Source organism: Lotus japonicus, chromosome 5 (assembly GCF_012489685.1).
Source record: "Lotus japonicus ecotype B-129 chromosome 5, LjGifu_v1.2".
NCBI classification, from domain to species: domain Eukaryota; kingdom Viridiplantae; phylum Streptophyta; class Magnoliopsida; order Fabales; family Fabaceae; genus Lotus; species Lotus japonicus.
The window spans coordinates 55,994,290-56,064,940 of NC_080045.1; the positions used below are offsets into that span (position 1 = coordinate 55,994,290).

General features: G+C 35.7%; 7 protein-coding genes, 2 non-coding genes and 1 pseudogene across 12 annotated transcripts; 5 read left to right on the plus strand and 5 right to left on the minus strand.

Moving 5' to 3' along the window:
- Positions 1-735: 735 nt before the first annotated feature.
- On the minus strand, positions 736-10,914 carry LOC130718616 (uncharacterized). Its single transcript, XM_057569233.1, has 27 exons — positions 10,670-10,914; positions 10,360-10,549; positions 10,147-10,271; positions 9,347-9,463; positions 8,930-9,076; positions 8,035-8,711; positions 7,753-7,874; positions 7,575-7,666; positions 7,156-7,375; positions 6,992-7,058; positions 6,107-6,255; positions 5,925-5,998; positions 5,677-5,841; positions 5,497-5,568; positions 5,252-5,353; positions 5,063-5,152; positions 4,454-4,529; positions 4,237-4,333; positions 4,048-4,117; positions 3,785-3,964; positions 3,559-3,681; positions 3,386-3,469; positions 2,848-3,032; positions 2,620-2,758; positions 2,454-2,513; positions 1,515-1,619; positions 736-1,066 (listed from the first exon to the last, which is right to left on the minus strand). Exons 1-27 carry the CDS (start codon positions 10,757-10,759, stop codon positions 953-955), a joined length of 3,732 nt encoding a protein of 1,243 aa, XP_057425216.1. The 5' UTR covers positions 10,760-10,914; the 3' UTR covers positions 736-952.
- Positions 10,915-13,347: 2,433 nt separating this feature from the next.
- Positions 13,348-17,210, plus strand: LOC130720887 (putative pentatricopeptide repeat-containing protein At1g68930). Of its 3 annotated transcripts, XR_009013270.1 has the most exons (3): positions 13,348-15,659; positions 15,979-16,578; positions 16,700-17,210. XR_009013270.1 is itself a non-coding variant. In XM_057571591.1 (2 exons), the coding sequence occupies exon 1, from the start codon at positions 13,422-13,424 to the stop codon at positions 15,654-15,656; it is 2,235 nt and encodes a 744-aa protein (XP_057427574.1). In that variant the 5' UTR covers positions 13,348-13,421; the 3' UTR covers positions 15,657-15,659; positions 15,979-17,210. The 3 variants fall into 3 exon arrangements, 2 of the variants coding, with proteins under 2 accessions (XP_057427574.1, XP_057427575.1); XM_057571591.1 differs by having other exon boundaries at positions 15,979-17,210; XM_057571592.1 differs by having other exon boundaries at positions 16,050-17,209.
- Positions 17,211-17,828: 618 nt separating this feature from the next.
- Positions 17,829-29,940, minus strand: LOC130716674 (uncharacterized). 2 transcript variants are annotated; one of them, XM_057566675.1, is made up of 27 exons: positions 29,773-29,939; positions 29,502-29,685; positions 29,282-29,394; positions 28,004-28,120; positions 27,637-27,783; positions 26,740-27,413; positions 26,444-26,565; positions 26,269-26,360; positions 25,845-26,064; positions 25,644-25,710; positions 24,837-24,985; positions 24,658-24,731; positions 24,407-24,571; positions 24,210-24,281; positions 23,894-23,995; positions 23,720-23,809; positions 22,977-23,052; positions 22,795-22,891; positions 22,599-22,668; positions 22,267-22,446; positions 22,041-22,163; positions 21,859-21,942; positions 20,174-20,358; positions 19,948-20,086; positions 19,805-19,864; positions 19,554-19,658; positions 17,829-18,299 (listed from the first exon to the last, which is right to left on the minus strand). In XM_057566675.1, the coding sequence occupies exons 1-27, from the start codon at positions 29,857-29,859 to the stop codon at positions 18,186-18,188; spliced, it is 3,708 nt and encodes a 1,235-aa protein (XP_057422658.1). In that variant the 5' UTR covers positions 29,860-29,939; the 3' UTR covers positions 17,829-18,185. The 2 variants fall into 2 exon arrangements, with proteins under 2 accessions (XP_057422658.1, XP_057422659.1); XM_057566676.1 differs by lacking the exon at positions 17,829-18,299 and having other exon boundaries at positions 19,548-19,658; positions 19,805-19,845; positions 29,773-29,940.
- Positions 29,941-32,717: 2,777 nt separating this feature from the next.
- Positions 32,718-34,667, plus strand: LOC130720460 (heat shock factor-binding protein). The gene is made up of 5 exons (XM_057571105.1): positions 32,718-32,864; positions 33,035-33,088; positions 33,192-33,215; positions 33,323-33,365; positions 34,197-34,667. Exons 1-5 carry the CDS (start codon positions 32,862-32,864, stop codon positions 34,334-34,336), a joined length of 264 nt encoding a protein of 87 aa, XP_057427088.1. The 5' UTR covers positions 32,718-32,861; the 3' UTR covers positions 34,337-34,667.
- Positions 34,668-43,723: 9,056 nt separating this feature from the next.
- Positions 43,724-47,403, plus strand: LOC130718449 (putative indole-3-acetic acid-amido synthetase GH3.9). The gene is made up of 4 exons (XM_057569042.1): positions 43,724-44,204; positions 44,444-44,545; positions 45,464-46,287; positions 46,567-47,403. The coding sequence occupies exons 1-4, from the start codon at positions 43,909-43,911 to the stop codon at positions 47,142-47,144; spliced, it is 1,800 nt and encodes a 599-aa protein (XP_057425025.1). The 5' UTR covers positions 43,724-43,908; the 3' UTR covers positions 47,145-47,403.
- Positions 47,404-54,885: 7,482 nt separating this feature from the next.
- Positions 54,886-54,956, plus strand: TRNAG-CCC (transfer RNA glycine (anticodon CCC)). The gene has a single exon. It is a non-coding gene; the product is annotated as a tRNA-Gly (tRNA).
- A 387-nt stretch (positions 54,957-55,343) lies between these two features.
- On the minus strand, positions 55,344-57,415 carry LOC130717956 (glutathione S-transferase-like). Its single transcript, XM_057568370.1, has 3 exons — positions 57,146-57,415; positions 57,007-57,055; positions 55,344-56,026 (listed from the first exon to the last, which is right to left on the minus strand). The coding sequence occupies exons 1-3, from the start codon at positions 57,293-57,295 to the stop codon at positions 55,575-55,577; spliced, it is 651 nt and encodes a 216-aa protein (XP_057424353.1). The 5' UTR covers positions 57,296-57,415; the 3' UTR covers positions 55,344-55,574.
- A 3,803-nt stretch (positions 57,416-61,218) lies between these two features.
- TRNAG-CCC (transfer RNA glycine (anticodon CCC)) lies at positions 61,219-61,289 on the plus strand. Its single transcript has one exon. It is a non-coding gene; the product is annotated as a tRNA-Gly (tRNA).
- A 305-nt stretch (positions 61,290-61,594) lies between these two features.
- Positions 61,595-63,461, minus strand: LOC130718310 (glutathione S-transferase PARB-like; annotated as a pseudogene).
- A 3,751-nt stretch (positions 63,462-67,212) lies between these two features.
- On the minus strand, positions 67,213-70,156 carry LOC130719826 (uncharacterized mitochondrial protein AtMg00810-like). Its single transcript, XM_057570430.1, has 2 exons — positions 69,674-70,156; positions 67,213-67,407 (listed from the first exon to the last, which is right to left on the minus strand). The coding sequence occupies exons 1-2, from the start codon at positions 70,154-70,156 to the stop codon at positions 67,213-67,215; spliced, it is 678 nt and encodes a 225-aa protein (XP_057426413.1).
- Between the last annotated feature and the right edge of the window lie 495 nt (positions 70,157-70,651).

Sequence of the window (70,651 nt, forward strand, 5' to 3'; positions counted from 1 at the left end):
GGCGGAGTGAGGAGATTGGTATAGCAAGTTAAAGGTGCTTTGGAGACTCGAACTGAGAGGGTTTAACATGGAGGATGTCAAAGGAAAGGATGGGTCCTACCGCAAAAAAGGTATGAGGTTTGCCAAAGAACAATGAGCAGAGGCTGAACATGGTTGAGCGATGGAAGACATATGACAAAACAAAGGTGGTGCCGCCCAGGCGAATACGATACACATATACTGATATACAGACAAACAGAAAGGCAAATCCAAAATCCACTCAACAGAATCATAAGTCTGGCTACATCATGAAGATTCACAAAATGCAAGCCGAGGAATCAAGTCATAATGGAGACAGAATCAAACTGACTTCAAACATATTTAGTCATCAAAAGTAACGAGTTTCATGCACGGACTGAACTAATACAAACTGCAGGCATATAACCATGCCTAACAAAATAAATGTGCATTCAACCATAAACAGAAACTCAATCCTCCAATACTTTCGCGAACATTCATGGAATAGATCTGCCGGGAATTTTCCCTTTGGCAATACAAATAATACGCAATTTTTCTTTATACTCTGTAAATAACAAATGTAATCCCATAGAATTTATTTATGGAATTAGCACAATTATGGAATATTTTATGTGACATAAAAAGCTAGGTAATTTACAAAGAGAGGACCCAGAAAAGGGCACCCCAGAAAGCCAATGGGGAAGATCAAGGGTAGAAGAAAAGATTGGAACAGCAGGGTACCTATAAAAAGCTTTATCTCATTGAAAATTGTCATACTTTTACTATAAAAAAATTTGGAGGCAGTACAGAGGAGGATGAGGGTTGGAGGAAAAAGGGAAAACCTATGATATAATACAAAAGAAGCCTGATCAATGATATAGTTTCCATATCAACTGTCACACCATTAGGTGATAGAAGAATAACCTAAGAAAGAAATGCTATACAGAGAGCAGCTTTACATGAAGTAGCTCAAAGATCTCACTTTCCTCGATCCACCTTCTCCATAGAGGTCATTCCACTGTTGAAGCTCATTCATATTTGTTGAGTCGGACGACACGCTTGCACCCACCTGCATAAACAAAAATATATGAAATATGTTATACATTACCCTTACAGGTCACAAAAGGACACTTATTATGCAATACGCGACAAGGAACTGTGCTAGTAAATTGTTTCGGGGAAGCTTTAAACACAAGCAAATGAACCAAATATTATGTTTAGGTCTTCCTTTGTTCAAAGGCTCAGGTTCAGACCTATGTGCCTAATCTGATTTGAACCAGATCTCTAACTTGTTGAGGTTCATTTCAGTTCTTCAAACCAAATTTTATTCAGCACACCCTAGTTTAAACAATAGGCTGAAAATGCATTTGACAATTTTACACTTACACTCTCAGTAGGTTTTCATCTACAATAACAAGTGCCAGAGCAAAGATCACATCTGTTTGTTATAAACCCCAACCACCCGTAATAATACCGTTTTTAAAAACCTTAAATAAGGAAAAAAAAAATGAATGTACCTGCTCATGTGCATATCTAAAATCTTCCATCTTCAAGGCCCGAATGTCAGCACTGCTACACAATCCAGGTAACGGTTTGTTCTCAGCCAATGCCAAGCTTCTCTCCTGAAAGATATTTCATGTCAAAGTGAGAAAGAGAATACTGAGCCCTGAACTACCGGGTTCACATATCAATGTCATGCATGGGTACATATTAGTAGAGACTATTAAAAATGAAGACTTCATAGACCCCGGCCCTTCTCAAAATCGAACTCTCTACATCACACCATGAACTATCAATCACATCATCTATTGATTTGACACTTTACCAGTACACATTATAGAATAGACGAAGTTCTTTCTTCTAATAGTATTATTTCATTTTAACAATAATTTGTTGAAATAATAGAATGAGAAGAAACATAAGTTTGACCGCGTTATATTTTGTTGAAAATAAGGACAATATATTGTAATGTATTCTACTCACAAAGTTCAGGTCATGAAAATTTCAAACAGTCAAATTGAATTCAGTTCTTCTACGAGAGAATTTTTCAAAAGCTATAATCCAGTGCATGAAGCATTGACAACTTGAATACGTGACTCTAACACTCAGTTTTATCTTTGAAGGTAAGAGATCCAACAGATCTTGAATCTTGATTGACTCAAACAATTATCTAATACAGAGACCATAGCAAAATCCAAAGGGGATGAAAATTTAACACATCAAGTAAAATTAACAATGATTAATTAAAAAAAACAGTATAAAAATTTAAAAGGGGAAAATACAACATTTGTATATTATTCTATCAAGGAAATTTTTTCTATTGGTAGGGGCGAATGCCCATTTTGGAATTTCATAGTTCCGCCCCTGTACAGCTGAGTAATGAATCTTAATGCAACTCAGTAGAACAAACATAGGATGATAGGAACCCAAACCAACATATAGATATAAAAACTAACCTTCTTTTCCTTCTCCAAAACCTCTCTTATTGGACAGTGAGCTGCTGTGACACAAAGATTCTGCAATCAAAAGGTAACTATGAGAGTGTTTTATATAGAATTAGAAGCTACCTTCTCCAGCAAGCAAGAATGGATGTCTAAGATATGAAGAAACTAGACTGACAACCTTTAGGTCACTTCCTGAATATCCATCAGTCATATTTGCTATAGCTTCCAAATCAACATCAGGTGCCAACTCTTCTTTTGATAAAATGACTCTCATAATTTTTTCTCTGTTTGTTGCATCTGGCAAGTTAACCATCAACCTACAATTTTTTTAAGACCATGAATTAGAATAGATCTCATCTGCAAAACATGAGATACAGGAAGCCAAAGTCAAACATAACATGTTTACCTTCGCGGAAGCCTCCTAATAACAGCCTCATCAAGATCAAAAGGTCTGTTTGTTGCAGCGAGAACAAGTACACGCTCTTTATCTTTGGTACGCAGACCATCCCAGTTAACCATAAACTCATTCTTCATTTTACGCATAGCTTCATGCTCACCCGGATTTTCTCGTCTCCCTAACATACTATCAACCTGCCACAAGTACCATAGTAAATCAAACACAGATAACTAAAAGGCTCAAAGAAGGCAATCAAGTAAAGGGAGATGGCAAAAAGGAGGTCATGTACACATCATCTAAACAACTGAGCCTACTAAGCAATTGTGTGTTTCCATGTCAAACAGATATGCCATATAAGCATGCCATGTCAATAACAACTAGTTACCTGAGCATAACACACCACTCTCAAAATGATTATAAAAAAATTACAATTAAGAAACAGACGAACATTTACTAGGGAAAAATGGTCAAAATGTAATGAAAAATAAAAGTTTAAAACAAAGGATAAGGGAACTTCAAGAGAAGATACATGATATATTATACCAACCTCATCAATAAAAATAACGCTGGGAGCAATTTTGCTTGCCAGAGAAAAGACTGCTTTGACATATTTCTCCCCTTCACCAAACCACTGCAACAAACAATAATATATGTTTGTCAGTAAACCATAAAAGAAAAATAAAATAAATAAATAAAAGTTTCAATTGGCAACATTAATACCTTTGAAGTAATGCTGGACGTCGAAATGTTTATAAAATTTGCTCCAGCTTCAGTAGCTACAGCCTTTGCAAGCATTGTTTTTCCCGTGCCAGGAGGCCCAAAAAGCAATATTCCCTTGCAAGGCTATATAAAAAGTAATTGCAATAAGGAGCTAAAACCACGGCATGATCTACTTAAAACGTGTTCCACAAATCATTTAAAGGAACTAAAAATAAAATATTTCCACCTTAGTCAGCTGTCCTTTGCAAAACAATTCAGGTCTCTGAAGGGGAAGCATGACCAGTTCCTTTAAGGTGTCCTTTACATTTTCTAAAGCTCCAATGTCTTCAAATTTGACCCCGATATCAGTTGGTGGAATAACATCTCCAAGCAGTTTTTTCTCAAATTCATTTTCAGTCACCACATCCTGGAAAAACAATTTAAAACATATGTATAATCCCATAGATCAAACTGTGAGTGTAAAGAAACCAGATGTGACCCAGTCAGTACCTTCAAAGATTTTTTTAAGTTCTTGTTTTCATTTTGAGCACCTTGTAGAATGTTAAACCCATGATTAATGCTGCACAAATGAAATGTAAAATAACGTGAATATAAAAAATCAAAAGTTTGAATTTTTTTATATTTAGCTGCTCAACTTATTAGGGTTGACATTATGACCAAAAAATGACAGAGAACAACCTTTCCGCAGATATCACCAACTTAGAATCCTTCATAGAAACTTCAGATGAATGCATAAAATGGTAACTTAAAGCCCAGCCAATGATCTTCTCCACATCTAGTAAAGGAGTTCACAAGATTATCAGTAATATAATAGCCAATCTGAATATTTCATATCTGGTAGGAAATATAACTTCCAAAACATTCAAAAAAAAATAAAAAATAATAAACAACTGACTTTCAGTTGTTAGAGTTTGATCTTTGATACAAAGAGTCTCAAGGTCAGGGCAACCCAGTCCAATTCTGTTGAGAACCTGAATCATTAGAAGAATCTCATAAGAAGTTTGACAAATGGCAAGGCAAAAAGTATTTTTAATATTTTGAATAAACCTAGACCAAAGTCAGAGACATGTCAGAATGAGGATCTCCATGTTGTTTGAAGAAAAAAATAATCAAGTGGGTTATTTTATTGTTTAACAAAAAGGTTTCTGGATATCTGGTTGTGGTCCTAGCCCCTAAAAGAAAGGCAATGCAGACCAAACAACAATGAATATGGACGACCTGGAAAGATAGTCTAAAAAAGCGTGAAACAAAAATGGAATTATCCATGTAAAGTATAAACAACTTGTACAATGAATTTCAGAATTGTTAAGCCCACTAGTGAAAATTCCAGAAACCAAACCAATGTGATGTCGTACTCCAAAGCCACACAATAACTACTAATATCATTAGCATCCAAGAACAACCACAAAATTGACAACATCCAGAAACACAACAGGAAGAAGCATAGAATAATAAAAGAATAAGAAGAAAATAAAAAATTATCAGGAGATGTTGCCAGGCTCACCAAGCGAATATTGACAATGTTAGACTGAGCTCTCATTGTTTCAACATCGCGTTCTAATTTCTGCTTCCAATCTGAGAGTAAAGCCTCATCCTGTACAATTATGGAAGTAAAACAGATAGATCAACTGTACATAGCAACAGTTTTAATTGAATTTTAAAATTTGCCTTAAAATTTAATCTAAAAAGATACCTGTGGCAATTGTATTGTCAATTTGTTTGGGAAAAGGCGATTAAGTTGCTTCATTGCTTTGGAAGTTTCTTTGCTCTTATCATGTAGTCTACTGAAGTTATCCTAAACAAACCAAATTGGACAGATTGATAATTAATTCTTGAAAGTAACAGAAACAAGACAATATTGCATAATGATAGAGACAAATATTTAGAAATCCATGCATCAAATCAAGATATAAAGGGCAAGGCCAGTGTTTATTATACCGGAAAAGCAAGATCAAGTAGAGCCGTCTGATTGCTCCCAAACTTTGTGAACAGAAGACTGCCAGACTGGGTCTGGAGGCATAAAGAGGCGGTCATCAGATCAGTACATAAGCAAAAAACTTACTCTAACCACAAGACCATTACATCAAATGCTTACTAAAAGATATAATCAAACCATACCTTCTCCTTACGATTGTCTTGCTGGATGTATGAGCCAATTACTACAACATTCTGCGGCAAGCTTTCAAATTTACTTTTCAAAACTTCTGAGTTCCCAACAATTGCCTTCTCTATATCTTTAATGAACAACACTAGCGATCCACTTTTACTCATATTAGAGGCAATCTATGTAAACAACAGCAAAGAACAGTGTTAACAATACTTCATGAATAAAGAGAACTTTTGGATAAGTATAGAGCTGGGACCACCTCAAAGATTTCATTGATCGCAATTTTGTCACATTCATCTCCTCCAGAAATATCTACAAGTTGTAAATGATTTGCTGCAGTAGAAATCATCAATAAATTTGTAAGGCATGCCAAAATTATAACATATGATATGTTAATGTGCAGCCAACGGAAAAGTAGCTCAATCAAAGATAGAAAATTACCAGAACAAAAGAAGCCACGATCATCTTCGCAAAGGCCTCCAAGATCATTACCGTCTGAAATCGACTTATCAAATCTAACCCCAATTTTCGAAGACCCGTTATCTTCAAAAGCAAGCAGAACCTTACCCCGGGAGCCATAGCTGGGTCCCCTGCTCAATATAGCAGAAGAGTAATTAATAATTACAAACAAGAACAGAAAATAAACTAAATGATAGATATAAAGAGAAATTGTAATAGGGAATATAGAGGGAAAGAAGAACTTGCGGGCGACTAAAACATCCATCAAAACAGAAACAATGAAAAATACAAATTTCAAATAAATAAATTGGAAGGCCCACATAACATAAATTGAACTCACTTAATAGCCATGAGCAATGCACCAGAGAGAAGCCATAACAAGAATGCTAACCAAGGTAAATCTAGAGCTTAAATCATATGCACTCAACTAAATTTTTTTATAAGCTCGACTCCAATTAAATAATAGGAAAGAGTTACAACATGTGTAAAATAGAATTCTATATGAAGATAATCATTCCAAAAACGATTAAAAAATATAAATCATAATCACATATACCATAAAAGGAAATTTTATTTCCATGTCTCTTCTCCCGGTTCCTATCTAAATGACCAAACATCTGAGCTGATCGAAGTGAAACAGCTCCAAAATGGAATATTTCAGAAGTTATAATAACTACAAATAAGGGCACTTCTGCCACTAAAACCTTATTACACGTCATAAAAACGTCACAATCATGTTTAAAGCCTATTAGAAGAAAAACATTATGAAATATCACATCTCTATTATTCTCTACACAATCAGATCAATATTCGGTACTCAAACTGTAAAAATATTACAAATTCTAATTCTTCAATATCACAAATTACCTTGAAGGATAATTTTGTAGTGTTGAGACAGCAGAAGGAACGTTCCCAACAAATTTTACCCGATCGCCTATAAATTATGTTAAACCTCATAATACATTGCAGATTAAGAGAATAGGAAACAAATTTGAAGGTAGTAGCTGATTTTTTAGGACACAACAGTATACCAGTTTTAAGAGTACTGCCTTTTGATGATGCAGTAGAAACCTCTTGCTTCAGCATAGCCTGGGAAGTTAATGTGGATCCACCTATGATTTCGGCATTAACACTAGAAGCTGGTCTCTTATGCTGTACTGTGGCAGTATGGGTACTTCTCTTAGTGAACACATACGGCCTGTCAGGCCTTGAACTTTCTTTAGCGGAATCAATTTCCTTTGATGGTGATGTCTGAAAAATCAACCGCACGGTAAAAACAATTATGTGTGTATTATTATGAATTATTAATGCTGGTATTGCAAGAAACCATCACAACAGAACCCAACAGATAGAGCAATGAAAGACCAGGAAACAGGAAAGAGTCATGAAATTATGGTACAATCCTACAATCCATAATGGTAATAAAAGAAGAATATCTTAGAAAACATACACCAGGCAGTGAAAGAGAATCCAAAATCAGCAGCCTTGCACCAAAATGCTTTGCAAGTGCCTTGGACAAAGTTTCCTGATATATTTCCGAACCTACACAAGAATCATATAGAATGATACCACTTTCTAGTAACAAAAAATAAAGATATCAAAACCATAAACAAGAATAACGGAAATACCTGTAGGACCAGATAATAGTATCTGTGGACACACTGATGGCAGGTCTGAAACAAATTTTCCAAAGCCATTGCACTTCAAATGAATATAAGTAGAAGCAATCAAAACATCCTTTGTTGTATCACTGCAATAATGCAAAACATCATAAACAATTATCATAAATTAATAAGAAAGAATATCAAGGTAGCTGTAGCTTATGGTATAACTGAGAGCCCACAAGAGCTACTAATAGTCAAGGTAGCATATAGGTAGATAAATTAATAACAGGAAGCAATTATTTGCACCTTAGATAATATGGAAAACTTTCAAATGAGACATCAATATTCTCAGGATTAATAATTCGCTGTTGTAAACTGTCCCTAAAAGCTTGCTGCCTAGTTGAGACCAATGTTGGCGTATCAACATCTTTAGAGAGTTCTCTTAACTCTCTTTGCTCTTCCATTATCTTGGAAAGGCTAGCACTTAAATCAAATTCAGGACATGGGCCAGCAAACATGCACAGTAATGGCCTCAAGCTGAAGGTAGCAGAAGCAGTAATCTTCCCAACATCTGCATCCAAATTGACATCATCGGCTTCCATAGCATCAAGCTTAGAATTTTCATTATCGGTGGTAGATGATGCAACATTTTTCTCAGCAGAAAAATCTCCAGCCAGTTCATCACTACTGATTATATCCTTCATTTCAATGCCAGGAATATCATCTTCATGGCCAGAAGGTAGTGATGAAACTTCATTGTTCTGTTGCACATTCTTGCCAGCTTTAACAGGAGGTGGAATGAGAGATAAATCTTCAAGATTAGCTAAAGAGGCCAACATTGGAGCTCCAGCAACAGCTGACGCATCTCCAGATCTAGCTTCAACCTGCGTTCCATTAACTGGAGAACTTTGGGCTTCTAAAATACTCACAGGAGAAGGTTCACTAGCAGTAGCAATACTATTACATGTGAGCTGCTGAAAAATCTGTAATCCATGCTAAGGAACCATAGAATATCATTGAAGAAACTTAAGAATGAAAAACATAAAGCAGTATATAATGTGACATTGAAGTAGAACACATGACTAACTGGCTTCCACGCAAAGGTGACAACACACACACACACACAAATTAAGAAAGAAAAAAGAAGCAAGCAGGAAAGAAAAGGAAAAATTCTACCTAGGAAGCCATAAGTAAAGGATACATAAGCATGCTTGCCAGAAGAAGCGAAGACAACCTCATCACCCCCACTTAAAATCAGACGGGCATTCTTTCGATAAGTCTTTCCATTAACTTGAACGGTGCCTTTACCCCCTGTTATTTCCAGCAGTGCAACAGATGAACCTTCACGCTGTGCAGAATACAAATGAAAACTGTGATCAGTAATTTAAAAAAACATAAAAGTGTTCCACAGTAACTTTCTTAGGTTGGGATGATCTTAAAATCATCTACTATCTACCAAAATAAAACCCATTCTTTTCAGTAATATCTTTCACCAAACATCTAAAATTTATTTGAATTTTCTGAGAAATGACACATTTATCATGACAGAGCTGTAAAGCAGATGGACCACATTCAGCTGGTCGTTTTACGTTTCAAAAGATAAAAGAGCGAACTCTACCTCAATGTGGCTCAACTTGCACAAAACAGTGCTAACGGTGGGATCTTTAAGCGATAAATTACATTGGCGACCTTGACCAACAGTGTAGACAGGACCACACATGACTAGATGAGGATTCTGGAGAAGCATGAAAAACAAAACGATTAATTACAAACCTACAACAGAACCATCAGAAATGGAGGAGTTAATAAGACTGAGAAGACTGAAGCATAAATCAGCTCACAGTTCTCCTAATTTCAAGCTTAAGATAAATATTAGATTCATCAAAGCAAGAGTGAATGAATATGAATCTCCTGTCTAACATACAAATATGGATCTTCTCTTGCTGGCAATGTACAATAAGAAATTTAAATTTCCTAAAGTTACAGAATAAAATTGCCCAAAACACTGGAGTCATTCCAATCCCAGTACTTAGGGGTAATGCGCCCAACACACTCCTTGTTTGCAAATTTAAATCCCCATCCCTTACCTTATGCATTGCTCTAGCACCTGACACTCTTCTTTTTTCTGATAAACTACACCTACTCCTCCCCACACATGAGGCAAACAGGAAATCTAAGTCCTATGCAGAAACAATCACATATCTTATACAACAACAAACAGCAAAAAAGTCTAATCCTACTGAGTGAGGTCGTCTAATACTGGAATATAAAAACTGTACACCAAAATCACTCATCTCGGAACAAAAGTAAAGTCCAAGAATCAAAATTTGACCATGCACCATCTCCAACAATGAGAAACAGAAGTACTCTGACACAATCAACAAGCATGCAAACATTCAACTAAGAGTAGAATTCGACCTGAGAAGAAGACTGAGAAATGAGCTTTCCCCACGCAGCCCCAGGGCTCGATTTCGGGCTGCGTTTCTTCAACCGACCAGGCTCCACCGCCATGTCAGCCACCTTTGATTTCTCCGCAGATTCACCTGCAAAATTCACAAATCCAATCAATCCAGAAACCGCATGCATGCATAACCAGTCACCGAATCAATGAAAAAACACGAAAAAGATTACCTGGAGACTGAGGCGGCACCGAATCCTCACCTTGCACCGTCACAGAAGGAGACTCCTCATCAGCCACCGGCACCACCGCATCCGCCGCCTTCAGCGACGGCGTTTCAGTCAGATCAGACAGCCGCAGCACCGGTTCACCAGATTCATCGACAGGGGCAGGCGGGGTAGTGGATGATGCATCCTCTGAGACCTGGTAATCATCATCAGAAAGAATCGATCAATAATTGAAACAAAAAGAAACTGGCATACCCAGATGATGAATTGGAAAATTAAAGAGATGGGGGGGAGAGAAATTGGAAAAAGATTACACCTTGGATCGTTTGGAATTGGTAGGAGAAGAGGATGGAGGTGAAGGGAGAGAGCGCTTGGAGGAAGAGGAACTGCGTCTGGTTTCAACCATGGTGGAGAGAGAAAGAGAGAGAGAGAGAGGGTTGAAGGTCTGCTCAGGTGACAAGAGAAACAGAGAGAGAGCAGAGAAAAACAGATTGTGAGAATGAATGAATGATGGATTGAGAGAGAGAGTGAGAGATTGTGTCTCACCTGTTTATATGCAGGGGAGAATGAACCAAACTGAATGAATGTATATCAATGTATGTGAATGAATTTCAAAAAAAAAAAAACCAACAAAAAAAAAGTAGAATTAATTAAGATATGGTGATTTTTTTATATAAGGAAATTAGTTTTTCTCACTTTTAAATTTTCTAGGAATACACAAAAAGGGAAAGAGAGAGAGAGAGGAATAGAGGTGGGAAAAAGAGGCTTATGGGTTTTGGGGTGAGTGGCCAGTGCAAGTGGGAATTGGAGTAGGAATTGGAATAGGATTAAGATCACATCACTAATTTGGAGGATACCTACCTAATATGTAAATATTTGATGGGATGAGTTGGGTAGCTCACATGGTTGAGATAAGGGTAATTGTCGGTGAAAGGTCAGGGTTCGAACTCGATGTGAGATAATTTGTATTAATTTACTAACAACTAACATTTACCTATAAAAAAAATATAAATATTTGATTTTGCTTTTTGTAAATCACATTAGGATTTTCCATATTTTAAATGGAAAAGATTAGTCAATATATAAAGTTCTCAAGCACTCTTCCGACATTTACATTAGTCGGGATGAGTTTTAGAGACGTTAAAAGGTATTTTATCTTAAATATTAAGTTTGAAGTCAATTTTCAATATTCACAAAAAGAAATATTGTAATTTAAAAAAGTTAAAAAGCTTATATAAATTTAACATGAATCATAGAAATTAAATTAAATTTGATATGAAAATATTTGAAGGTGGCAATGAGTGAAATTGATGGGAGAAGTTGGAGGGAAGAAAGAGAATCCACTTGAGACATAACGGAACAGGAGTGTGTGTGTTTGTGTGAAAAGAAAAGACATGCATGCTGCCAACTAGACAGTGAGTTGCAGTTACATGCTATGCTAGTACTACTTACAGAGTCAACTCAACGGGAATCTAATCTAATATTTCTATTTTTGTTTTTAATTAAATTGTAACCCACCAGCACACACATAAGCAACGTTGCACTTTTTTATATCACCTTAATAATTACCTACTATTTTTTATTATTAAAAAGTATTTTTTAATCTCTCAGGAACATGTTTCTTGATTTATTTTCTCATTAAATAATAATACTCATTGACTACATAACTCCATTCTTTTTTCTTTTTTTGAGAGTCCTCTATACATTTTTAAGCATTGATATTGATACATATATAATATAATATTTTATTTTATTATATAATATAATATTATACGATTAAAAATTAAAATAGCAGTATAATATTTAACTGATGATGTTTTCCAAATATAACAAAAAAAGCCTTTTTGTGGTAAAAAAAAAATACTAATTGAATGTACTAATCAACTATATATATATATATATTTTTTGGAAATGCAACTATATATATTTGACTTGAATAATAATGAATGAATTTTTACAATTATAAATTAATTTAATTATATTATATGATTAAAAAAAGAAATGAGCAGATAAGTATCTATATACAGAGAGAGGTTAATTTCTATGCACTGACAGTGTAAATAAGTTTTACACAATCATTAATTGCATTCTTCCATTTTGCTAGCTCATAATTAATTTTGAATTTAATAATATTTAAAATAGAAAATGAAAGGATGTGATTGAATGACTATGTAAAAAAATTTACAATATGAGTGCATAGAAATTAATCTCATATATATTGAAAAAATTAAATTTATAAAGTACTAATGAATATATTAATTAAGTTTGAATACATTTATGACACTTCATCTCTTTTAACATATCAACTAAAAACTATTTTTTTTTGTGTGAAAAGGAAGATGAACATATCGTCTCCAAGAGACAAGAGTAACTCTATCAAGTTGATTTCAAAAAAAAAACTCTATCAAGTTACTCTATATAAAATCTTCCTCTTTCAATTTTGTGATGGACTAGTGTTTTTTTTTTGTACATCGCAAAGATAAATTGTACCCGTAAAAAATTGATATATGGATCTCCCTCTACTCAATTCATATGTTACTGAGCTCCTACCACTTGAGTTATCCTACGGGGACTTGGTTGACTAGTGTTTCTAATAAACACCCATCCTTCTTTCAATTGAATTGATATTTTTATTAAAAAAATAATTAATTATTAATGATAATATCACTTCCAAAAAAATGATAATATCATTTTATATATACTACTCATTATATTAAATTTATCATCTTGAAAATTAAATATTAAATATTCATATGAAGTACAGTTTTTATATATAACACATATATTAAATATTAAAGTTAAATTTTTTATAAGGTGCTATTTGTTAATAAATATTTTAAAATAACAATGTATTTTAAATTATAATTTTTGTTTTTTGAACCTAATTATACTTTATGTTTTTTTTTTGAAACTCTAATTATACTTTATGTTACTTGCATTTAAATGTATTTTTTACATATATAAGTCAACCTTTGTATTCAGAATAGCAGATAGCAATTTATGTTAAAAAACATGAACTGATAACACACCCCAACACTAAAACACCTTCCCCAGCCAAACAGAAGAAAATGAACCCTTGTTCTACTAATCACTACTGTGCATTGCTCAAACTTTGCTGTGAAACCCGCAACCTCACTCGCACAAAGCAGCTCCATTGCCTCATAATTACGTCCATTCCAAACCCAGAAACCATTCTCTTAAACAACCTCATCAGTGCTTATGGCAAGCTCACCAGCATCACCTATGCCCGCAAGGTGTTCGACCAAATGCCTCACCCAAATCTCTACTCTTGGAACACCATTCTCTCCGCCTACTCCAAGCTGGGTCGTCTTCATGAGATGGAGCAAGTGTTTAATGCAATGCCAGCCCGTGATGGGGTGTCGTGGAACTCGCTTATTTCAGGCTATGCTGGTTCTGGCTCCCTTGTTCAGTCTGTCAAGGCTTATAATTTGATGTTGAAAGAAGCGTCGTTCAATTTGAATCGGATTACGTTCTCGACGATGGTTATACTTGCATCCAAACAGGGTTGTGTTCATTTGGGAAGGCAGATTCATGGGCAGGTGGTGAAATTTGGTTTCCTGTCGTATGTTTTTGTTGGAAGTCCTTTGGTGGATATGTATTCGGAAATGGGACTCATATCTTGTGCTAGGCAGGCTTTTGATGAGCTGCCTGAGAAGAATGTGGTTATGTATAATACACTGATCAAGGGGCTGATGCGATGTGGTAAGGTTGAAGATTCTAGGCAATTGTTTTGTGATATGCGAGAAAGGGATTCAATTTCTTGGACATCCATGATTTCGGGATATACTCAGAATGGATTGCATAGAGAAGCGATTGATTTGTTCAGAGAGATGAGATCGGAAATGCTAGAAATGGATCAGTACACATTTGGAAGTATGTTAACTGCCTGTGGTGGTGTTACGGCTTTGCAAGAAGGCAAGCAAGTTCATGCTTACATAATTAAGACTGGTTATAAGGATAATATATATGTTGGTAGTGCTCTTGTTGACATGTATTGCAAGTGTAGAAGTGTGAAATCAGCAGAAGCAGTTTTCAAGGAGATGAGTAACAAGAATGTTGTCTCTTGGACTGCCATGTTAGTGGGTTATGGACAAAATGGTTATAGTGAAGAAGCTGTTAAAATCTTCTGTGATATGCAGAAGTATGGGATTGAGCCAGATGATTTCACCCTTGGAAGCGTTATTAGCTCATGTGGAAACCTTGCAAGCCTAGAAGAGGGTGCCCAATTTCATGGCATAGCTCTGGTTTCTGGCCTGATATCTTTCGTTACCGTTTCAAACGCTCTGGTTACATTATATGGTAAATGTGGAAGCATTGAAGACTGCCATAGACTATTTAGTGAAATTACCTTCAAGGATGAAGTCTCATGGACTGCTCTTGTGTCTGCATACTCTCAGTTTGGTAAAGCCAATGAGACAATCAGGTTATTTGAAAGCATGCTAACCCATGGTTTAAAACCTGACAAGGTTACTTTTATTGGGGTTCTTTCAGCTTGCAGTAGGGCAGGGTTAGTGGAAAAAGGAAATCAGATATTTGAATCGATGACTAAGGAACACGGAATTATACCAATTCAGGATCATTACTCCTGCATGATTGACCTCTTTAGTCGAGCTGGGAGGTTAGAAGAAGCAAGGGATTTTATAAATAAGATGCCTTTCCGTCCTGATGCAATTGGTTGGGCAACATTGTTAAGTTCATGTAGATTCTATAAGAACATGGAGATTGGCAAGTGGGCAGCTGAGTTTCTTCTAGAATTAGAACCACAAAATACTGCTAGCTACATCTTACTTTCAAGTATCTACGCAACTAAAGGAGAACAGGAAGAAGTCGCCAAATTAAGAAGAAGGATGAGAGACAAGGGTCTGAGAAAAGAACCGGGATGTAGCTGGATCAAATATAAGAACGAAGTGCACATTTTCTCTGCTGATGACCAGTCAAGCCCATTTTCAAAGCAGATATATTCTGAGCTTGAAAGGTTGAACTACAAAATGATTCAAGAGGGATATGTTCCTGATATCAATTCTGTTCTGCATGCTGTTGAGGATTCAGAGAAAATAAAGATGCTCAATCACCATAGTGAAAAACTTGCAATTGCTTTTGGGTTGTTATTTATACCTCCTAGTCTTCCCATACGAATATTTAAAAATCTGAGGGTTTGTGGGGATTGCCACAATGCTACTAAATACATATCGAAGGTCACCAAGAGGGAGATTCTTGTAAGAGATGCTGTGCGGTTCCACTTGTTTAAGGATGGAATGTGTTCATGTGGGGACTTTTGGTGACAGGTCAATACTAACAACATAATATTCTTTTATTTTATGTAGTGAATTTATTCCTATCCATAATATATACAAAAGAGAAGAAATTATGAGAACTTATTTCCAAACGTGTCCTCATCATGTTCAACCAATCCAAAGTGGCAAAATTTTCTTCAATCCTTCCTTCCTTGCGTTCCATTTGATTGCTCTGTTCTTCAAGTTACCACTTTCACACATGTAAAATATCATTATTTTTCTACTGATTCACTAGAAAACTTACTATGGATGTGTAACTCTTTGCTCATGTCAGAATTTTCCTAATCATGATATATATGATTCTTACCAGGTTAAATTGGCTAACATGTCACATTCTCAAGCTTTTGTCTTATGTGTCTTTTCTTCATGAGTTTGGCGTAGGTGTTGCAACCTCAACAATACTTCCCTCAAACAGTACCAAAGCATACTATTGGCTGAAGAGATATCAATAATGCAACTCGACTCCAACTGATCAGAAGCAATCCATGGTTTCTTGCTGCACATGACTTCCCACTCACGTTTTCTGGCAGCAATGAACACAAGGATGTGCTACTAATTTTCAAATTTGAAATTCAAATTTTCTGGCTCCCCTTCCCACCCATCTTCCAGAGGTCTGTCTTAAAAGAAGTCAGTGTTTCAGGAAAGTGCATCATCTTTACAGGGCTCCTCCTCCTTCTTCAATGGAGCACATCATTTGGCTGCAAAATCTTCAAGCCCAAGCTCATTTTTGTGCAGCACCCACTTCTTCAATCTCATTTGATCAATGAATCAATGCATTCTTCCTTCTTCATCATGCAGACCTTCAAGACGCAGTCTCCAACCGTCGTGCATCTTCCTTCCGCCTCCAAATTAAACCAAGCAAACCCAAAGCCGTTTTCAAACCCTAACCACCGCTTAACTTGGGTTCAAGGTTTACTCACCTCTTCTTTAGTGGTTGTTGGCATAACTTAGTTTCTGTTCTTCATCTCACGGTATCTATATTGGTTCATTTCTCCATTTTTCTTATACTGTGATGTTATAAATATTGGTAGTGATTTATCCGTTGATAAGCTTTAGTAAGGAAAGAAGAGGTGGCTTGTCGTAGCTAATGGAGCTGATGATTTTGAAGTTTTAAGGATTTTTCATTGTAGAATCCAACCCATGGGTAGTGGCTTGCCAGGCTTGGCAATGGAGAGAAGAAGAGTAAAGGAAGAATGAGAAAGGAGTGAAGGTAAAACCGACAACTGAAGCTAAGTTTATTTTCCACTTTGCTAAGTTAATTAAGCTTATGAAACCAAGTTGGAAACCTCAGGCAAACTGCTTTTGTTGAGATGTTTCTTAACATGTGTGATATCTCCATATGGATTTAATCGGAAGGGATCCTAAATTTCACTCTCCCAAAGAGATACATCTAATAATGAAACTATAGGACTGTTAACGTCACTCTGGAAAAATGTTTCTTTTTTCACTTTTAACCATCAACCAACAGATGTAGGATTCCATTTCCATATAAGGGTGTCAGTTCACAAATTAAAGATGTAATTGTGTTATCAATTTTATAGAGTTGTTAAAAATTTACTATAGATTCTTCCGTATTGAAATTATTTATTTGTAAGTTAGTTTTATTAAACAACACTGATTTAGTAAAACATATAACATTATTTAAAGTATAAAAATTTGATAATAAAAATATGATGTACAAAAATTAGAAAATATTAATAATATATAATACTTATGTTTAAATTATTGGGTAAAAAGCTCCAACAGGGAGGAATATTTTACATGAAAATATTTTTATGTGAAATAGTTTTAGTATTAAATATATACAAAAAGTATGAAAATTTAATAGTGAAAATATATTTTACTAAGATTAGAAAAAAAAAATTATATAAAGCCAGAAGTCTAAATATGCTTTAATAGAAAATGTTTAGTGTACAAGCTATGTCCAAATGTTGCATATGAAGACCCAAGATTAAAGAGTAAAGCAATTTTGTACTAAAGCTGTGTCAAAAACTCAAAATAGTAGTTGTGTTCGTATGAGTTTATACTTTATACGATAAAACTAGGCAAATATCCCCTGCTAAAAATTTAACCCCACTCGGTGTTTGTCAATAAGAAAAAAAAACATGCCAAGAAAAAAGTTGCACTCAAATTGAAGTAAAATGCAAGCAACACTGCAAGTCAAAGTACAATGCCATACAATTCATTTATGAAGTTAGTAAAAATAAGAATAGTTTTATTTTCTCGTAACAAAACTAGGTATTTACAAGCAGAAACCTCAACAGGGCACCTCAAGAGTTGATTCATCAAGGGGCCTATATCTAGATTTATCCCCAGTGAAACCGTCAACAAATTCTATCAGGTATGGAAAAATTTCGGAGGAAGAAAAACAAGGAACCTAAGATATTATTATGATACACAGAAAAGGAAGAACCGGTGATGGGATTTCCATATCAACTGGTCATTTGAAGTTGACCTTGTTACACCATTTATAGAAGAAGAATAGCCTAAGCAAGAAACGCTATACAGAGAGCAGCTTTACATGAAGTAGCTCAAAGATCTCACTTTTCTCGATCCACCTTCTCCATATAGGTCATTCCATTGTTGTAGCTCATTCATATTTGTTGTATCTGTTGACACGCTCGCACAGACCTGCACACACACACATTCATTAAATATTATGTAGCACCCTTGTGCAAGAACTTCAGTCCCTATAAATGTAGCCTAATGTCCAATAGATATTGACTGATTTTACACGTATGGTATAGTTCCTAGCTCAATGACTCATATTTATCATCAATTAATAGATAACAAACTAGTTATCGAAGGAGGCAAGTAATAAAGTTGTGCTTATTATTATGCCTTCATTTTGGACCATGTAAAATTTGATATATAAAGATATGACACCTCCTGTTCAAGTGTTTCGGCTTTGATGGTTTGATAAAAAAAAAACCACCCATTAGTTATGTTATGAAGCAATCATCAAGGAAAAATAAGCAGTTACTATGGATTTATGATGTTTTTCAAGTTTTGACAACAGTGAAAATGCATATATACAAAAATGAGTTTGCAATTATTGATAAGCAGAATGCCGACATCATCTCCCATTACATGCAGTTGGTTAACTTAAAGTTCATCCTGCTGGATGTTGTAGTCTTACTATGTTGCTGCTAATGATGATACACGAGGTGGTATACCAACAAAGGCACTTCACTGATCAAGTCAAGAAAGACTTCGAGAATAATAAAAGCTAAAGAGATCAGATTTTTTCCCATAGCCACATGCTTTTGCCATAGACTGAAAAAACCGTTTATACTTATATGGCTAATTTTGGCTTGCCAACATATGTCATTCATAACAATTTGTCCACAAAAGTGATGGGAAAATGCAAGGCAATGTGGTTTGGGACTTCGGGGACCAGTCATATTACACGTAAATTCTTGTCATAGCAACCAAATTTTGTATGTGGTTTCAGAAATCAGTAGGCGCAACCAACACATTCCGATAACCAACAAGCCACTAGGCAGAAATCTTAGCTTGTGTTTCAAGATATCAGTCAATATCACAGCGAAAGTATAGAAACACAACATTCTGACATGATACAAATTATAACATCCTAGGAATTATAATTTGCTCCCAGTGACGTTCTTTATCCACATTTTACCTAGTTTTTATTCCCATGATAAAGGGTGGGAATCCTATATTTCCATAGGAGCGGAAATAACTTCCCACTACTACCACATTCTATCATACATTTTCTATTTTGAGTTTTTATAATTTTTATATCAAATAAAATTATGATCTTAAACCTTTAAACAGACTCCGTTTACTAGTCATTCTGAGGCTAATCCTCCACCCCAAAGTGTAGAATATAAGAAAAACTATGGGAAAAAAAAATTAACATACCTGCTCCTGTGCGTATCTAAAGTCCTCCATCTTTAAGGGACGAATGTCAGCACTGCTACACAATCCAGGTAAAGGTTTGTCCTCGGCCAATGCTAAGCTTCTCTCCTAAAAGACATTTTATTTTAAAGTGAGGAAAGAGATAACCAAGCCCTACAAGCATGTTAAAGTACACGAGATCCTACTTGGCACTGAACTAAAAATTCTCAAAGAGAAACTCAACCAAGAAAATTCACAATATATACATCGCTAACCTTCTTTTCCTTCTCCAAAATTTCTCTTATTGGGCAGTGAGCTGCTGTGACACACAGATTCTACTTTCAAAAGATGATTTTAATTAGAATCAAATATTACTTTCTGTAGCAAGCAAGAAAGCAAGGCTATGTAGAACATTAACCTTTAGGTCACTCCCTGAATATCCATCTGTCATATTTGCCACTGCTTCCAAATCAACATCAGGTGCCAAATCTTCTTTTTCTAAAATGACTCTAAGAATTTTTTCTCTGTTTGGAGCATCTGGCAAATTAACCATCAATCTACAAAACAAAATTCATGTAAGTCTAGATTAAAACCAATCCCATTTGTAAAACATGAAAAAAAGTAGACATAAAAAAAATGTTTACCTTCGCGGAAGCCTCCTAATAACAGCCTCATCAAGATCAAAAGGCCTGTTCGTAGCAGCAAGAACAAGTACACGCTCTTTATCTTTTGTACGCAGACCATCCCAATTAACCATAAACTCATTCTTCATTTTACGCATAGCCTCATGCTCACCAGGATTTTCACGTCTCCCTAACATGCTATCAACCTGCCACAGGTACCACAAAATAGATCAAACACAGACAACTGAGATAGTAGCTACCAAACAAGAGAAACAGGATGTAAATATTATAATGCTTTCATTTCGGCTAATGTACATTGAAATCTTTAAGTAAATAGTGCTCGAAAATAGACGACTCTATAGAATTGGCTTTGTGGAAATTTAAAAAATTATATAACTGAGGTATCCAGTAAAAGAATCAGCTCAAAACTTTTGAACATTTTGTTAAAATCAATCAGAAATTTATCCCAAATCCCAATCCACCAGCTTTTCAACCCAGAATACCAGCACCATCACAAACACTGTTGGAGATACATGTTAGGCTTAATGTAATTATGTAATAGTATATTATAGGCTGATCTTATGTGTGTGTATATATATATATTATGTTCTAAATAACGTAATTAGAGTAGCTATTGATCCATGTAACTGAGACACGTATTAGAAATAATTTCCTCCTGTGTAACTGAGACACACTGTTTCCATTCTGATTCTCATTTTCCCTGTTTGTGTTGAAATTAACATATATAGAGTAACTGTTGATTCTAGTATTTTGGTCTTTGGACACAAATTATTATAATTCTCTCCTATGTGTAAGTGGGACACACTGTTTCTGTTCTCTGTCTCTCAATTCCCTTTCTCTCAACAATACCATTGCCCCTTCTTCAGCTTCACAATTCCCTAAGCTGCCTAGCCCTTCTTTTAACCCACATCTATTAACAAATGCTAAGCTTTATTACTGTCCCGATCACATCGCGAGAGCCATGAATGGCTTCTCCACATTTGTTTAACATCATCATGTAGACAACTACTTTGTTTTCCCCCATTTGATAGGCAAACAAATCCCTGTCAAACCAATCCACCAAAGCCTTACTCGACATGACATTCTCGACTTGGTTTTGGGTTCTTTTTGTCATCAATTAAAGCAGATGAGAGAAGTAAAAACTCTGGTGAAAAAACAAGGCCTTTGCAGTTAATGCTTCTAATTTGGAAGGCCAAGGACACTCCAGTAGACTTTGGAACATCGAGGACTTGGTGGATTATGAGGGGAACAGTTAAATTCAGCTGCGTCTGGGAAACATTTTTCCAAAATTACAAGCCTCGGAAAATTACATCTATTAATTAACACCAGCAACAATTTCAGCTGCGTATTTACAATGAGGAATTTGCAATTGGTTTCTGTACCAAAACATACTGTATGAAAAGCTACCCTTTCAGAGGCATAATGAAGAGCACATCATTTAAACCATTGACCCTTCCCAGTTGTTACATGTTTCCATGTCACACGGACATACCACATTAGCATGCGATGTCAACAACTAGCAGTTATGTGAACATGAAATCATCCTTTAAATGGTGAGAACTATATAAAAAAATGTAGACTGAAGGAAACAAATGAACATTCATTTTGAGATAAAACGTAAAAGAATTTAAACAAAGAAAAAGAGAACTTAAAAAATATACCATATGACATGACTATGTACCAACCTCATCAACAAAGATAACACTTGGAGAAATTTTGCTGGCTAGAGAGAAGACTGCTTTGACATATTTTTCTCCTTCACCGAACCACTGCAGCAAATAAAAGCATATTTAATTATTTATCATGTAACTAGAGCATACAAGGAAATAGACACCAGAACAAAAAGTTGCAGTCCCAACATTAATACCTTGGAAGTAATGCTGGACATAGAAATATTAATGAAATTCGCTCCTGCTTCAGTTGCTACAGCCTTTGCAAGCATTGTTTTGCCTGTGCCAGGAGGCCCAAAGAGCAATATTCCCTTGCAAGGCTATATCCAAACAAATTACAGTAAGGTGTTGCACATATTGCATGACCTAATGAATAATGTCTTCTAAAAGTTATTTGAAGTAACAAAAAGAAAATCTTTCCACCTTAGTCAGCTGTCCTTTGCAAAACAATTCAGGCCTCTTAAGAGGAAGCATGACCAATTCCTTTAGGGTGTCCTTTACTTTTTCTAAAGCTCCAATATCATCAAATGTAACACCAATATCAGCTGGTGGAATAACATCACCAAGCAATTTTTTCTCAAATTCATTCTCAGTAACCACGTCCTGGAAAAACCATTCAATTAGTATGGTGTTAATTCCACAATTCAAACTACGACAGAGTAAAGAAAACAGAGGGAAACCAGTACTGCAAAATACTTGTACCACAAGATAGAGCAGGAAAAGGTATGAATATCTAATAGCTTATATTAAACTACCTTCAGAGATTTTTTCAAGCTCTTGTTCTCATTTTGAATGGCCTGTAGCATGTCAAGCCCATATTTAATGCTGCATCAATTCAAGGAAAAAGTGGTGTTAAAAATGAGAATTAAAGGTCAGATAGCTTGGTTACATTTCATTATTCCATTTTTTAAGACTTCTAATATGGAAATGACCAAAAATGATGAGAACAACCTTTCTGCAGATATCAGAGGCTTCGAGTCTTTCATTGAAGCTTCAGATGAATGCATGGAATGGAAACTTATAGCCCAGCCAATGATCTTCTCAACATCTAGTAAAACAAGTTGACAAGATATTATTGTAATATGCCAGAAATTTTCAATATTAAAAAATAATTTCAAATTTTAAAAACTGACTTTCAGTGGTTAGGGTTTGATCTTTCAAGCAAATTGTCTCAAGGTCAGGGCAATCCAATCCAATTCTGTTCAGAACCTGAATCATTAGAAGAATCTCATCAGAAGTTTGAAAAATGTCAAAGAAAAAAAAAACTAATTGTAATATTGAACAATATCAAAGTAAGCTAGGGAATGGAAGGAACGGAGCACAGCATTTAGTCTGAAAAATGAGTATCAGGTGGATTGTTTGATTATTTACAGTAAAGAAAAGTAATACATACCAAAGAAAACAAAAAAAGAACAAGTAAAAAACTTTTAAGATGACATTAGGAATTGTCAAGTCCAGTGGGATAATTTTCACATAGCAAGTGCCATGTGATGCCTCAAACTCCACAGGCACACTAATTATATTGACTAATGCCATCCAAGAACACGCACAGAATTGAAAAGAAGACCAAAAAAAAGTGCAGCAACAGGAGGAAGCAAAGAATAATATACGTAAAAAGTGAGAGAAGAAAATAGAGAAACTTTCTGTAAAAGATTTGTATATTAAAATTCTGCAGTGTTAGACTTACCCATATATAAGATAATGAGACCATAGCCAATAACTAATTATATAGCTGGTAAAACAGAACTCTAACAAAATCCAACTAACTAGAATAGATAACCAACATATGCAACTTGCTGCATTACAAGGCACAAGCAGTGCTATACAATAACAAAAGGGCACAGGATGAAAGAACAGGAGATGTGGCCAGACTCACTAATCTAATGCTGACAACGTTGGCCTGTGCTTTCATAGTTTCAATGTCACGTTCTAGCTGCTGCTTCCAATCAGAAAGTAAAGCCTCTTCCTGTTTAAGTGTGAAAGTAAAACAGATATATTAACTGTAAAAAAACAGTACAAATTGCAAAATCAAAATAATCTCACATGATACCTGAGGAAGCTGTATTGTAACTTTGTTTGGGAAAAGGCGGCTAAGTTGCTTCATTACTTTGGGGGTTTCTTTGCTCCTATCATGTAGTCTACTAAAGTTATCCTAATCAAATGACATGATTGAAGTAGACAGAGTTAATTCCTAAAGAAACCCAAAACAACAATACAACAATGTATATCTGATGATATGACAAAATATTCATCTACCACAACCATTAAAAATGAGGGAATACACAAAGACAAGCACTAACTTCCATACTAGAATTACACCATGCTTTAAATTAAGGTATGACAAGAAATGGCTATGATTATTATACCGGAAAAGCAAGATCAAGAAGTGCTGTCTGATTGCCGCCAAATTTTGTAAACAAAAGGCCACCTGGCTGAGTCTACAAAAATAAAACCGCAGACATCAAATACAGCAACAATGAAATATTTCCTCCAAGCTCCAATCATGACTTCATGAGGTCACAGAAACCAAATGCTTTTTAACAAATAAATAATTGAACAGCACCTTTTCTTTACGACTGTCCAGCTGGCTATGTGAGCCAATTACCACAACATTCTTTGGCAAGCTTTCTAATTTACTTTTCAAAACTTCTGAGTTCCCAACCACTGCCTTCTCTATATCTTTGATGAATAACACTAGTGAACCGTTTTTGCTTTGATTGGAGGCAACCTATGTACACAACAGTAGAGTAGGGTGTTAAATATACTTCTTCAGAAATAGGGGCAAGTCCTGCACAAGAATGGAACTGTAACAACCTCAAAGATTTCATTAATTGCAACTTTATTGAAGTCATCTCCTCCAGAACCATCCACCCGTAGTAAATGATTTGCTGCACCATAAATCATCAATGAATTGCACATGCAAAAACTATAGTAAACAATATGCTAATAACATGCAGCTAAGGAAAACGAGTTCAAGAAAGAGAGTGAATTACCAGAACAAAAGAACCCACGATCATCTTCGCAAAGGCCTCCAAGGTCATTGCCATCTGGAATTGATTTATCAAACCTAACCCCAATTTTTGAAGACCCGTTACCTTCAAAAGCGAGGAGAACTTTGCCACGAGAGCCATAGCTCGGTCCCCTATAGCAGAAGAATAAAATCTTAAATTTTCATTTCCCAGAAGAAACCAATGCTATCCGAGAGAATGTTTTACAAGAGATAAAAGGAAAAGAAAAACTGCTGAGAGGATAAATGTCCACCAAAACAAAAACAAATATGAAATTGAAAAGTAAATATAAAATGAACAGTAAATCCATCTAGTATCTCTGCAAAATGGAAATTGAAACTCCCAGGAAATGGCAATGAGCCAATGAGAGCAATGCACCAGAGAGAGGTCATAAACAGAAGGGAGAATTCTAACCCGAAGTAAAACTAGATATTAAACCATGTCATTCAACCCCGAATAAATACAAATGAAAGTTAAAAAAAATTACATAATGACAAAACATCTGAACTGCACCAAGAGAAAATCTCTAGTTAAATTTATTAAAAAATTAAAACTTCTGCAAATGAGAATATTTCAACCATTACTTTCTATAAAAAATTACACTGCCTTTTCAAGTCTTATACTAGGATAATTGTCACACATCCGCATCAATAAGAGAGACTACAAGAACCTTAGATCCCTACAATCAAACTCTACTACTTGTATTTTCAAAGTGTAAGCAAACAAAAAAAACTACTACATATAAACCATAAAAATATTTACGAATTATAATTATTCCATATCACAAATTACCTTGAAGGATAATTTTGTAGCGATGACACAGTAGACGGAAAGTTACCCACAAATTTTACTCGATCGCCTGTAAATTAGGTATCATGTCATTGAAGTCTTCAAAATGCCACCAAGCATGCATAATAGAACAAGACAAAACAGTGGGAAGCAAAGATGCAGAATTGCAGGTAGACGCTAATGTTTTAGACCACAACATTATACCTGTTTTAAGAGTAGTGCCTTTTGATGAGGCAGTAGAAACCTCTTGCTTCAATGTAGCCTGAGAACTGACTGTGGATCCACCTACAATTTCAGCATCAACACTAGAAGCTGGCTTCTTATGATGTAATGTACCAGCCTGTGAACTTCTCTTTGCGAAAACAGATGGTCTTTCTGGCCTTGAACTTTCTTTAGTAGAATCAACATCTTTTGATGGTGTTCCCTGAAAAACCATATGCACATTAAGAACAGTTACAGGTGTATGTCAATGCTGATTTCAAAAGAAACCATCTAAACGGAAGTAAGCACATGATGGTAGGAAAGGCAAAAAAAAGTGAAAGGAGTCATAATATTCTTAAACTAGAAAGGTACAACCCAGCAAAACCTTTATATAGATAAGAAAAAAAGAATTTCCTAGAAAACATACACCAGGCAGAGAAAGAGAATCCACAATTAATAGCTTGGCACCAAAATGCTTTGCAAGTGCCTTGGACAAAGTCTCCTGATATATATCCGAACCTGCACAAGAATCATAGGGAATGATATTACTTCTACATGACAAAAGGGGACAATAAAACCATAAACAGGAATGATGTAGCTACCTGCAGGACCAGATAACAATATCCGAGGAGACACAGATGAGAGGTCTGAAGCATATTTCCCAAAGCCATTGCACTTCAAATGAATATACATTGAAGTAATCAAAACATTCTTTGTTGTATCACTGCAATAATGCCACACGTCATAACCAAGCAGGCATCAGTTATTTTACATATATCCCAAAGCAGTAATTACAAACCATCTAAGTATCTAACACAGCACTAGATTAGAGAAACAAAATATCAAGGCAGGAAGTCAAGTAAGCGATAAATAAAAAACAGAAAAACATGGTTTGCACCTTAGGTAATATGGAAAACTTTCAAATGAGACATCAATATCTTCAGCATTGAGTATTCTCTGCTGTAAACTGTCCTTGAACGCTTGTCGCCTGGTTGAGGCCAATAGGGTTGGGGTATCAACATCTTTAAGTAGTTCTCTTAATTCCCTCCGCTCTTCCAATATCTTGGAAATGCTACCACTTAAATCAAATTCAGGACATGAGCCAGCAAGCATGCGCAGCAATGGCCTCAATTCGCAAGTAGCATCAGTCATCTTCCCAACATCTGCAACCAAATTGGCATCAACTTCCACACCATCAGGCTTAGGGTTTTCATTATCGGTGGTAGAGGATGCAAGAACAGTCTTCTCAGTAGGTAAATCTCCAGCTAGTTCATCATTATTGGTGGTATCCTTCATTTCAATGTCTGGAATATCATCCTCATGGCCAGCAGTTAATGATGAAACATCAGCGTTCGGTTGCACATTCTTGCCAGTTTTAACAGGAGGAGGAACGGTAGATAAATCTTTATGAAGATCAGATAAAGAGGCCAATATTGAAGCTCCAGCAACAGCTGACGCGTCTCCAGATCTAGCTTCAATATGGATTCCATTTATTGGAGCACTTTGGGCTTCTAAAATACTCACAGAAGGCATACCAGCAGCGCTGATATTATTTTTGAGTTGCTGAAAGATCTGAATTCAAGGTTAAGGAACCCATAAAATATCAATAAAAGAAATTCATGTTGAAAATAATACAAAACTCCATGAATTATAATCTAAATACAGAGAACTCATGACTAAATAGTTTCCTCACAAAACAGATCAAAGACACCTGCAAAGAAAGAAAGGAAGAGCAAGCAGGAACTAAAAGAGGATAAAGATAAATTCTTCCCAGGAAACCATGTGTGAAGGATACATAAGAATGCTTGCCAGAAGAACCAAAGACCACCTCATCACCTCCACTTAAAATCAGGCGGGCATTCCTTCGGTATGTTTTTCCATTAACTTGAACAGCACCTTTACTCCCTGTGATTTCCAGTAAGGCAACAGAGGAACCTCCACGCTGCACAGTTAACATGACAACTGTGGTCAGTAATCATAAACACAAAAGAGATTCTTAACAGTAATTCTCTGAAGTTAGAACATCTTCATGAACCATCCACCACAACAAAAATTCATTCTTTTCATTAATAATTTTCACCAAAAACTAAATAGATCCTTCTTTTGTCTGAGAAATGACTTATTGGTCATGATAAATCTGTAAAGAACAGACGAAACTATACCTCTATGTGACTCAACTTGCACAAAACACTACCAACATTGGAATCTTTGAGTAGTAAATTACACTGACGACCTTGACCAACAGTGAAGGTAGCATCACTCATGGACAGGTGAGGGTTCTGGAGAAGCAAGAATTACAAAAAGATTAATTCCAAACCTACAACAGAACAATCAGAAATAGAAGAGTTCCTAAGAAGATAGAAGAATAAATCATCTCATATCATAGTTCGCACTGTATTAAGCCCATGTGACAACTGACAAGTAGAAGTTTTATTAAAGCATGTGTGATTACTACTCATGTCTACCATCAACGTTACTTTCTTCAACAAAGTAAGAAATACTATTTGTTTTGACCAAGCAACAGAAATCCTTCAGCACCTATTTGACGATGCATCCTGTAATTTGATAGGAATTGCGATGTGTGATAAAGGGATAATCTTGTTCGCTATTCACAATACGAAGTTCAATTTCCCAGAGTTACAAAATTCAACTTCATAATAAACAGTGTTGTCAAATATCCGCCATGGCCAAATCTCATGGCGGAATTCTAGCAAGCTCCCTTGGCTAATATTCCTCTATAATCCGCCACACGCAATCAGTCATTGTCAAATAGGGCCTGTTCTTGGCTTTCTGTCATAATCCGCTATCCGCCATTAACAACACTGATAATAAGAGGTGGAAAGTGTACTTTTATGCATATATTTCTGCTAATCAATACCCACCAATTTGCTTCTCCTACATGGATTGTAATATTTTACGGTAACATAGTGTCAAGCTCCAAACAGGTGTAACTAATTCAACAAATTATCTCTCATTTTTCTACTCAAGACCAAGTGACCTGGACAGGACAACTAAGGCCTGTCATTCCAATCTTACTCTGAACATCACCATCCCCTATTGTTTGGGATATTAAACAACTTTATATAGTGTTCTCAAACCCAAAAATCATCTTTATCTGTGAAGTTACACCTACCTCCTTTACTTTATGCATCTTCCTACACCATTCACACTTCTATTCTAAGCAACAAATCAAAGGAGATAGGAGTACTCTTAAAAACAAGAGAAGTGTAAATGCAATTGTAATGTATAAACTCATGTTGTAATTACCCCACACTCGGCAATTCAAATCTAAGTCAGTTTGAAGAATTTCATAATGTAGAAAATATTGGCAATGCAAAACAACTTATCCTGTGTCACCAAGGATCAAAATTGATCAATTCTGAGACAAACAACAAGCATGCAAATACTAATCAAAAGTCTAAAAGTAAAAGAGACTGAACCGGAGGACACTGAGAGATGAGCTTTCCCCACGCATCCTTGGGGGTTGGTTTCATGGTCCGTTTCTTCATCCGACCAGGCGGCGCGCCGCCTTTCGATTTCTCCGCAGTTTCACCTGAACTCACCACAAACAAAATCGATAAATCCCATCAATCCAAAAACCGCATGCAAACACAGATAGCCCAGATAAGAAACAATAAAAAAAGATTGCGATTTTGGCACCTGGAGACTGAGGGGACCCCGAATCCTCGCCTTGTACGACGGGCACAGACGGAGACTCATCGGGAACCGCCGCATCCCCAGCCTTCAACGACGGCGTATCAGGCAGATCAGAACCCCGAAGCTCCGGTTCGCCAGATTCGTTGACAGGGGAAGGCAGAGTACTCGATGATGCATCCTCGGAGACCTGGGTGATGAAATCAGAAAGAATCGATCAGGAATTGAAAGCGAAATTGGGATACCCAGATGAGGGAAAACGGAATTGGCAGTGAACCTTGGATCGCTTGACGCCGGAGGGAGGAGGAGGAGGCGAGGAGAGAGGGCGCTTGGAAGAAGAGGAGCCGCGTCTGGTTTCAACCATGGTTATGGTTGTGGGTCGGACAAGAAGAGAAAACAGCTTATGACTAGGAATGATTGAGTCACGTAAATGTTATCAAGGTTTGTGTCTTGATGTTTTTATAGGGTGAGATGATAATGAGATGGTGATAAAATTTATAATATTTACAATAATATTAATAATAATAATTTATTTTAGTTGAGATGGATCAAATAATTTTCCTCTTCACATGGAAGAGAGAAAGAGGAAATAGTGGGTTGGGAGTTGGGAGGTTGTGAAGAGAAAGGGAAGGTAGAGATAGAGTTGGAAAAGAGCAAAGCCCAACTTTTTAACCAAAGTACTATCTTCTAGACTTCCTCTAGATCTTGAATCTAAGATTTTTTTTCTCATAAAGAGTCAAACGGCATAGAAATAGTTACATTACATCTAACTTCACCAAATTAATTGTAGTTTCAAGAACTTCTTTCACCTAAATTGAGTGAGTATAAATGGAAGTGTTTTTTTAAGGAAATCATCAACCGAATTACCTGAACGCCTAACAAAGGAAATACAAACAAAATTAAAAGCAGAAATATAAGAATGACAATCTTTAATAATAGTATAGCCAAATAAGATCGATCCTCCACTCTCCTCTTCAACCACTGATACAATTGAAGACAATTTGTATAAAAACACACTCTCCTAAAGCCCAAGTCAGTCGCAAACGCTATAGTCCATCTCAAACCAACAACCTCTGCCAATAAAGGTGAGATAGTAGATATAGGATGGGATGTAATTGCAGCCATAATCTTTCCCTTACTATTGGGAACCATCATACCCAACCCGACAATGTTACCCTCCTAAAGAAAGCATCAAAATTCACCTCTCCAAAAATATACTTCTAATGAATGCAGGGACTTTGATTTATTGAAGAGTTAATCTCGTATGCACTAGGGTTAGGAACTTTGTCCAAGTACCTAATGAAAACTCCAGAATCAAGCTCAATTAAAATCTTTGAGAAATCTCTTTCTATTGCGATTTTGATGTCATATATGATCCCACAAAATTATGCATGGATTACTGAACAATCAACTGAAAACCTACAACAAGTAAAACCATTATTTTTACCACTTATAGATTAATATATTATAAGTGATTAAAAAATATTAAAAATTGTTATCATATCCTACTAAGCTGTAACCCAACCCTCCTATACACGATATGATAAGGGGCAATATCTTATCATCTGACCTCGCGGGGCTAACAAACTGTAAATTCAGTAACATATGATTAAGTATCATATTCTGCGTGTCAAACACACCCTTAGTGGAGGTGTGTAATTAGAAAGTATGTTCAAATTGTAGATGTGAGGATTAGTGATATGAGGCACACTTAATGAGATAATAGGGGTACATGTAAATCATATTATAATGTTCAAATAAACAAATGTCAATGTATAAGTGTAATTGGAAAGAATTGGTTGGACAAATCTTATAAGGTTAATGTCTCATTAATTTGATTGACTCAATTGATACTGTCACATTAGTATTTTGAGGTGCGAAAACACTTGGTCTGACCAATGCACGTCTAAGTACACGCGTTATGAGCATTTTTAAAGAAATATGCACTTTTACGACACAATAATGTGTTATAATGGGCAATTGTTGGTTGTAGATGTCACTTTCTTTGTCCTGGGTGATTGCGTATGAATAGTTTTCCTTGGCACTGTTTCTATATTTCAATTTTAGAAGCTTCTCCCTTCTTTGTCTCTTCTTTTCTCCAATGGTTGGTCGTGCCTTCAACTCTGCTTGTCGTTTCAGAAGCTCCTCCAAGTATGACATCGATTTTAATATGAGTTGTCAAGTATATCATTCTCCTTTTTTTGTGGTTTTATTTTCTCTGGGGAAGAATAATCACGATTCTAGGTGCTAGGTGACAAATATTTCTCATTTATCCGACACGATGGAGGTTGTCGCCACTCATAGTGGCTTAATATGTCATAGAGTTGCACGTGTGATAGATTAGAGACTAGCCTATGACCCCTCCTTTTAAATTCACTTGGGTCCACAAGCTCGCTTATTTAACTTCCTTTTTTCAAATTTCTTTCTGTAAGCCTCCTTTTAATTTACATTCTTTATGTGGATAAATATTCATCTTTGATTCACTGACACTTTAAAAAAAAAATTCACTCTATTTTCACTTAATTCTCTATTTTTTTCTCGCTATCTCTCTACTCTCTCCAACTCTTTTCCACTCAAAATCAAAGTGTGAACAAAACATTATGCTAACATTTTACACTTTCAACAAACAACATCGTTAATGTAACACTCACACAAAAAGGAAAATGTTCAGAACCAAACACATGAATGTTTTTGGTTGTTGTTGGGAGTTTGTGTTGTCACATCTAAAAATGAAGCGGTTCCATACATTTGGCTCTAACTTGTAATGTTTCCTCTATAATAAAATTCCTAAATTTACAATTTCACCCTTTACATTCCAAAAAAGAACAAAAGAGTATTAAACCCTCAAATTTTCAATGGTACCGGAGCAACGTCGATAACAGAATCGCCCTGGTTTCGTTTCACCCTAAATCAGAAATCGGTGTAGCCCACTCACTTGTAATCCAAGCTTTGTTTGGCATATGATGGCATCCATCCATAATGGGCCTAACCTCAAAGAAACAATGAATCTCATCTCATTTTTCCAAAATTTGCAACCATCCTGAAGACCAAAAAAACAAGATACATCCCAATCTCAATCTGGTTGCAAAAAGGGGCACAAGGGCAAACAAACACAATGATGCCCTTTTGGAATTAGATATTTTAATTCAGAAAAAGTTGGCGCTCTATTTCCATATTTAATTCATTAATCAAATAAATAGAAAAAAAAAGCAATGGCAATCTGGTAATTACACCCTTAGAAGATGATGCGATTTGAAATTGAATTTAAACGGATCTCACTCACCCATTTCTCCACAAATCGCATTTCTTTTCATCTCTTCTCAACTCAACCACGATCTGCAACCTCCATTCATCACCATCACCACCATGGTTAGGGTTTTTCCTTTCTCGATTCGTTTCACTCTCATCATTCAATCGCGTTTTCTTCTTCATCTTTCTCCTCGCACATGCATATTTCTAAAATTAGGGTTTTCTTCTTTCAAATTTGGGATCTCGTATCATAACCCTCACTTCATTGCTTTTCCCTTTCGTGATTTCAGGACGGACAAGATTCGCAGGATCCCAAGCAAAGCCCTGCTGACATGACAGCTTTTGTAAGTTCTTCATCAATTGCTTGATTAATGGCTTACTTTCTTCGTTGCTACCGATTCAGTCTCAGTTTTTGAGATTTGACAGTTCCTCTTTTGCTTTCTCCAGGTGCAAAATCTTCTTCAGCAGATGGTGAGTTGTATGGTCTAGATTCTCAGAGCTACATTACATTCCTCGGTTTTAGAATATATTTTGCTGTTGCTAACTTTTGTTTTCTGTTTAATTTTTTTTGTTTTCAGCAAAGTAGGTTTCAGACGATGTCCGACTCCATTGTTACGAAGAATATCCTTTTTGCTATGCCGTTCAGTTTCGTAAAATAAGCTTAATTATAGTCAGAGATTTGTTTTGGAAATTAGTTTTAGTGATTGGTTATTCTTGCTCATGGTTTTATTTATTCGGAAGTGTTAGAAAGGTTAGTCGGGTTGGGTGATAGTTGGCGGTAATGGTATAAATGGGCTTACATTTTGGTTAACCTAGATTTTGGACATTTAGTTTAGGAATTAGATGGAACGTTATATGTTTGTTTATTTGATGTTCAAATCATACTGCCCTTCAAATTGTTTCATTTGATTGCTTGTGTTGCTACGTGTATAGATATGTTTCGGTTCATAACTTTATGGCAAGTCCTTAATCCTCATTAAAATGGGTTTATAAGACGTCAAATCAATACCATGATAACATTTATTTCCTTAACAAGGGTTATATACTTATATTACAACTGTGAGCAACTGTATTTTGACCTTTTTAATTCCATGAAACCACCTGTGTGCATGGTTTGTGATTCATCATTTAGCGCAGTGTTGTCAAATCGCGATCGCGGACAATCACAGTGAGCCAAAAAGCCGCTATTTCGGCCGCTATTTAGCGGCGAATAGCGGGAATAGCGGCGTCATGACTAGCCAAAATTCCGTTATGCTATAGCGGCGTAGTGCCACTATAACCACTATTTGGTAACACTGATTTAGCGTGATCTGTTTATGATTGTGTATATATGGTGTCGTGTTATTGGCTTAGGCAGGGTGGGCGCAGAGTTACCAACTTTATTATATGGGTATTGTAGACTTGGCTGATACTCAAAATTTGAAATTATTGTTTTTCTTAACTTCATTGCACTTGATGATATGGGAAGCCGTATAAATGAGTTGGAGCAAAGCATCAATGACCTACGAGCGGAGATGGGAGTGGAGAGCTCTCCTTCACCTGTGGCCCCTGCCAAGCCAAAGGAAGAAGACAAAGAGGAGGGTTCAGCTTAAAGTGACGTTTCAATTCCAATTTCTCATTGTTCTTATCTTGTATTGCACTAGGATTGGTATGGTTCATCTATCTTTATCTCAGGATGGGTTCAGAAAATAGATGTGCTGTGTTGCTATGAGTACACCTGATCATTTGTAGCTAAATCACCTTCTGTTTTTATTTACTCTTACAATTTTATATTGCTATTACTGTGTTGCGCACATGCCCGTTATCCACTCAGTATGCTCTGGGTCGACAAATGAATGAATCCATGCTCCCAAATCCAGGGGCTGCTGTACTGATTAATACCTTCTTTATTCCTACTTTATTACGGCATCTTTATTAGTGGTTTCATGAAATTATTAGTCTCGTTTGTTTTTAAACATTTGGAAGAAGAGTCGAGTAAGACATATCATGCAGTAAACTATTACTGCTAAGTGCTAAGTTGTAAGGAATCTGCTAGTTCCAGAGGATGCTTATTCAAATTCACATATTGACTATGCTAACACGCCTCGAGCGCCTGTGCAAGGTTAGAAATTCCTTGTATACATTTCAGTATTCAAATTCAGCTCCTTATGTGAGTTTATGTGATACCATTTAACAAATTTCATGATAATGCCTACAATTATTATTTAGCGAATTGTGGGCGCACACTAATTACTCTCTGTACTGCCCCTCAGCATTTTTTTATGGAAAACTATGTTCAGGGTGTAAATTAAACAACCACCTGAAATATATAACTGTTTTTAGGCTAAACATTAGAAACCTTATGATCTACCAAGCAAAGGAAAAAAAAACTTGATTTTCTTCTGAGCATCAATGAGTAATGGCTGACACAGCTACATCACTTTGTTTATGTAGCTCTCCTAGTGTTTGGTAAGGGCAACACCATGTCCTGCATTAGATTGGGATCTAAGGAAAGGCTATTTTGAAATGGACTAAAACATTTCCATATAGATATGCCTGATCTTTGAGAAACGTTACTGCTGTAGGGCCAACTTCCAGTTAAAATCCTAATGTTCCCTGTAGTTAGAAGATTTTACTGGAGTTTCATCTTCACAATATTGTAGAGTTCATCATGTTCCATCACTTTTCAATAGGGACATGTAAGCCAGCATTGCATATACACTTGTCCGCCCAAATTGATGCAAGATTCTAGCTTCTGGGGTCTAAGAAGATGAGCAGTCAAAAGTTAATATAAACCTTCTTTTGTTGATGTGAAAAAGACCTTTGTAAGAATGTAAGGAGTACAAAATGTAGCAGACAGTTCCCTATTAGAATGATGTTTTGTAGAAACCAAGAGAAATAGAGTTCTGCCCTTCTATTGATAACATGTCTGCTTATGTTTTTTTATCAGAATCATTCTGTCAGCCAAAATCTACCTACTGAATTTTCTCTCTAGAATTGATTCTAAGTTGATTTCCAAAACATACAGTGAATATGATTCTAACTTGGAAATAACAAAGGTCATACTGGTTTCCTTGCCACAATGGGAGATTTAGAATACAAGTTCTTTGCTTTGAAATATGTAAAATATTTTTGTTTTCCCTTTCTCTTGATATGTAAAATATTTTTGTTTCTGGAAGTCTTTTTTTTTTTTTCACTTTCAAAAACTAGTTTATGAAAGGAGAAATCAAGGTTAATTCCCTCCAAATATTAGTTTTTGAACGAAAAAAAACTTTCGAAAGAGAACTCTCCCTCACTCCTAAGTGTATCTTGAAAATTGATAGTAAATTTTTTTAGATGGTGCAGGAAGAGAAAAACGAGATTCCTAAAGTAACCCCCAATTTAAGAATGCTACAACTTAAAAAGTTTTATTTAAGCCCAAAATATAGATGGGCTGACTATGGTTCTGCCAGCATTAATATGACCCAAGTACCATTATGCATGCTATTGACAAAAAAAAATGTATGCATGCTTTGTGTGGATAGATTAAACAAAAATTTACATGCTTCCTAACTATAATACTACATGGCGTTGATAGAAAATCTTAGCCGCAATAGTACTCAACCTTGCCATTTTTTTCCGGCCTTTCCCAAAGGGGTTGTCTCCCTTCATAGGAGAGTTCTCTACCTACCATAATGTGTTACCCCTTCTTTAGTGAGGGGTTTCCTCTATTATGAGAGAATATCTCTTTCTCCATCTCAGCTTTCGCGCTTCTCCGTGACCACCATTCACCCTTGTCATCACCCTCCGCCCTAACCTCCACTTGTTGCTTTCCTCCCGCCACCCTCCCCATGCTTCCACAAAATAGTTGAAGAAGTTACAGAAAAATTATATCATATAATCACAATTTCACTTTTGTTGATGTTGATTGGGGCGGTGACACTCAAGACTGCGAGTCTAGCCGTGCATACATTGTCTACCTTGGGCCCAAAGATGACACTCTTCAACAAAGCCAAAATACCGCACCATAGCTACAACCACTTTTGAGTTACAATGGCTTCAACAACTACTACTTGAGCTTGACACTCGCATCTCCGCACTAGTCATTTACTTAGATAATATTGGTACAACATATTTATGTGCCAATCCTAACTTTCACTCTTGTATGAAACACTTAGCAATTGATTACCATCTTATTCGTGATCTTGTGGCACAGAAGAAACTCTTTTTTCCCATGTGTTGTCCAAACTCCAATCATCTGCTTGCTCACCTCCTAACAAAGCCTTTGTCTGCAACTTGACATGGTTTCCTATGTTCTAAGATTGGAGTCGTTGACGCCACCTCCATCTTGAGGGGGGCGTGTGTGTAAGACCATTATCCTAAGTTTGTTATGATTATGTAGATATCTTGTTAAGAACATATTTAAAATTCAAATTGTAATCTTTACTGCTATTACTCATGTATAAATAATGATATAATCAATGCTTAATGAATATACCGATTATTTTTTTCACTAGAAAATGGGCTTTGATTTTTTCACACAACTTCCTCTTCCATTTAATTTTAACCCCTTGTTGTATTTGATCTCTCTTCTTTTCTTATAAGGTCACCTATCATATGTCTCATTCTCTCTCTTCTAACCTTATCTCTCACTAGGTGTGGGTGAGAATAGAATGTGAACTTTTTCCTAAAATTTTAAGGGTTAAATTTGATGATATATTTCAAATTAAATAGAAGCAGCTTTCTCTCATTCTGAATTTCTGACTCCAATATATTTTTCTCTAAAGTTGTATATGTTAATATGTAGCTATCACACATGTACTACATGCATCCAAATTTCCATACAAGTTGCATGATTAGTGGCAGCCTTCATTCGCCGCATTTATTGGTGAAGACTAGAGACGTATTTTCACAGGACTTCACCCTTAAATATGAGCTCCACTAAACCCATATATGCCAATATATAAAGGTGATGTCACAGATGAATATATGTTTTACCAATAATATGAGACACCTTAAAAAAGAGTAAGCATAAATGTATCACATAATAAGCTAAGTAATGGTATACGTCATATGACACCCATAATCCATAACAAAATATGCTTAATTACTTTTCTCTATAAAGATGGCCATACTCCTCATTTGGCACATGTGTTGTGTGTGTCCTTTCAACCACTTTGTCTAAAGGTTACATCCACTACGTTAGTTGCGGACAAGAATGCTAACCCATTCATTAGGGTACGGATTGTTTTCGTTTTATGTTGAACTTGTTGTAAAGGAGAATATTGCCAAGAAGCTTTTGGAGGATATATACTTGGAGGACACATAAGTACGGCATGTTTTGGTATACAAGTTGAGCGATGGAAACTGACTTTAATCTCAATTTTTAATGAAGAATTATGTTTACATTTTATCCTGAAATATGTGCTAACTCATTTGCATTGATGGTATTGGATAAGTTTATGTTACACCAAAATCACAGTAGCAACTTATCTTAATTTTTATGACTTTCGATCATAATTTTAGTTTAATCGTGATTTTTCACCGTATATTTAAACATACAATAGACTATGAGTAGTTAATCATGTAAGGAATATGTACTTATTAACAGTGGCGGAGCATTTAAGGGACTAGAGGAGCCCTCAGCCCTCCTATTGTTTTTAAAAAAATTACTAGTAGTATTAATAAATATTATTATAATATAGCATATGTAATGAAATATCATGACAAAGGTACATATAGGCATAGCTAGCTATAGTTGATTGTGTATGTTAGTAAACATTTTGTATCAAATATATTATAATATGATTAATGTAGATAGAGAAAAATATAATAATAACAATAATAAACTAGTAAAGTAAATTTTTAACTTTTATTAATTCCAAAGCTTCTTAGACACCATTTATTATTTTTCTTTCAAATTTTTTGTCTAGTACTGAAGGTGAAGCCAGAAGAGAATGTCTCATAGTGGATGTCTCATTGCAAAGTTTCTCTTGTTCCCAACTTTTGTTGGTAAAAATTATACAACAACTCTAAATTAAATCTTTTTATTTCAATTTTCTTGCTCTAACCTCATTTTAATGGGCAGGTGCAGCTCTATATCTCTAAAACTTCTTCATAGCTAATTTTTAAGAATTTTTCTATTTTTATAAAGCTTTTTTTTATATATTAATTGATGATACTCTATTGAATTTGGGCAAGTTTCCCAAAGTATGTTGGTGGTGCTTGGCTAACTTCGTTGCAATTTTGATAGATTAGTTCTGGTAGATTGAGAATGTGTATTGCCTTGGCTCTTGGAAGCTACAGTCATTGGTTAAAACGGGGTATTGGGTCTTTTTTTTTTTTCTTTCACTGGATGGTGTGGTAAGATTTTAGAATGAAGCTGCTAGCATTTTCTTATCTTCTTGCTATAGCTAGTTTAATTCTTTTTAGCTTAGATAAAAAAACTCTATTGGATTTGTGGATTTTTGCTCTCATCGGAAGCTAGTTAAAAAAAAAACTTCTTGGCCCTCCTATATATTTTGGTCAAGCTCCGCCACTGCTTATTAAGTCATGGAAACTTATGTCCCTGCTAGTCGCAAACTATCGGGTGCAAGTGCCCCCACAAGTGTTTTATACTTACCAGACACTATATTTAAAATGACAAATTCTGTGGTACCCTGAAATTCTTTTGGGTACTGTACCCTGACTAGATGAAATTGTGAAATTGAAGGACAGAAAAAGAAAGAAGATTAGACCTTTTAAGTTTTGTTGGAATCTTAGACGTCATGCTGGTTGTTGCAGCTCTTTTTAAATCAGAATCTAGTGGTGGAAGTGGAAATGTATGCGATGTAAGAACAAGAGAGTTATTGACCACAATAAGGGTGAGATATGGAAATTGGTGTTTGGCGAACGACAAGATAATGAGATAATCTACTAAAATGCTCATGAATGATGGTGCTAGAGGTTTTTAAAAATTAAAAAAATGGGAGATAAAGATGTTTTACATCATTTAAGGTACCGTACCCTCATTTAAATTAAGGTACCACAGCAAGCACCATTTAAAATTTACTAATATCCCACAAATATTTTATTTATATAACTATATATATATATTAATGTTGCTCCCACTAATTTTTTATATTTTGATATCACATTTTATGTATATGCAAGTATATATGCAACTTAATTTTTTGATCAGTGCTAAAGCTATCACGTTCGCCTTCACAATAAATGTTGCCTTTTAAGTAGGAAAGAAATTTCACTGCCTTACTAATAGAGTAATGATATATACACACCTCATCTTTTAAACACTTCATTTCCACATATTTTTGTTTCTACTTCTCTCCTCTTATCATCTATCACATCTCATATTTTCTCTCTCTTACTTTTTCTTTTCTTTCTATCTCTCTCCTCTTCTACCTCCTTCCACCTCAAAATGAGGTGTGAAGAAAACATTTTGCTAGTAAAATATGGTCTGGATATAATTTTCATGTGGATAATATTGAGCATATATAGAGGACCTAGACGTACACTCACACATAAACTAAAAGTCCCATGAGTAAAGGTGCTGATATGACTTGCTAATTGAGAGCGTTGTGATATACTTTACTTTAGCTTGCTGACATATGCATATTGACAAATGACAATGGCACTATTTAGTTGTTTTTTTCTTGTGGATGAGGATATATGCGATGCTTGCAACTTTGCAGTCAGCTAGCATTGGTTCCACATTTCATTATGATACGCGCACATGTTTGGTTTTCGGTTTAAATTTTTCAGAATCACATTTTGTCCTTCCAAAGCTACTAATAGTAGTTTATCTCATATCACTTCTACTCATATAACGTGAAAATTCATCAAGCTTTCAAATGGTAGTATGAGACTGAGTCCTAGGTGTCTTGGTTAGGGTCTCAGGGTGTTAGTGTGGTGAATTTATCCTTTGTAGAATTGTAGTGTTTTATGCGTTAGAAAGGCTGTTTGCACCTTTTTTTTTGAAATATTTTATTTTTTTATTTTTTGGGTTGATGTTTTGGATCTTTTAATTAGAGCACTTTCAGTTGTTAGAGTGAGTTGTGTTTGCTTCTTTGGTGTCGACGTTTTTTTGTTGGGATGGGGAGGGGCGTAGCTCTCAACTCTCAAGTCTAGTTTTTTTTGCGGGATTAGTTACCGCCAAATTACCGACAGAAAAACTCGTTGGTAATTTTAAAATTTGAAATTGTCGCATATCAATAACTTGATGTGCTTCAAAAAAAATTTACCGATGGAAAAATTTGTCGGTAATTTCAATATTTGAAATTGCCACCCACCAATAACTTGACGGACTTTAAAAAATTCAATAATTTGTTAACTACGGTTTTGGCCGCGACAGTGAGAAGGTTTTCTGGTAGGTCGCATAATCACTATAGACGATGGACAAAATGTGCAATTAAACCATGTATTTTTTGATGTTGGTAAATTACTTGCCAAAATTTAGGACGAGCATGTTGTCTAATAACCAATTATATCAAAAAAGCTTAAGTTGTTGGATAAGAAACATATGAATAATTTTATATTATATTCTAACACGTTTATGTCTAGCAATTAATCTCAAAAATTTAAATTGTTAAATAAAAATTATATTGATGGTTTTATATTATATTTTAGCACACATATGCTTATTTATTGAAAGAAATATGGTTTGAATTTATGTGGTAGATCACCTTCAATTTGAAAAACAGAGAGAACACGAATATATCATTTAGAAAATAAGTGTAGAAAAGAATATATACATTGTCAAGAACTAGAACCAGATACTTGCTACACACATTTCACTAGCTATGTCTAATTAATGACATCTGGAAGTGTCTGATGTCTGATGCTACACACATGTTAACTTCCTTGTTTTAACACAACCATCCAGTGTCACAGCTCTGAAATCGAACCTTACATCCTCGTCCATTAGATTATTCAGAAATAAGAATATTGCAATTCTTATACTTTAGCTTATAACTTACACAGTTACACTGTATCTTAAACTATGCGAATTAATTACCAAGTCATTGGCGTAAATCAAAATTGTTTTACCGAACCACCTTAATTAGTTGTTTAACCTGTCTAGTACGGTGATAGAGTGCAATTTCTCCATCAAGCTAGAATCCTAATGTCTAACATTAGAGTTCTTTTACATTATATAGTTATTTTCAGTTCCTAGAATTAGGGGATGGTTGGGAAATGTCAACATCCTTGCTATGAGAAGGTTGTTGATAATAATAACCAACTAGAAATAAACCAAAAAGTAAATCAATGAAGGTGCTTGCTGTGGTACTTTAATTCAGCACAAGATAGTGTACCCTAAATGAGTTGGCATAGTAATAAATGCGCATGTATCATATGAGTTAGCAACTGTATTTTTCCAATAATTTACCTTAAGATTAATGGTGTCGATTAGATAGGTGTTAGACCTCTCCTTTGATCGAAACCATGTCGCTCAGACCCAAAGCTAGGGTCGAGATTCACTGCAACCTCTGCAAGGCTGTGGTAGACGTCTACAAAAGTCGTCAGGGGACAGTTGAGTTGCCCAGTGAATGAGAGCACTATTGGACTAGAATTATAACACTGATAATTATAATTTCAGATTAATCTAATGAATCACCTAATGTGGGTATCATAAAAAAAATGCGGGTACCACAAAATTCACCATCAAGTAAATGTAATCTTTCATCTAATTAATAAGATATGTGCGACTAACATTGATAGTGGCCTCATTCTTCTATCAATACCATCCGCCTGAAGAACATTCTTGTCCTTAAGGATGAGGAAGTGGACTAACCAAACAATGAGAAAGATCCATGTGAGGAGAGAACAATCTCTAACTTGATAAAGGTCTATGTAAAGCGGCATCGTGGGCTATGTGAGCGTGTTATCTTTTGTGGCCCAACAAAAATTTATGACCAATCCGCAAGTTCTTTCTTTTTAATTTTCTTTCTATCTCACTCTTTTCATCAAGTAATAATAACATAAGCGCCATATTTTTCTTCCTATCTCTCTATTATCATCAAATCATATCATATATCACATCTTTCACTAATCTATCTTCTCTTCTATTCTCTTATTCATTTGGGTATGGATACCTATGTTGTTAATTGCAGGTGATCTCTCTGGTGGGTTGCCCCGCAACCACTTAGTAGGACAATGTGTCCCATCACGTCTCACTTCACCGTGGTGGCCATCACGACCGACTTTGTGGATTTTAACATGAGTTTGCAGTGTGACAAGGAAGGCTTGTTGAACTTACGAAAATGCCCTTCAATGAAACACAAAGGGGTACTTTTAGGATTATTTTTGTAATTTCCACATTAAAAATACAAAGGAAGAGAAACACGAAGTTGCGCGTCTCTACCTCCTTGAAAATCCTCCAACATCCTCTGTTGATCACCGTTTCATAGCGATCCCACTATGCGAGATCCTGCTATCATATCCTTGTTTTTTGAGTGGCGCCCACAACACGATTGCACAACATAGCTCTACACCCACTTAGTGTATGATGTAAAGGGTGTTGTGAGGTCTAGAGAGTGACCACACTCACTTTGATGATTTAATGAAGGCAATCTCATCTTGATTTTCACAATAGACTAATTCCATGACTCGAACATGTGACCGCAAAGTCACATGACAACAATCTTACCGTAAATCACGACCGTTAGATTTAAACATAAATAATTAATATTAAAACAAATTAATGGTCACACGACCACTTAAAAATATTATGTGACTTTGACTTATTATTTTAATTTTAATAATTCATAATTAGATCTAATAGTCGTGATTTATTCTTCTGTTCTCATATAAAAACACATTTTTCATAAGATATATCTTATTCTCATATATAATGAGATGTATCTTATGACAATTATCATGTTATATGAAAACATAGGAATAAATATTGAGCGTTATATATGTTAGTCAACTGAGGTGTTTATGGCAAGAGGAGCAGGTTGATGCAGCAGAAAAGAAAAATGTAAACGTGGAGATGTTACCAAAAATCATGGGAGTTTGTGATTGAGAAAAAAAGTGGGTATATGATGGTAATGAACGGTGTTAAAGAGTTTGACACGGTTTCTTCATAAGTTCACTGACGCCATATATGAAGCCAATTTTGCTGTTATATATATAGGTAGTTACATTGCTTTTCAAACCTACCAAACCTACACTTGTGTCTCTTGTAACTCTCTTTCTTCTTGTGGGCATGGACGGAAAGAAATTGGAGTACAAAGGTGAGGAAGCATTGAAAGAGATAGAGAAGCTCACAAACAATGGTGCTGAAATTCAAGAAAGCCTTTTGAAACAGATCTTAACACAGAATAGGGAAACTGAGTACTTAAACAAGTATGTGAAGGGAGATGAGAAAACTGACATAGCAGAGTTTAAGAGGTGTGTTCCTGTTAGCAGTTATGAAGAGATCTTCTCATATATCCAGAGAATTGCAAATGGGGAAGACTCTTCTATCATCACTGGTCAACCAATCACAGAGATGTTAATCAGGTAATCTCTCCTTCGTCCGGCTATTATTAGCTTGTTTGGATCAATTCATCTTTTGTCATAATCAATTCGGGAAATCAGAAACTACTCGAACATAAGTTTTTCCTAAGAATTGATTTTTATTTTAGAACCAATTATAGAAAGATTTCCAAAAATGCACTATATATATGTGCTCACTCCATTGTAAGATTCTGCTTGTGTTTTGTGTTGTTGATCTCTAATCATTTGGTATATGCATGCAGTTCAGGAACATCAGGTGGAGAGCCTAAAATGATGCCAACAATTGCTGAAGATCTTGACCGCCGTACATTTCTATACAATCTTATCACACCAATCATATCTAAGTTAATATTAACACCTTCAAATCTTTTAATTTCTTGGCCTTCATCAAGCATTTGGAAGCCTATTAGCCATACTACCCTTTTGCTGCATTTAAATAAATATTTGAATGTTCATCATGAGTTACTTATAACTCCAACATGGTTGAACCTTAGACTAACTAGTTTCCAGCTTAGCAACTTGATTCTTTGTTGTGTTTAATGTTATCTCACTTGAGTTATAATTCTTCTTTCTAACTAAATGGACAAAAGACCATACAAAAATGGCCAAAAGAAAAGGATAAGATGAAAAGATATGACATCAATAAGAGTTTGGTGGGCGCAGGGCCCCATTACCATGCATTTGTTACGTTTTGTGTTATACAAAAGGATCATAATGCATGCTAGCTAGTGCGGCCTGACAAGTAATACACTTAAATTCAGATTATGGACTATTCAATCACAGTAATCGGATGAGTGCTGGTCGTAAGGGTTAAAAATAATTGTTTAAACTTCTAGTTTGACAGTTTGATCTTTAATAGCCGCATTCTTAAGGAAACTATTAACATTCATCCCATATAAGTCAGAATTACAAAGGCAAACAATTTAATACACCAAAAAAGAAATCCACCAGTCAAAAAAGGAAAAAAGTTCTCATCTATTTTACTTAATTACCAACAAAGTTTGACAAAGATAGTTGATAGTTGAGTTATTTAAAGATGTTGACAAGGGCTCAGATCTTGACGATATGTATGAAACATGATTTGTTGAAAAAGTTAAAACTCACTTCAGTGACATATATGTCTCGAAATGAATTAATCATGACTATTGGTTGTTGGATACCTTGTTGTAATTAATATGCAAGTTGAGTGTTTCATCAAATTTTTAACCAATTTTCTCAATCCCACAAACTTGATCTTCAACTTTGTATCCAATTATCTTCAGGTACATTCCTGGTCTTGACGAAGGCAAGGGAATGTTTCTCAACTTTGTAAAGTCAGAAATGTCCACCACCCCTTGTGGCTTACCAGTGAGGACAGTGCTCACAAGCTACTACAAGAGCAAGCACTTCAAGTGCCGCACACGCGATCCATGGAACGATTTCACAAGCCCTGACCAAACCGTCCTCTGCAACGACGTAAACCAGAGCATGCACTGCCAGCTCTTAGCAGGCCTAATCCAACGCCACAAAGTCCTCCGGCTCGGCGCTGTCTTCGCCTCCGCATTCCTCAGAGCCATTTCCTTCCTGGAAAGGAACTGGCAAAGCCTCTGCGATGACATTCGCAGAGGCGAGCTCAGTTCCTTTGTAACTGACCCTGGTTGCTGCTCTGCCATGTCCTCTGTTCTTTCATCCCCTAACCCTGATCTTGCAGATGAGATTTCTGAAATTTGCAGCCACAAGTGTTGGAAGGGGATTTTACTTAAGATTTGGCCTAAGGCTAAGTACATTGAAGCTGTGATCACTGGGTCCATGGCTCAGTATATTCCTGCTCTGGAGCATTATAGTGGTGGGAAATTGCCTTTGGTTGCTTCTATGTATGCTTCCTCTGAGTGTTACTTTGGGGTCAATTTGAAGCCTTTGAGTGATCCTGCTGATGTTGCTTTCACACTCTTGCCTAACATGTGTTACTTTGAGTTCCTTCCTCTTGGCCAGAATGGGACACTGTTGATGGACTTTGAGGAGGGGCATGTCCCCAATGACAAGCTTGTGGATTTGAAGAATGTTAAGCTTGGTTGCTTTTATGAGATTTTGGTCACTACCTTTGCTGGTAAGTTCTGAATTAATTGAGCCATCCTCATATTATAGATACATATATATCAAAGGATTTAATATAATTTTCTTCATATCATCTAATCATGTTTTGCTAAGCATAATAGTACTCAGACACTCAATCAGTATAGACATTACATACATCATATTTTTCTCTCAATCTCTCTTTTCTTATTATATCCATGATCCATCATATATCATTCACATTCATTATTTATTTGTTTACTAATGCATCTTTTTCCCCCTCATTTTACAACACTATGATCCCAATGATCAGGTCTATATAGGTACCGCGTTGGCGATGTGCTTCAAGTGGTTAGATTCTACAATAAAGCTCCACAATTCCGATTCATCTGCAGGAGAAACGTTGTGATCAGCATTGACAGTGACAAGACCAGTGAAGAGGACTTGCACAAGAGTGTCACTGAGGCCAAAAAGTTGTTAAAGCCTCTTGATGCTCTATTAGTGGATTACACTAGTTACCCTGATACTTCATCAGTACCAGGACACTACATATTGTATTGGGAAATTCTGCATTGTGGCTCAAAGGGGTCAGGGGAGCCACTTGATACGAATGTTCTTCAGGAATGTTGCTCTGTAGTTGAAGAGCAACTAGACTATGTGTATAGGCATTTACGCAATGATAAGTCAATAGGACCACTTGAGATACGTGTGGTGGAGCCAGGAACATTTGAGGCATTGATGGACTTGAGCATTAGCAATGGAGCTTCAGTGAATCAGTACAAAACACCAAGGTGCATTAAGTCTAGTAAAGCATTCAATCTGCTCAATTCTAGAGTTAATGCTTCCTTTTTCAGTCCTAGAGTTCCCAGTTGGGGATCTAAGCTGTGTTGATAAGTCTTCTTACTTCTCTCAACTTTTGGTCCACAATTGTGACATCTGCTTCAACCATAAGTTGGTTTCCAAAAAAGAATTTGGCTACCATCAACCAATTTTTACTAATCTTTCTTTGCAAGGGAAAGCAATAACTTGTAGGATGATATTCTTGCAAATGGGATTATCAAACCAAATCAAGTGTAAAAGGTGAAATTATCAATACTAGGACTATTGAGAGGAAAAAGAGGAAGAGTTTTGATCCTCAAGGAATAAAAATAAATGGAATTTTCCTCTCTCTTACAACTCATTTCCACTGAAGTTTTAGGTTAACACCCAAATTCACCAACGTTTCACATGATCAATGATTGCTGTGATTTTCATATTGACATTACACATTACTTTCTTGAGGGTGCTTATCCAAAAAAAAACTTTCTTGAGGGTAGTCTGATATGCAATGGCTAATATTGGTCGGAAGAAATGAGTTGGATTTTTTCAAATCCTTATGCTTTTCTTAAGCTAAAACTATTGATGGACATTCGCTTGAGGGGACATCCAAACAACTCACGAGTTTTGTGGCTGTTTATAACCATCGCGTTCTGCATCGTTTTTAATGTGTAACATAATTGAGGTTTAGAAGATTCACAATATGCATGTATGCAAAACAATAGGTTCAATGTTTTTCTAAATGCACGCAAATTGTGACGGCTATAAATTGCCATAAAACTCATTGTGTCGCTTGGATGTCGTCTTTGGGAATGCTTATTTATCGCGACCCTTTCTTAAGTGACTTTTGAAGTTTTTCCATTCACACTCTTTGTCATAGTGCAATAATAATGCCCTAGTATGCATACAACAAATTTCAAAAGAAAAGATGGATTGTGAAGTTTCTAAAAGAGCTTTTAAATTGAATTTCATAATTAGTTGCGATGGTTAAAAATACGAACAAGTGACATCCGCAAATTATAACATTTTTTATTATGAGTGTCTTAGTAGAGTAAGTAGAGCAATTTAGAGTTAGTGTATTAGTGAGTTAGCATTAGAGTTAGTTAGTTATTATGTTAGAATTTTGAGTTAGTCATTTAATGCTCTATAAATATAGTCATTGTTCCCTTCTATAAACTAAGGAAGAATAAACTCATTTTCAGATCCTTCATTGTTTTTCTCTCGATTGTTCTTCTATCTTTTCTGGTTTATCTTTTTCTTAGATGGTATCAGTCTGTCAGAGCTCTAATTGGAGCTCTACCATCAAGCTTCTTAGATTAGTTTCTTAGTGCAATTAAATATTAATTGAAAAGTACATTTTAAATAAAACCAATGGTGAGATATTGAACTGCAATCTGCACTTCTTGTAACTATTTGTTGAACTCTAGGAGATCGAATCTAGTTCGAGACATTGACTGTTACACAAGTACTAAAAGTACCACTGTGATGTACGCTGATGAAGGCATTTTTGTTTTGGGTCCATAATGATGGCGCAATTACTATGGACCACTGTTACACAAGTACTACAAGAGCATGTTCCAAATTCTATCACTAACATTGTAGTAGAATCTACAAGAGAATGGAGTAGCATCACTCAGCTTTTATGGCATTGATGGATATGGGGCACTTGAAATCTTCCCACTCACACTCTTTGTCTTCAATCTTCTTCACCCTACCACTTAAAGTGCTATGCAATGTGTAGATATCCACTTTCCGTCCTAATTGAATAGCCAAAATAACGGAAAACAAAAGCAAAGAACAATGCTTGCTGGACTCTGAGGTCGGCAAGGCAATCTTCTATATGTAGTGACTAATTGGGAGCATTGCATTTAGTACTGGCGGGTGATAACATGGTTTTTAGTCCTGTGAAGAGGGGTAGAAAAAAAACCAAAAACAACGTTTGAAGTGACCTCATGGTTAATAACATTCCACAAATTTGGTTTTTATCGAGCGCAATAGCATCAGATAGTCTATATAGCTGTAACAAAAAAAAAGATAGTCTATATAGCGGCATCACTGACTGAGATAAGACTTTTATTGTTGTTTTTGTGGTGGTGGTTTGATTTGATATATTATGCTTTGTTCTCCAAAGGATACTAATTTGTTGGATAAGAGCGGAGCAGGGACCATACACTTTGGTCCTTCTTTCCTGGGAATTAACCTTAGATATCATGCTTTCAATCAACCAAGTACTTTCCAGCTAGTAAAAGCTTTCAATTCTTGTTGAAAATGATTAAAGCCAAAGTTCATGGGGTTAGAAAGCTATTGCAAGGGTAATTAAAAGAGAATGAAAGCACTTCTGATATTTCATCAAGGAATATGCCCAAGTTTCTCATATAATTGTTTTGGATAAGGCTGTTGTTATTTGTTACTTGTTAGTCAAGTGGGGTCTATAAGAGAAAAATTGTAGGTAAGTGTGAAGTATGCATATGTATTTTCTTTGCAAAAGGCATAAATCTGCTGAAATGATCATTTGTATTTGCTAGTGCTGCTTCAAGTCGCTGCATTACAACATGCTACTACAGGGGAATCTTATGGTAATGTGATAGATATGCTCATGTTTTGGTTCTTTGGGACAAGCCTTGTTGCAATATTTGTATCTTATGCGATACGTGTGATCCACTATAATTTCTTTGGCTATCTTGGGAAATGCCACCTATCTTTTCTATAGCATGCTGCTGCATTATTTGTGCTTTGTGGTCATGTCATCTACCATTGAGATTGGTTCTGAAATTTAAAGTAAAGCAGAAAAGATTTGTACACAACTTTCTGTCTTCTCAGTCTTAGCAAAGTATACTCACTACTAGTAAGATGATTTCAGAGTTCTGATATTCCGAGTTTTACATTTGCTACAAGAGATCCACTCATTTAAACCAGGTGAAAGAAGTGTGTATTTTGAGTATTTTACTAATTTGAAGATTCTTTAAGATGAGTTGGAGTCACTGTGAGCTACACCAAATTGCACATCTGCAATCAAATGTAGCTTGATTTGCTGAGAAATGAAAAGAAGTACAAGGATTCATAACATATGATATGCTTCTTGAAGGGACTTGTAACATAATGGTTATTGCATACAACAAGGACATAAATTGTAACACCACATTGAGAACACATGAAAGGACTTGAATTGTAAGACCACATTCACAATATCACAACCAAACCAGGACACAATTAGAAGTATGGTTTGTCCACAAACAATTATCTCAAATGCTTAGCTGTTAGGCTGTTAGATAAATGAATCATAATATTTCTAACAAGCTTCCTCATGCAAGAGGTCATTTGAGCTTGAAGCGTGGACAATGCACATGTTCATCCATCATATACTGAAATTTAACTTTTTATTAGAAGAATTGGGAGCGGCAAAGATCAAATTCTAGATCCCTTAGTCATAGAAGCTCTGATACAATGTCATGAATCAATTATTCCAAAAGCTTAACATATTGGGTAAGGGTGACGTGAATAATTTTATATTTTTATTTGTAACACGCCCCCTCACACAAGAGCTCGTTTGAGCTTGCCCGTTTAGCCTAGTAGCGTGGAGAATGCACAGACTCGTCTACCATGTGCTTTGAGTCATTATTTTATTAGAAGAAATGAGGGCGACAAAGATCGAACTCTATACCGCTTGGTCATAGAGACTCTGATACCATGTCATAAACCAATTATCCCAAAAGCTTAAAGAGAGCATCTTCATTCATGAGTTCTTATTTTGTGTTCTTAGCATGATTCTTGTGTGACCATAATGCCACATAGTATATAAACAACTCATAAATAATTGATGTTGTTTTCGTTTTGACCATGAGTTTTTACTTTACTTTTGATTGAGCCTCACAATGATCATACATTTTACTTTCAGTTGATGAATGAGAGATAAAATATGATTTTTCAATCTAAGAACTCAAAAAATAAAGTTGTTTACAGAAGTCGCAACTGGACCTTATTTTTAAGGACTAAGAAATTCATCTCAGCATAGGGAAAATATAAGGATCAACTATTAGCTTAAGAATCCAAAATAAGAACCCCATGGAGATGCTATTTGTTAACTAACATACTTCACCTCTTCCACTTTCTTCAACAGTGTATCATTAATCTGTTTCCCAAGGCTAGAATCCTAACTAGAAACAAATTTGACATTGGTTAGTAAGATTGATCTCTTGGTTTTACTCACTAAATAAGGTTATTACAAATGATTGAAGAGAAATAACACTTTTTTCTTCACTATACAAGAGAATGAGAGATACGAGATTAGCAAAGAAAGAACTAGAGAAATAATGAAGTAAGGACCTTTGAATGCTTTCACAAAATGATCAGTCCAGTAACTTGCTCTTCGTTTGTCTTTGATACTGGTATTTATATCAATGAGAAGCAATGTTTTGATACAAGCATTGAGTGATTTTGGATCTACTGATTAGGCATTCAATGCATTGGGACGTTACATTGCTTCCTTCTAACTGTGCTAACATGCTTACCAAAAGCTAGCTAGTTTAGGGATGAAACTTGCTCTACCTTTCTTTCCTCTTTGATTGGAAGACAAAGGGAGGGCAAAGTAAGAAAGCTGGCATCAATGAGCATATACCGAAGACTACAAAAAGAACATAACATTCACATATTTATCCAAAATTTTAACATTGAGTTTATAATTATAGGTCACGTCTCTTATAGTGGGAGTATCATTGCTGAGGAGTACCTCACAAAACTTACATTTTCCTATCCAAACTGTACTTGGATAGTCCTCTTGGTCTTGAATATTTTTACGTTTTGATGTACTGAACTCTGTTTAAATGGTTGATTGAATGAATCTTATTTTTTTGATGTACTGAACTCTGTTTCAATCTAATTTCTTTCTCATATACGTCTCGAGCCGAATTGTAACATCATAACCGGTTCATCGAATTGAAGAACTTGTTCATCAAATTGAAAAACTGATTCGGTTCAGTTCACCCGAATCAATCTTCCAGTTCGGCTCGGTTTTTGTCCGAATCTGAACCATGAACAGGCCTATCTTTGTTCAAGTTCATCAGATTAGGGCCTATTATTTTGCTATTTTGTGGTTTGTGTGTTTATTCACTTGAAAGTTCTGCTTAAATCACAAACTTCCAAGAACAAAATGTGACAGAGCGGTAAAATTTCAGTCTCAGATGACAAGCTCATTCTGAAAGAGAACAAAGAATAATCTAGTTATAACAGAAGATCATAAATTATAATACATCTTATCTAAGTACATGCATATTTATATATACAGATCCAGCCATATGCAGATGAGATTTCACTTATGGGTTGCTGGCTTATGGTTTCCAAAATAAATCACCCTTAATTATTAAGGAACTTACAATTCTTTACACCACTGAAATTTTTAACATAGTACTAGCAAGGAACTACTATATATACATGTGACAAATTGAATCTACTTCAATTTTCATCCAATTCATGAGTTTTAATGCATCATTAATTACTGATGAAGTAATGTATGATTAATGATTCCAAGAGCCCAAGAACATCAAAGTTCTGATGGGGTCTTCTTCGCGGCGGCTCCACCACCGTCTCTCATTTTGATGAAGCCTACCTTGCTTGGATGATGCATCAGCAGTGGTTATGGTTGCCTCATCAACCTGATGGAGCTTCTTAGTTTCTCCTACAGATTTTCTGTAGTACTCATTATTAGCCAGAGTGCTCTCCCCTGAGATGTGTGGTTTCATAATAATATGTTTGATTTGAGGCTAAGATATTAGAACTTTAGGTGAAGGTAATGGGGCTTTATATAGAAGTTAAAAGCTGTATGCATTTGCAAAAAGAGTAACACAAAATGGGAAAGCATTTACTTTATGCAAAAGGCTTTGCCTGCCAACTCACATAGCATTATCCATGCCAATCTACAATGAGATTTGATTCCTATGGTAAATAACATGAGAACAAAGCTTAGAGAATTAATGCCAACTACATCAACCTGTCATTTGTAAATCAAAACTTAAGAGCATAAATTCTTTAGATAAGATGCCAAATGTAAAGAAACCAATTAAATGAATTTTTGTAAGAGTTGTTTGTTCCCCACCTATAAAGAAATTGGGGGAAAAGCAAAAGAGAAAATTGAGTGAATATATGCTTTGTTGAAAGGTGATTTCAAACTTGTAATGAGGCCAGTGTTCCAACAAAGTGGTTAACTATGAGTTCAGCCTGCAAAACCCACTGGATGCTTTTGCCCAAAAAAGATGAGATCCACTGGATACAGGCATTGTGGCCCGTTCACAAACTTAAAAAAAAATTACAAACTTGATATGAAAAAAAATCTACTGTGACATTAGTGATTTATTTCAGATATATGATAATATGTTGAAGGCTTAACTAAAATAAATTCCCTTGTAAAATAGGTGAATTTTTATTTTAGTCGCTCACCAAAATAAAGTTGTTAAAACATCCATAATATTTAGGAAATAGCAATTTTTGGTCCTCATCAGAAGATATATAAGTTCCAAAAACTTTGCCAAATGTCTGGTTGGGTCTTTATGTGCGTGGTACATCCATGTCCATGTGTTTAATTTAGTTGGCAAAGTTGTTGGAGCTTAACCTCTGTCGTGTAGTGAAAGTGATCATTTTATAAACAATAGAGAAGTTTTTACTACTTTACTTCAATAAAAAACTAAAATTAAAACACGTTAATTTTATAGAAAAAAACTTAATTAGCCCTATTTGTAAAACTAATTTACCGGGAATGTTAGTTTAGTCTGTGTATGAAGTTAATAGATTTATTTGTATAAATAATTTTCATAGGAACATTTTTTTTTGACGGGATTTTCTTAGGAACATTAATCCAAGGTTCATTATTTCAAAGTATATTTTAAAAAAGAGGAGGGTTCAAATTAAAATGTAATAGTTGAAAATATCATAACTAATATTATCTCTTGTTTACACTCTATTTGCTAGGATCGATAGACTTAAAAATGAGAGAAATGTGAAGAGAAAGATGAGAATGATAAGAGAGGAGGCACGGATGAGTCATGCCACTTTTTTTATAATTTAATTGAGTTTTTTATAAATAATTTTAAATTACAAAATAAAATGAAATAAGAGAAATTTTATTAAAATAAAAAATAAAAAATGTTAATATATTTATAAATTCAAATATAATAGATTAAAAATGAATTTATCATCTTTTATTTTTAAGATATTCATGTTATTTCATATAAAAATAATTCTCTTTTTCCACCTTTTATTCAACAAAATAAATTGATCGAAAAGTTACACAATGATTTCTCTTCTCTTCTTCTTTCTCATCTATCTTAATCATGTCGAACAACTTTAAAAATATACTGTATTAAATTTTTCACATTTTTCTCTTCCTTCATCATCTATTTTCTCTTTTGCTCTACTTTAATTTTCTCCCCAAGTCAAACAAAGCCACTAAAAATCAACACATTACCACAAATAGACGGTTTTGGGAAAGTGACTCATGATTATGATAGTCATTTTTTTTTGGAAAGTGATTATGATAATCATTAAATGGTCATACTCATACATGTGTCCAAAGGTTGATATATTTGACCGGTAAGGTTCATAAATAGACACCTACCTACTAGATCATAAAGTCCACAATGTTTTAAATAAAACATTTCATTTTGCTAAAGATATTTTGGCTCAAATGTCTTCTTGGATTATGTTTCGGAAGAATCAAATTACAGGTCTCATTACTTCACTAGCGTGGACATATTTAGTAGCGTGGACATCTTGCGCTACTAAATCAAGAATTAAGTAAATAATTTCATAATCAATCATTGACTCAACAGCGCATCTGGTGTAGTGGTATCATAGTACCCTCCCACGGTACTGACCAGGGTTCGATTCCCTGGATGCGCAACTTTTTATTTTTTATTTACTTTTCAAACTTTGGCATGCATTTGTATCACACAGCTTAAAAACTTGTATAAAATTTGTCTACCATTTGATTACAGAGCTTTAAACATGGTCACTAAAGAAGGATTGTTTCTTCAAGTTATCACTAGATAGTTTGAGTTGTTTTTTAATTTGAACTCTACACAATACAAACACCTTCTAAATCATTTTAATCTAGGTGAACGCTAGAAGATAAAAAGAAGGTGTTTTTCAAGCTTTAAAAACACAAAACCATATTGCTTGTGTCGTTGAGCTTAAAGAACTCAAAGAAGACCTCATAAAAGTCATCAGATTAATCTTTTATGTTTATTCTACATGTAAACGATATGACAATTAATCTTATATTAGTGGTTTTAAAATAACATCACGCATTTTTATTCATAGGAGAGGAAAAACACCAAATGGGACAGAGAATTCTGTCCCCTTAACACACAATACATTATTAAGACTTAACAAAAACAAGTCAATTCATGGTACAACCCACAAAAGCAAAAGTACTTCTTGAACTTAAATGGCCATCTTTGAGGTCTCAGAGAACATCCAACAACACCATCAATCCTGAAAGGCCTTCTTCCTCACTATTCATGGCTTAGGAGGTAACATGGCAACGACCTTAGACCAAGCTGGTCTTGCTGTGATATCAGCCACCCAAGCATTCACATGAGGCCTTGATTCAAACAGCTTCTTGCTCTGTGTGTTCATCAAGTAGAAAATGTTAGGAATGTGATGCAGATCTGCCAAGGTGAAGCATTCAGCTGCTAAGTATTTGGACCCAGACAATCTTTTCTCATAGACATCAAGAACACCAGCCAGCTTGGCTTCATTCTCTTCCACAACTGCAGGATCCGTAGTCATCCCAAACATAGGCTTGAACGCCAACTCAAACGCCAGTTTTGAAGATGGTTGATCGAAATGATGGGCCTCGACTTCTAGCCACACCGTGGTTACCGCCATCTTCTTGGAGTCTTTGCTTAGCAGCTCTGTTCCCTTATCAGCATACTCGTAAGCTATGTATTTTGTTATGGCCCTTGATTCTGCAGAACAAATTGTTAGCTCAGTGTTCCATTCAGCATCTCTTATTTCAATTTACAGGAGAGAACTGTTCTACTGGACTATTTGGATCATATATCTAGTTAATGAGAATCTTAACACACATTACTAGGCAGTGAAGTTGGCCAAATATTTACATGTGGTCCAGCAAGTAGATCAAAGATAAGCTTTAATTAAGTAGTTATGGCAATAAGAGCTAATCACATAAGACGATTTATAAAAATGTTTAAGCTCTCACTCATAAGTGAATTTCAACATGGTATGGAAATAAACTAAAAACAACTTATATCTAGATGATACGCTACTTACATAAATTTTCCAAACACGTACATAAGCGTTTGTGCTATAAGATAAACTCAAATAAACATTGCAAGAGAGGCCTTTAACTCTACTCAGAAATTAGGTTATAGCTAAGATGTGTTCTTGTCATAAACATGTTTATTTTCTAGCAATAATTGTGGCCTTTGGGGAGAATTGATGAAAGATGCACATGTTATTGTTAGTACCAATACATGTGACAATAATGAATTTATTTGTTTCAATAGCAGCCACCTTCTCTCTCGAGAAAAATGAGTATCTCCGACCCATATTGATGGTGATTCTCAAATATTATTGCAGAACGGAATGAGATATGATGATATAAGATGCAGAATTAGTGTTATAGGGTTATTAACCAGACTTAGTTAAGACTTAACCATACATACTTAGAGTTAGATCTTATAAATGACTATCGACTTAGACATCTATAAAGGTCAGCACTACACTTATAAAGGCTATCTATGCTCTACCTCTAATCAATGTGGGACTTCTAACAGGTCTCCAGTAACAAACGGACGGATATAGGATATACTCTTATACTATATTAATCATGTCTTAATTTGGTACCTTAACTTTTTGTACTTTGTATGAATGTGTCTGTAAAAGTTTGGCATGATATATATATATATATATATGCAAATCTTACCGAAGAGCTTCAAATCTCCATCTTCAAGCGCTGGAACTTGACCAAAAGGCTGCAGGGGAAGATAAAATTGGAAATTAATTAGTTGAAGGTGGATTGAAGAAAAAATGATTTATTTGGTGATGAATTGATGGTTGCTTACATTGAGCGAAAGGAAGGGTTCCTTTTTGTGTTCACCGTTGCGCATGTCAGTGGGAACAAACTCAAATTCAAGCTGTTTCTCATACAGGGCAACAAGGGCTCGCATGGTTGCATTTGAGATGGGGCTTCCATGAACTTTGATTGTTGACATGATTGTTTAGTGCAGTGCAGAGTAAAAAAATGGAAGAGGAATGAATGGTTAGAAGGATGGATCTGAGGGCACTTATAAAGAGGAAATTATATTTCTGGATTTTTCCAAAGACAGAGAGGCATTTGACCAGGCAGAAAAATCGCCCATTTAAATAGTGTTCACATCTTAAAATAAAAGTAAGTGTTCACATCATCAACTTAAAATAATTCAAAAGCATATTACGTAGATGCTTAGAGCATCTCATTGCTAGTTTTTAAACGTGAGTTATTAAATTAAGAACTAAAAACTATGTTTTTAAGCATTGAAGATGATTGATGTGAAGTTCTAAAAGGTGAGTTCTAAGAGCATCTTAAATGCAAGATTTTTAGTTCTTATTTTTTAGTTAAGAACTAAAAACTGAGTTCTTAACCACTTGAGGGGATGACATGGAGTTCTTAGTTCTTAAAAATAAGAACTAGGTTTTTAAAGTATCTTCAATGCAAGGTTCTTAGTTCTTATTAACTAAGAACTGAGTTCTTAACCACTGGAGGGGGCTGACGTGGAGTTCTTAGTTCTTAAAAATAAGAACTAGTTCTTATATAAGATGTTTTACTTTTTGAATTCTTAACATTAAAAATTAATATTTTATCTCCTTAATTTAATTTAAGTATTGACTAAGAATTTAAATTTAAATCAAAATTATATGGAAATAAAAAATATTAATATAATGGTATTGTGAGACCGGATGAATAGGGCTAAGAACTAACAATCTAGGTTAGAGCAAACTTTGCAAAGAGTTGCTTAAGCACATGTGACAGTACGGGCCCACATAAATAGTGCTAAGAACTAATAACTAAGAGTATCTTTATCTATCACATTCACTAAAGTGTCTACACTTTATTTTATATTATTTTTTATAATTCCCCATAGTGTCAAATCATCTAAACCACTTTATTAATTTTTTACTCCAACCCAACAACTCTTAAAAGTTTCTCTAGTAGACCCCACAGTCAACACCAAAACACTTTTACTTCGGTATAATAATAATAACTTTTTTGTTTTTTGTGCACAATTTGAAGAGACATAATGTTTGGTTGTAGACACTAATTTTTTACAGCCTAGAGATCTCATTTGCTCTAATGGGGTGAGATACTCATCTTCAAGTGTCTTAGACAAGAGACACTCCCATTGGAGATGCTCTTATATAAAATGTTTTACTTTTTTGATTTCTTAGCATAGAAAATTATTATTTTTTCTCTCATTCATTTAATTTAAGTATTGAATAAACATTTAAATTTAAATTAAAATTATATGGAAATAAAAAATATTAATATAATGGTATTGTGAGACCGGATGAATAGTGTTAAGAACTAAGAACCCATGGTTGGAGCAAAATCTGCAAATAGTTGCTCAAGCACATGTGGCAGTACAGGCCCACATGAATAGTGCTAAGAACTAAGAACTAGCATTGGAGATGCTTTAACAACTAGTTGGAGATGCTCTAAGAACTAAAAGTAAGAACTAGTTCTTAGAGGTGAGTTCTTAAACACTATTCATGTTGGCCCGTTCTGCTCCATATGTTTAAGCAACTCTTAAACAACTTTTGCATATTTCGCTCCAACTACAAGTTCTTAATTTCCAGTTATTAGCATTATTCATTTGGTATCCCTACACTATATATATATATATATATATATATATATATTAAAAAGATTGTGCTGGAAAGTCAACAAAGTAACAGAAGACAAATAACAGAAATAGAAAGTAACAAACATAAAACAAGAAACTAAGACTAGTAGAGAACGCATAAAAAACACAGAGAGGCAGGGGAAAAATGAGAAGCACATCTAATAAAAACAAGGCACCCGCAAGCAGCACCAAAGGAAGATGAAAGCGCACACCAAACGCAGCAAGATCACCGAGCATAACTGGAGCACCACCAGAGATTTGTCGATCTATTTACCCCAGATTTCGCAAGAGTATCCGCGGAACTATTTGCTTCTCTGTAGACATGATGCACCCCCAGGCAATGAACCTCTAACAACAACATATCTATATGATTCAGATCATTTAGAATTTTCCATGGACGGTTTGTTTTAGTCAATACCCATCCCACAACCAGCGTAGAGTCACTTTCTATCAATATGTCTTTGAACCCATGTTGTTGACAAAACATCAAAGCTATCAAGATAGCTTTTACCTCGGCTTCGTACGCCCAGCTATAACCCATATTGATGGAAAAGAAGTCAAGGATGAGGTTTCTGAAATCCCTGAGAACACCCCCCACTCTACACAGACCCGTGTTACCTTGTGAGGCCCCGTCAACATTAAATTTGAGAGTTCCCCTGTTCGGAGGTGACCACACTACAACACGATGTCTGGTTTCTTGCTTATGTATTTTTATGTTGCAAAAATCCCTACTGAATTGGTCCACAGTGTAAGGGAAACTCTTCCAAATAACCTTGATCTTCATAAAGCAATAAAACAAAACTCATAAAGTAATTTGGATCAGAGAAAAAATGTTTTTTATACTAAAAGCTCATAAAGCATAGCTGCTTAAATAAGAACTCGTTTGGAAGCATATTACGTAGATGCTTAACTAAGGAAAAGTTTAAAAGTGTTTTTTTTTTCACTTAGCCCATAACCCTAAGCCTATGTTTGGGCTTGTTTTAGTTTTGCCTTTCCAAACTAAAACTAATTTTCAGTTTTATAAATTCAGTTATAAATTTTGTGGTTTCTAGTTTAAAAAAATTGTTGACAACTTTGTAAATTTGTCAGAATCAACAACTTTAAGATGTCTTTTATTAACATTACTTGTGACAGTGATGGTGGTGAATGTCACCTAATGGTGGTGACAATAAGTGTTGCTGGTGGTGCAGGCTAACGTCATGATGGTGGTTGATTGTGGTGGTGGTGGTGGTCAAGGGCAGAAGAGTGATGGCGACGACAATGGTGGAATTTGGTGATGATGGTTGTGGCAACTATGGTGAGACGACAATGGAGTGGCGTAACTATGGCAGTGGTTGTTTTTGGTGAGATGGTAGTGTTAGTGTTGGTGGTGGAAGCGACAACAACAATGGTGGCAACGACATTGATGGTGAAGGTTGGTGGCGATGGTAGTGACAGAAGGTGATGCCAAAGGTAGTAGTGGTGGTGGTGATTGTGGCAATGGTTGGTTGTGTTGGCGGCAATGGTGGTAGTGGTAATGTCGGTGGTGGTGGCGACGATATAGGAGGTTAGCAGTGGTGACAATGACAAAGGGTGGCAACATAAGTAGCCGTAGTGGTGGTGATAGAGAAGGGTGGTGGCGGTGCATCACATGTTATTGAAACTTTAAGTTATAATTATAAAATTATTTTTTGTGGTTTAAAAAATTAATGCAAAACAATTCTAAAATTAACATAAAAAATATTCTGACTCCAATTTTACCACACGTTGTATTTTAAAAGGGTAAAAGTGTAATATATTTTCTCTTATTATTAAAAATAAAACAAAAATAATAATTTAGAAGATTTACAGACAGATTCAATCAAATTCCAAATCCAATTAAATTCACAAACTTCTTTAGATATCAAATTTCAGATTTTCAGATTTCATCAAATAAAGAAATATCCTGAATATGCTTGAATGATCATCAATGTTCTCCTTATTCTTTCCATCTTCATCCCCACCAAGAAATTCGCGCCCACACTGTATATCCAAAATGCAAAAGAAGAATAAAAAACACAACATTTTCCTTTATCTAGGTCTCATTACTTTAGCTTTCTATATTATATATAGATAACACCCCCCTTGCAAAGTTTGGCTTAAATGTCTTCTTGGATTATGTTTCGGAAGAATCAAATTACAGGTCTCATTACTTTAGCTTTCTACATCATATATAGATAAAACCCTTTTTCTAAACAAGTAAATAAATAATTTCACGATCAATCATTTAAACAACAGCGCATCTGGTGTAGTGGTATCATAGTACCCTCCCACGGTACTGACCAGGGTTCGATTCCCTGGATGCGCAACTTTTTTATTTTCTTATTTACTTTTCAAACTTTGGCATGCATTTGTATCAGAGCTTAAAGAAGGATTGTTTCTTCAAGTTATCACCAAATAGTTTGAGTTGTTTTTTAACTTGAACTCTACACAATACAAGCACTATCTAAATCATTTTAATCTAGGTGAATGCTTGAAGATAAAAAGAAGCTGGTGTTTTTCAAGCTTAAAGACACACAATCATATTGCTTGTAGACTGTTGAGCTTAAAGAGCTCAAAGAAGACCTCATAAAAGTCACCAGATTAATCTTTTATGTTTATTTGACGTGTAAACGATATGACAATAAATCTTATATTTGTGGTTTTAAAATAACATGGCACATTTTTATTAATAGGAGAGGAAAAACACCAAACGGGACAGAGAATTCTGTCCCCTTAACACACAATACATTATTAAGACTTAACAAAAGCAAGTAAATTCATGGTACAACCCACAAAAGCAAAAGTACTTCTTAAATGCCATCTTTGAGGTCTCAGAGAACATCCAACAATACCATCAATCCCGAAAGTTCTTCCTCACTGTTCAGTATTCACTGCTTAGGAGGTAACATGGCTAGGACCTTAGACCAAGCTGGTCTTGCTGTGATATCAGCCACCCAAGCATTCACATGAGGCCTTGATTCAAACAGCTTCTTGCTCTGTGAGTTCATCAAGTAGAAAATGTTAGGAAGGTGATGCAGATCTGCCAAGGTGAAGCATTCACCTGCTAAGTATTTGGACCCAGACAATCTTTTCTCATAAACATCAAGAACACCAGCCAGCTTGGTTTCATTCTCTTCCACAGCTGCAGGATCCGTAGTCATCCCAAACATAGGCTTCAAAGCCAGCTCAAACACCAGTTTTGAAGCTGGTTGTTCGAAATGATGGGCCTCGACTTCTAGCCACACCGCGATTACCGCCATCTTCTTGGAGTCTTTGCTTACCAGCTCTGTCCCCTTATCAGCATACTCGTGAACTATGTATTGTGTTATGGCCCTTGATTCTGCAGAGCAAATTGTTAGTCCAGTGTTCCATTCAGCATCTCTTAATTCAAATTACAAGAGAGAATTGTTCTACTGGACTATTTGGATCATATATATATATCTAGTTAATGAGAATCTTAACACACACATTACTAGGTAGTGAAGTTGGCAAAATATTTACATAATTACATGTGGTCCAACAAGTAGATCAAATATAAGCTTTAATTAAGTAGTTATGGCAATAAGAGCTAATCACATAAGACGATTTATTAAAGGCATAAGCGAATTTAAATAATGTACAATAATAAATTCAAAACAATTTATAGTTAGATCATAAGCTACTTAGAGCATCTCCAATGCTAGTTCTCAGAGGTGAGTTCTTAAATTAAGAACTAAAAACTAAGTTCTTAAGCATTGGAGATGGTTAACGTGAAGTTTTAAGAACTAGTTATTATATAAACAACTTTGTTTTATGAATTCTTAAGAGCATCTTTGCTTTATGTTGTTAACCATACTTAGTTAAGTCTTAACCATACATGCTTGGAGTTAGATCTCCCCTTTATAAATAAAATATATGTTGTAGGTGGATTGAACAAAATTGGAAATTAATTAGTTGAAGGTGGATTGAACAAAAGAAGAAAAAAATCATTTCATAATGATACTCCCTCCGTTCCAAAACTATTGTAGTTTTAACTTTTTTATTTTGTTCCAAAACCATTGTTGTTTACATATTCAAAGCACTTTATCTAATTCTCTTCCATTCATGCCCTCATTTAATATTACATCACCCAAGTATCACCTCTTAATTCCACCAATCACAATTCTCACCAATTAGTTGACCAATGATTTTCATTCTCTCTCTTTCATATAACTCATATTAAATAAGGGTGTTTCAGTCAAATTATAACATTAATTAATGAATTCTTAATCTTTGTGCATAACTCTTAAACTACAATAATTTTGGAACTGAGGGAGTATAAAGTTAGCAAAACTGTGCTTTTTTTTTTGGTGAATTGATGGTTGCTTACATTGAGTGAAAGGAAGGGTTCATTTTTTTGTTCACCATTGCGCATGTCAATGGGAACAAACTCAAATTCAAGCTGTTTCTCATACAGAGTAGCAGTGGCTCGCATGGTTGCGGTTGAAAAGGGGGTTCCATGAACCTTGATTGTTGCCATGATTGAACAGAATTGCAAGAGTTTGTACTTTGTAGTGTTGAGTAGAACAATGGAAGAGGAATGATTAGATGAATGGATCTAAGGGCAGTTAAATATATTTCTCAATTGAGAATTGTTATTCAGACCTCCCCACCCCTATGTAGACCGAAGGAAATTTTTGAAACTCGAAATTACCCCTTTCGAACGCACCCTTGTAGTGCGTTTCTCTTGCACCTACCCAAGGAGCGACGTAGACGCTCCTTAAACATGCGTTGCAGGCGCATGTTGAAGGTGCGATTAATTAGTGTCAGAGTTGATGTCCCAGTGTCTGACTATTGATAAAGGTTTTTTCCTCGTTGTTTGTACTGCTTTTGGCTAAACCTTTATGATTCAATCATAGTAAAGCAGATACGGGTTTATCGTCCTCAGGGATTGTGTGAACATTAGTTCCACCAGTTAAACATTGATCTGAGCGGATACAAAGATGTTGGATAAATTGTTTTTATGGTTTTTGAATATAAGGAAAGCGGTAAAAGAATGTTTACAGGGATAACAAAGAAGAAAACGTATTTAGAATGCATTCCCCTAATCCTCTAATTGCTTTCAACTCAAACACTTTTGCAATGGTTCATTTCATTTACGATGCCGAGAGTTATCCACCTAACTATCCCTAGCCTAGGTGAATCTATCAATTGGAATTCCTAGACGTAATCCCTTACCATCTAGAAAACCCAAAAGGAATAATATAGCTCAACTTCTCTCTCAAAGACATTCTCAATGACCAATTCATCCTAAGACAAGGTATCCTAGGCTTGTAAGTCTCCGTTGTCACTCCGAAAACTCCTGTTAGAACTCAGAACCCCACCTGTCACGTGGAAATCCACTATTGTTCCTACCCAAGATATTCTCACCCTAAGAAAATCGATGCACTAAGCAGTTTCTCTCTTTGGCCGGACCCACACCAATCTCTCGATCTAATGCTAGTCCCCTGAAATCTAACATGGATCAACCGATACATGAAGCACAAAAAGCAAAACTTGAACAACGGTGTTGTAACCTAAGACATAGGTGCATACTTTCACTGAACTAAGCATACACAAACTCACAACAATCTCCCGATCTATTGATGAATTAGTGAAGCTCTTTTGATTATCAATTGATTGGTTAGAAGCATGAAGCATAGAAAGAAACATCATACATGAAAGATTACATTGACATCAATGAATGAGTTTAGAACAAATCAAAGAATCAAGTTTCAACAATCTAAATACAAAAATAGAAACAACAAGTACAAGGGATAAGGAAGAAAAGATGAAACCCAGAAGAACGGCGAAGGATCCACGGCGATAGAAGCTCCACGACGATAGAAGCTTTCCCAAGCTTTCCATCGCCTCCGAGAGGTTGTCACGGTCCTTCGGCGGTCGCCGCCATGCTCCAGAGCTTCAATCCATCAATCCTAAACCCAGGGACCTCTCCTCCATGAAGCCCAAGCTCCCTTGATCTGTTTTGGTGCCAAAATTGAGAGAATTTCGAAGAGAATAGGAGAGATACCCACAAAAACGTGTTATGGCCCTTAAATAAAAGTTGAATCCGTCAGAATGGTGCTAAGCGCCATTTTCTGGTGCTAAGCGCTCCTGTTACTTCCCCCTTGGGTTTTCTCCACCGCCTTTGGTGCTAAGCGCCACTTTCTGGCGCTAAGCGCCATGGTCTTTTTGCCAGAATGGTGCTAAGCACCATTTCCTCGTGCTAAGCATCAAGCCTTCAAATCTTCATTTTCTTAATTCCAACTTAGCTCTTCCTTGAATTTCTTCCCTACATCAAAACTCCAAGTTAGAACATGAAATTAATGATATTTTCACTATATTTATGTTAAAGCTAAATACGTACTAAGTTAACTCGTTTGGGGAGTATAATGATAAAAAATGCAAGCATACAAGTCAAATAAGTGCTTAAAATAATATTCAAACATACGTAAAATGAGCACTTATCAACTATACATAGGTGAGGCACATATACGCCCTTAGTGAAGTGCGTTAGTCGCGCAGTTACAAAGTGCGTGATATGAGTCGCTCTTTTTAAAGGCGTTAGCATCGCACCCTGCGCGTGCGTTGTTGACGCAGTTCCGTAGTGCGAGGTTTTGCAGAAACTTGACAGAAACAAGAACTCCAACAGAAACATAAACTTTAACACAACAGAAACAGAAACTAAGATTATATTACATCTGTCATTGATACATTAATAAACTTCAAGTTAAATCTTACATTATAATCTGTCAAAGATACATTACAACTAATATGAAAATTTGCAAACTAATCTTCAGCGAGATTTATGATTCCTCCATCGACCTTATGTATGTCTACATTTGCCTCTCGGGAGAGTTTGTTGAATAGGGTCATGCGATCCAGGTATGGTAGCTGCCAACCACGAGCTTCAACAGTACAATGATAAATCCATTGTGGATTAACCGTTGGCAAAGGAAAGTTAGTTGAAATAAGCACCTACATAATGATCAATTATATTGTTAAGTATCTCATAAAGTTCATGTAATGTAAGGTAAATTCATACTAAATGTAATATTGAGCAGTACCTTCACCCAGTGGTTGTTGTTGACAAGGAGTAAACATATAATCTGCCAAAGCCGCACACATGTCACTCTTGCTATCTTTGATGCACGCTTTCAGTTTTGCGTGTGCACCTTCAACCCTGTGCAAAGTTATAACGTGCACATTAATATATACTTAATGAATGTAGCAAACTTATTGAAATGTCAGTGTCTAAGAATGTACCTGTTAGTAGTTGTGTTACCCATGTGCATGTAACGGTCAATCGCATACTTCACAAACTTATGCTTAAACGGCAACCAAGTTTCCTTAATGTAATTCATGAGGTCAGAGTGCTCCCCAACAAGTGAACGTAAGAAGTCCATGTCTGCATTAAACTCCTCCGCTGACTCGACATACATGACTCTATGTCATGCGTCCCCGACATCATCTCACATCTCCTTGTCTTGGATAGTGAGCTTGCACTTTGCCTTCACACACTTAGCAATATGGAATTGACATAGCACGTGAGCTGCTGTAGGGAATGTGGCTGTAACTGCGTTCATCAAAGCAGTGTCTTTGTCAGTAACCATGACTTTAGGCATGTCCTCTTCTTTAAGTAGCAACCCCCTTAGTTTTTCAAGTGCCCATGTAACTTCAGGTTCACGTTCATTGCACATGTAGCCAAAATCGATTGTGTATGTGAATCCAACTGATGTCATGCCAACCATCTCCAACAATGGTATCATATACTTGTTGGTCTTGTACGTGCTATCAAGCAAGACAACAGTATGAAATTGGTTGAATAGTTGGATGGAAACTGGATGGGCCCAGAATAAGGACCGGATCACCGTGGAACCCTCTTCAGTTCTGGACTAGTGCGTGTACCTGTCTTCCTCCAACAACCTCATCAAGTGCTGCATCTCTGACAGTTGTCCCCTCTTGGCCCTAATGTGTGCCATCCGCTCATTGTACACTTGCCTTATGGTAGTCACATTCTGAGGGTTGGCATCCTTCAATGCAAGCAACATGTTACCTGGTTTCACTCTATTGCCAACCATTTTAGCAACCATATCCTTTTCTTGACTTGTAAGGCGACCGACATAGGCATGGCCAACCAGAGTCTCGGCTGGCTGATGGTTGTGATCGCCACGTACTACAGTCAACCTCCACAAACCATCTTCTGATGTGTATCTCGCCTTGAGCCTGAACGGACAATCACATTTCTTGGTTCATGTCCCCTTCCGCACCAACACAGGCTTGTATGGTTTGTACTTTCCGCTCATCTCGCACACCAAAGTAGCCACCTGTCTGCCTTTACTCCCACGGCCCTTGCCACAATCAGACCTTCTAATTATGATCACAAAGCCATGTTGCTTTCCTACATTCTTAGCCCAATCCAAAAGCTCCTCCCGAGTAGCAAAAACCTACAAAATATTAACACATATACGCATCACATATAAATTCAACTTATTTGACATAAACTCACTCATTGGTTATGAAAATACCCTATTTGTGGTAAATTGTTCTGTGTAGTCCGCTGCAATTGGCACATCATGTATATCTTCTACATTGACTAATTGTCTTTCTTATGGCATGTTCACTTCATATGACTCAGGGAGACTCATCCTGAAATGCAAAAGAAAATATGCAAATTGTTTACTGTTTCTGTTACAGGCTAGAAATGTATTAATCGCACGTTGAAAGCGCGTCACACACGCATCTTATAAGTGCGACAGCGACACGGTTAAACAATGCGTCTGGATAAATATAACAGATAAACACACTATCAGTGTGCGTCCCTGTCGCACTCTCAGGGTGCGAACCTGACGCACACAAAGAGTACGGTGCTCACGCTTAATGAGAGTGCGATAGATCTAGATCGGGATTAGAGTGCAGTACCTTCATAGATGACGGCGACAACGAGGTAGGAGAAGTCGGGTGACAACGACGACCGCGGTGGCGACGTTGGTGATGGTGTTGGGTGAGGACGACGACGGCAGTGGCGTGAGTGGTGGAGGCGGTGGCCGGCAACAATGTGGAAAGTTGAGAGTGGGTTTGGAAGAAGAAAGAGTATGTGGTGAGAGAAGGGTGAGGGGGGGGGGGGTTCAACAAAGCATTGGGAAAAAGGTGAGGATGGAGGGAGGGGTATTTTTCAATTTTTTTTTCATTAAGGGTATTTTAGACATTTCCCATATTTTTGTGGTCTAAATAGGAGTGGGAGGGTTTTAATAACAATTCCCTTCTCAATTTTTCCTAAGATAGAGCGATATTTGACTAGGCGCACAAACCGGCCATTTAAATATATATTAAATAAATTTTCACCCTCCACGTGAACTTAAAATAATTGAAAAACATATTGCGTAGATGTTTAGCTAAGAAAAAGTTTGGTAGTTTGATTCCTTTTTTTTTCACTTATTAACTAAAAAAAACCAATTGAAGTTCTTTTTTAAATTTATTTTAAAAATTATTTAATTTAAGAAATACCTAGAAATGTTTTATTTTATTTTCATTTTATTTAAATTTTAAAGAGAAAATGCATCTTACTTTCAAATTACTCAAATTTTGTCCAAATTTCCACTCTCTACATCTTACTTTCAACTTACTTAATTTAATGGTTTATGGTTAACATGATAAGGCAGAGCATTACTAAAATAATTTTAGTACACTAGATTTTATATTAAAAAAGATGTAGAGACTGAAAATAAACGTGGAGAGAAGAAAGACATCAAAGTCAAAACTTAAGCTCCACCGACACCAAGGCCTTTAATAGCAAAGCACAGACATCATCACTCATCAAGACATGGTTTTGTAATTTCTATGAGGTCAACATTTTATGAATTCTTTAAAAAAACAATTTAAGTTTCGTGATTATGGAGATGATAAAAGTCCTCAAGGGCAAATTTGGTTTATAAATATTAAATTAGATATTAGATTCTTAAATAAATATTTGATAAAGTAGAGATTGACTATTCAAAATTGAGTGGCCCTATAAACTTTCATAAAAGTTTCATATTTTTATTACATACAAATTAAAAATAGATGAAAAAATAAAAAGTTTCCCTCTAAAATACTGAAGGTATGTCTATAGTCGAATTATTTTTTGTAAGCTGTTTGTGTAAGCTTTTAAAATAAAAAGTTTGGAAGTATTAACAAATTCTTGATGTGGAAGGTAGGAGAAAGAGAAATCAGTTGTAACTGAAAACTGACTGAAAACTGAATTGAATTGATGATTAGAATTGTACAAGTGTTCTACTTATATACAGAAGATGAACAATCAAAGATAAAGCAACTAACTCAACCAACTAGCTTGGTTAACTAACTACAACTAACAACCATACTAACTAACCTAAGGTTGAGAGTTGGGTAAAAGTAAAAGTACATTAACTATTTACTATATCTAATAGTCCCCCCCTTAACCATCGAAAAATCTAATAGTCCCCCTCAAACTGGAGAGTGTATGTCACACAATCCTAGTTTGGAGAAAATAGATCGAAACGGAGCTGGTGTTAATGGTTTAGTGAGAATATCTGCAAGCTGAGAAGAGGAAGCCACTGGAAGTAAGTGAACCAGTCCTTGTTGAAGCTTCCCACGCACAATGTGACAGTCAAGCTCAATGTGCTTGGTCCTCTCATGGAAGCTTGGATTATGAGCTATATACAGAGCTGACTAGTTATCACAGTAAAGAGATACAGGTGAAGTAGGTGAAGCTTGAAGATCCTTCAAAAGATAGCTCAACCATTGAACTTCACACACTGCTGCTGCCATTGCCCGGTACTCTGCTTCACAAGAAGAACGAGAAGCAGTATTCTGTTTCTTAGATCTCCAAGATATCAGAGAAGACCCTAAGAACATGCAATATCTAGTGATAGATTTGCGGGTGTCCACACACCCTGCCCAGTCTGAATCACTAAAGGCTGTGAGGACAGTTGAAGAAGCTGCTGGATAAAAAAGACCACAGCCAGGGTTGCCTTTAATGTACTTGAGAACTCGATATGCAGCTGCTTCATGAACATCAGTAGGTGCAGACAAAAACTGACTCGATTGATTAACTGCAAATGATATATCTGGACGTGTAGTGGTCAGATAGAGAAGTCTTCCAATTAAACGTCTATATGATCCCACATCTGAAAGTGGAGTTCCTGAGGTAACCCCAATCTTTTGAGAGTGATCCATTGGTGTTGAAGCTGGTTTTCCACCAAGTAGGCATGAATCTGAGAGTAGCTCTAAAGCATATTTGCGCTGATTCAGGACAATGCCTGCTTGAGACCTTGCTATTTCTAAGCCTAAGAAGAATTTGGCCTCACCAATATCTTTTATTCGAAACTAAGCATGTAATGATTCCTTGACTAAGTTTATCTCAGTCATATCATTCCCTGCTAACAACACATCATCTACATACAGTAACAAAGCAGCGAATGATCCAGTGGTTGTTTTCTTGGTATACAAAGTATGATCACCAGAACTTTGTAAGAAACCAAGAGCTTGAAGGGCTGTGCTCAGAGTGGTATACCACTGTCTACTAGCTTGTTTAAGGCCATACAATGACTTCTGAAGCAAACAGACCTGATTAGGCTTGCTTGTGTGTGGACCTTGAGGCAATGACATATAGATTTCTTCATCCAAGGTTGCATGTAGGAAAGCATTATCAACATCCAGTTGATGCGAAAA

Coding starts and splice junctions, on each gene's coding strand:
- LOC130720887 (XM_057571591.1), top strand. CDS start 13,422: ATGAACCCTTGTTCTACTAATCACTACTGTGCATTGCTCAAACTTTGC.
- LOC130718449 (XM_057569042.1), top strand. CDS start 43,909: ATGGACGGAAAGAAATTGGAGTACAAAGGTGAGGAAGCATTGAAAGAG. Junction 44,546..45,463: donor ATCACACCAATCATATCTAA/GTTAATATTAAC, acceptor AATTATCTTCAG/GTACATTCCTGGTCTTGACG. Junction 46,288..46,566: donor TTTGGTCACTACCTTTGCTG/GTAAGTTCTGAA, acceptor CCCAATGATCAG/GTCTATATAGGTACCGCGTT.
- LOC130718616 (XM_057569233.1), bottom strand. CDS start 10,759: ATGGTTGAAACCAGACGCAGTTCCTCTTCCTCCAAGCGCTCTCTCCCT. Junction 8,712..8,929: donor CTTCTGGCAAGCATGCTTAT/GTATCCTTTACT, acceptor CATGGATTACAG/ATTTTTCAGCAGCTCACATG. Junction 3,965..4,047: donor ACTTAAAAAAATCTTTGAAG/GTACTGACTGGG, acceptor TTGTTTTTCCAG/GATGTGGTGACTGAAAATGA.
- LOC130717956 (XM_057568370.1), bottom strand. CDS start 57,295: ATGTCAACAATCAAAGTTCATGGAAGCCCCATCTCAAATGCAACCATG. Junction 57,056..57,145: donor AACCCTTCCTTTCGCTCAAT/GTAAGCAACCAT, acceptor CTTCCCCTGCAG/CCTTTTGGTCAAGTTCCAGC. Junction 56,027..57,006: donor TGGAGATTTGAAGCTCTTCG/GTAAGATTTGCA, acceptor TTTGTTCTGCAG/AATCAAGGGCCATAACAAAA.
- LOC130719826 (XM_057570430.1), bottom strand. CDS start 70,156: ATGGATCACTCTCAAAAGATTGGGGTTACCTCAGGAACTCCACTTTCA. Junction 67,408..69,673: donor AAGCTTCACCTACTTCACCT/GTATCTCTTTAC, acceptor AATATTTTGTAG/GTTTTTGCTACTCGGGAGGA.
- LOC130720460 (XM_057571105.1), top strand. Junction 33,089..33,191: donor CTGCTGACATGACAGCTTTT/GTAAGTTCTTCA, acceptor TGCTTTCTCCAG/GTGCAAAATCTTCTTCAGCA. Junction 33,216..33,322: donor AAAATCTTCTTCAGCAGATG/GTGAGTTGTATG, acceptor TTTTGTTTTCAG/CAAAGTAGGTTTCAGACGAT.
- LOC130716674 (XM_057566675.1), bottom strand. CDS start 29,859: ATGGTTGAAACCAGACGCGGCTCCTCTTCTTCCAAGCGCCCTCTCTCC. Junction 29,395..29,501: donor GGGGTCCCCTCAGTCTCCAG/GTGCCAAAATCG, acceptor TGGTGAGTTCAG/GTGAAACTGCGGAGAAATCG. Junction 19,659..19,804: donor TTTTGGAGAAGGAAAAGAAG/GTTAGCGATGTA, acceptor AATGTCTTTTAG/GAGAGAAGCTTAGCATTGGC.